The sequence below is a fragment of the Amblyomma mixtum genome, chromosome 2 (assembly GCF_055824585.1).
Source record: "Amblyomma mixtum isolate Tamu chromosome 2, ASM5582458v1, whole genome shotgun sequence".
Lineage (NCBI taxonomy): Eukaryota > Metazoa > Arthropoda > Arachnida > Ixodida > Ixodidae > Amblyomma > Amblyomma mixtum.
Window position 1 is genome coordinate 50,652,250 of NC_143013.1, and position 72,089 is coordinate 50,724,338.

Sequence of the window (72,089 nt, forward strand, 5' to 3'; positions counted from 1 at the left end):
AATTTATTTTTCTTTCTTTAAACTTTTTCTTCAATAAACAGCGTTTCCGAACATGTTGGCTTAAAATCACGTGCACTTTGTTGCAGCAACACCTAAAAAAATGAACATATCTTCAAGTGCTTTCACAATTATTAAATGATTCTGTGAGCATGACATTCAACCAAGAAACATCCAAGCGTTGTGAAATTTGAAAAAAAAAATATTTAAATATTCACTTAAGCAAGTAATAGCAATGGAGGACAGATCATATACAAACAAAAACGAGAAACTGAAGAACAGGATAACACAAGTTAGTTTATTATTGACGACTACTGCAACGTACAAGTCTTAAAGGACTGTTCAGTTCACGAGCACGCACAGCTAAATTCACAGGAATGAAGACTAGAGCGGCCCCTCTGAACACGCAGCGTAAGCCGCCACGCTTGCTTCTGGTGGGCACCTTGCTTTCTGCACGAGCATTCTTTGGGAGAATGTATTCAGAACCAGGGATCAAATATCCAAGTTTAAAGTTGTTACCGAGGGCACCGGAGAGCAAAAACTTTTTCCAGCCACACGAAAAGAATTTTCAGTCTATCCAAAAGAAATTACTTCGCATAAATGTGTATTCGATGAGTCTACGTATACAACGTAGTGCCAACGCCTTGTGCAGTCTTATGCGGTGCTACCAAACATGTTCATGGTAAGTAACATGTACAGCAGATACCATCTATACATACCTGTGGCTGGTTGCAAAGCTATCATGCAACAATGGGGACCATAAAGTTCAACGTGCATTAAGTGAACTGCTGCTTTCTGAATCAAGGCCACTTCTTTCTGATGACATAAGTATGACAGCTGCCATCACGCCGATTTTCAACACATCAAATGGATTTCATCGCAGAACTAAACAAAACGGACATCATTCAAGGGCATTTGTAGATAGATGGAATGGAAAGACAGACTGGCATGAAGAAACAACTGTAAACAGCAATATTGCGTTTCCAGAGCTTAGTGAACACAGAGTCACTACGAAGCAGATACTCAACCAAATGGGAAGAAAAAAAAACTAACAATGACAACGAAGTGGCAGAAGTACTGCATTTAGAGCAACATGCCGACACGAAAGAAGAGTACATAAAAAAAAGAACAATTGTGTTGAAGCAAGAACAGTTCAATTCAAGTAATAACAGCAACAAAAACTGCGGGCAAAAGGGCAACGCAAACATAAAAAAAATACAGCAATTATGACTAACGAAAAATGCGAGAGAAAGCAAAATGAATAAACTGACAAAAGGAGCTCCCAATAACATTGGCCATTAAAAATCACATCTTGATGATTCGAAATGGCTGGAAAAAAATGCCTCCAAACCAAAAGTAAATCCGGCGCATGTTAAAATCTGACTCGTATACCGCTTGGAAGAAGGGACGACATCATCTTCATTCCTCGACTTCATTAAATCAGCGAACCTTTTTCATTTATTTAAGCATGCTCATCATCCATCATTACATAAACTTTGATGGCCTGAGGCAACGAACATCGCTTCAAACAAACAAAAAAAAAAACCTTCCTTCTCCTAGGCAACTGTTGAAAAATCACTCGAAAGCATGCACACAGCTTTGTTTTCGAAGGGCAGAACTTTGACAAAAAGCTTAGTACCTCTAAACAGCAGTTTGAAAGAAGGTGGGAACCTTTCTTTAGAAGCCATTATATTCACAACAGGGAGGCAGTCTAGCTTCCATTTTATCATAACCTCAACAAAGATAGTCGTAAGGTTAAAATGCAAACAACTCACTGAAACTAAACTTGACACGTGGAACAGGTGCCTTAACCAAAGCCGCTAGTATTATACATACAACAGCAGCTAAAAAAGGTGCTCCCTCAAATCTCCTTCTTCTTGCTAATGGAAAACCATGTACGGCACATTTTAGTGGACGCTCGCATACTGACTCTGGTGACCTGCAAAACTATGCCCTGTCAGCTCTGCATTAATCTTCAGCTACTAGGACACGTGGTCAAGTTGCAACAAAAAAAGTGTCATACAAAGAGCTGACTCGACTACATGTAAATCTGACAGATCACAGTTGACATATCAGATGGGTCATACATAGCCACGCACCAATTCTTCCCATTTGCGCCACAGAAGATGGGCTATGAGCACCGAAAAGCTTGTTGTCCTGTACGCGTTGACATGCAAATTTAGCTAATGCGAGGTTACAAACAAGAGTAGCTGTACACTACCATGAACCGCTTTCCTTGAAAAAACAGCTAGCACACAGTACACAGTAGATTTGCGAAGTAGGAAAAAATGTCCCCAAACAGCGGAGCAAAATCTACCCTCCGAATCCTAGCAGCCTCAGGGGCCTTTGTTCAGCCACCGTCGACTATGACTTCTGGTACAAGCCAGAACCCTTCCTATGCTACGATAATGGTACAGATTGTGAAAACCGACTACTTGCCAGTACAACTTGCTTGAAGTTGCTAGCCGAGAGCAGCACATGGTTCATGCATGGGAACTTCGATCTCGCATGCAAGGGATTCCTGCAGCTATTTTTTATTCTTGTACCACACAGCGAGGGCGTTGCATCAGTTGCTTACGCCTTCATGACAGGGAAAAATCAGGAAGCCTACGAAGAGCTGTGCAGGTTCCGTCGTGACCGTTGCGAACTCCTTGGATTGGTTCTGTACCCGGAACTTGTTATGTGCGACTTTGAAAGGGCGACCATGAATGCTGTCAAGGCAGTGTTTTGAGAAGGCGTTACCATAAAGGCGTGCTTTTTCCACTTGTGCCAAAGCACCTGGCGAAAAATTCAAGAGCTCTGTTTGGCGAACCTTTCTAGGCAAGACAAAGAATTCCGTGCATTCATGGGAACGCTGGACGTTCTTGCTTTCTTGCTGCTTAACGACATAGAAGACGGAATGCCAGTACTAAAAGGCTAAATTCCAGAATCTGCCCAAGAAATAGTAGACTACTCTGATACCACATATGTTCCCGGTTACAAGATGATAAATTGAGCTACCAACATCGTAACCTTGCGGCGAACATCTCCCACCTATCCCCCTTCAATGTGGAGTGCCCACGCAGCAACTCTTGATGGAGGACACAGAACGAACAACCATGCAGAAGCTCAAAATAGAAGGCTGGAAAGCATGCTGGGCCACAGCCACCCAACCGCGTGGAAAAAGGTTGACGCCTTGCGTTCACAAGAAGCCACCGTGGCCATGAAGATAGAGCAGTGCCAAGTCGTCTTTGTCTTTGGTGTATTTCTTTGCTTCCAGCTGCATTTCTTCACCGTGATAACAAGGCTTCGACTGCGTTTCTTCTTAGCAAGCTGTAACAATGCAAGCTATATATACAACGATTACCGAAGTCGGCACGAAAGCGACTAAACAACGGACAGATACGGGGCGTCCATGAAGAACAATGATGGTGGTGAAAGGGAGGTGGTCCAGAGCAAGTGCGTCTCTGGATCGTTCGGCGCTTCTGCGAATTCACCTTTAGAAGTGTTTTCCTTTGCATGAACTGTACTGCTTGCCAACGCGGTCCGGTATTACATCATACTTCACGCCTTCGTCTGTTCTCAAATCCGAAGAAGAGTCTAATAAAGAGGGCGATTTTCTGTCAAGTGGGTTCCCGGAAAAAATTCTTTTCTTCACTTGGGGACATTTTTTCCTAGACGGTGCTTCCTCGGGTACCTTTTTTCGGGGACGTTTCTTTCTAGGAGGCGACCATATTTGCTTTTATGGATGCCCCCTTGAGTCACTTGATTCGTAAACACAGCACGTGAGAAGCGTGCTGCCGGCTTTACTCAAAGCGGATTTGCAACGCCTGAGCACGTGCACAAGTCCACGGAAAGCGAGCAGTCTGACAGCGCCGAGGTTGTGTTCTGCAGTGAAGTGACAATACAGGACAACACTGTCCGGCGCTGCGGAGCTCAACCTCAAATTCTTTTCCTAAACTAAAACAAAAAAAAAATACCTCGATAAAAAGTGCTGAAAAAATAACAACAAAACGAGCTATTAGAGGAATAGTATTTTGCATTTTTGCAGTGAGCACGTCAGTAAATTTTCATCCGAATATGCAGCACACTACACTTTATTGCAACTTTGGTATTGTTTTTTTTCTGGACATTATGCTGATTAATTTTAGTCTAAAGATTTGCGCCATGTAGTATATGTTATATCCAGCCTCTTAAGTTTTATATTACTACCGATTGTTGCGTGGACTTCTTTAAAACATTTCCAAAATGCAGCGGTTTGGGCTAGAAAAATGAAACACAAAAACATTACCTTGCGCAGGCAACGTCTTGACACATGATTCAAAAATGCTACTCATATACGTCATCCACGAAAAATCTGGACAGCAAAAGGGAAATAAAAATTTGATGTTGAATTTTTTACGAAGACGTATAGTTTTGCACAAGTTTGTAAAATTTGAAGGGGTGTCACATGACAGGAAATTTTTTCCCGCTAGATATCAGGGAAAATTGAACCACAAATTTCTTGAACTGTTGAATCTGAATTTTTTTTATGAATATCTGAGAGGATCGAGCGCAAACATTGGTGCGTTTGACATGGAATGACCCTTCAAAGATGTTTTAAGTAAAACTCTTGTTTGGGCGAGTTGGTTCATCTTTGAACGGCGCGAAGAAGACGGCACAGAACAAAGGAACACTCTGCGCTCTGCATTTGTCGTGTGTGCTCCTTTGTTCTGTCCCGTCTTCTTCGCGCAAGTACTTACCCGTTCAAAGATGTTTTGCCACCCAAAGCTCTCGCACACAGCCTGAGACAGCGTTCTCGCATTCTTCGAAAAGGAATAGGGGAGGAAAGTTTTCCAAAGGATTTCCAGTGAATCCGAAATTTCCGCTGGCACTAGGGCAGAATGGTACCGTCTTCTCACCAGCACTCTAGCTTATCCACAATGAAGAAGAGAGTGAACGTTCATTCTTCGCTTCCGCCTCACGCTCTCCCCTTTTGTGCGCAGAGCAGGGGTGCGAACGCGAGGAGCAAGTCAAGCAAGGTGCTGCTGGGCAGAAGACACCATTGTTCGCTTTCCTGGAAAACTAGTGCTTACGGCCCCGGTTCAGGTTTAGCAAAATTAAGGGCGCCTTCTCCTTCCCCTCTGCTTCCTGGAAAAGGGTACAGTGGTAAGGGTCTGACCAATACCTTTTGTGGGCAGAGCAGGAAGTGAAAACGTATTCTGGGAATGAAGATTTTTGGTTCCGAACTCAAATATTCATGTGCTGTGTGGAAACAAGTAAAGCAAGGAAAAGAGAAAAGCTGCATCAGCAGTCAACCGCACAATGCCGCAATTCTTGAAACATGTTTTTTTTTTTTTCATACAGATGTTCAGTGAGCCTGTAGGTACCTCGCCGCTCCAGAAAAATAAAAAAGCACCACAACGGCATGCCGCCTAAAATGCAGCCAGGAAAAATTTCAAGCAGCCCAACTTAACTACATATAACCCATTAGGACAATACTAGGTGGAAGCAAGAGACCCGCTGGCTTCTTCTAGCCACTGCCCCCGAGGTAAAGTGACCTGCCTGGGTTCCCCGCTGTGTGGTTAACAATAGGTATCAGTGAGATCGCGGGAACCCACTGAACGAGTCACCGGAAGTTGGGGGTGACAATGGGTCGTCGTCGCTCAAGGGCGGGAGGAAGCAGGGCATAGGCGAAGAGAGCCATGACAACTAGTCGAAAGGGAAAGGGCAGCAGCCTTAGCCAATGGGGTGCGTCATTGCGTTGCGGCCCTCATGGCAGAAGGTATATAAAGCGTGCGTACGGGTCGCACCGTCGCAGGTTTTGCGTGTTCGTGCCATTTCGTGCAGCAGTCGTGGAGATTGTGCGACAGTGTTCCGAGCCCGTTAACCCCGATAATCGAAGATTACGCTGTATCCGAGGACGACTGCAAGGAACGCACAAGCCATGAGTACGCTCGAGCATCCGCGACCTCTGCGTGCAAGCTGCAGTTCAGACTACCTGCCGTCACCTGTTGCGATTCTAGCTGACGCAGGCGTGCTGTCGGACAGGCCTCCAAATGTACCTGAGGAGTCCAGCTGCTCTGTCAATGAACGTGGTGCCTGCATTCCGGCCGAGATCGACGACATCTGTGACCTGTTGAAGGAAAAGGTAGCCAGCATAGAAAAGAACTTCAAAGAACAGGTGCACTTGCTCATCGGAATCCTGCGCGACGCATGCCGCGACGATGGGCTTAGCAGCGTCACGCGAATGAAGATTCTCGAGGTGATCGAACTGCGGGCTATGGGGTGGAAGCTTGACGAAGACGCCACAGAAGACTTCGGCCAGAAGTTTGGAGGCCCGGAGAGCAACGAGTCAAGGAACGTAGCTGCCCTCCTGATGTCCAGACCTCGACAGCGGAGAGCCATCGCGCCGGCAGTTCCACCACCGCATGCGCCGCCGCAGCCTCGAGAGCCATCGAGAACCGAGTCCGTTAATGACGTGAGTTGCAGAATTCCTAAGGACGAAATGGCTATCTGCGACCTCGGTGGAGGAGTCCCAAGTTTCCAGACCTGCCGTCGGGATGATTCTCACATTTCAGAATATGTCAGTCAAGTTACTGTTGGCGGAGATGCTATCCGCATTGCCGCACCAAGTGCTGCTCTTGCTGAGAGTGCAGCTCAAGCAGTAGTGGAGTTGTTTTCCAAGCTCTTCTGAAATTCTGACGGCGAAGTGGCATCGACCGCCCCATGCCTTTGGAAACAACGCTGCCCTGCAGGACCCGCGCTTCTAGGCCCGACACCACGAAGAGCTTGTCGGTGCAACATGTGTGACATCAAGGCTAAGAACTGGCTCTCAAGCTGAAGCATCAAAGTACTGTACATTCTTGTACTAATAAATGTTTCGCTGTGTGAATACGAGGCTTTGTTGTTTTTCTGCTATTAGTGCAAACCTCTCATCTTTTGCTTTCCAGTGAGTCTGTGCGGGCTAAATAGATTAGTGGGCAACGCTACATTTGGGGCTTTGAGGAGAACCGCAGTGAAGGGCTTTATAATTTTTTTCATGAGTTCGGAGATCATAGTACTGCGAATATTTTTGTATTTTGCCTTCACAGTACGGCTAAAAACTGGTTAGAAAGTGGTTGCAGTGTCTGACATTATTGAACCTGTAAACTCGTTCTCAGCAGCCAAACGCTGCAGACACATAGCCATCATGGCAGGTGAATAAGAGAAGGTTTACTAATCCTGTATTGCTAGCTGGAGCACAGAATGGACAATTACGAAGGCAATCCAACTCATTAGCTAGCATTTGAACCCTGGCCAGCAAAGCTTACGGCTATGGCTATCGGGTGGTACGCAACTGCACTAATCAGCCAGTCGTGGTGGCTGCGCTTCGATGGAAGCGAAATGCAAAAACGCCCATGTGCTCGTACAAAGGCTGAAATTCTAGCAGACGTGCGCTGGTATGGTGGAGCCAGCAGCGACCGCATCGCCAGCGCCCCCGCACGGCACAACCCGCGTTAACTGGAAGGCCAGTGCGTTTCCGTCAACCGGTCCGCAAAGCAGACGCGCAGTGAGATCGTTGCGAGAATGGCACCTTGGCGGGAGACCTGCTTTTAAGCGGATGTGTGCAATGTTCGAAATTACAGACCTTTCCCCGCTGAAAACGTGAAGGCGGGAAATGGAGCACACATTCGACACCAGAGAGATGTTCTTGTACAAAAAGATCTTGATGAGATAATCGAAATTGCCCTCACTACAAAAAGACTGGCAGCAGTTCGACGGTTTGTTTTCGTTTGGATTGCTTTTATTTATGTTCCTGAGCAGAAGTTATGAATCGTTCATGAAGGTGGTTCATGAGCAGTTGGACAGCACACCACATAAAAACAAGAACTGTCAACTTCCAGTATATAGCCATGTCCTTCGTCACCAAGGATGTTCTGTAGTGCTGCAACTTTTTACGGTAAGCTTCGTCCCTGCTTAATGTATTTGGCGACTGAAAATGTGCTGTACAGCGGTTTAAACTGACCACTTGTTGCAATTCCTGTCAGCTTCTTTACAAGTCTTCTTTCCCAACCGAAATGTCTCGTTCCCCGAAAACATTCTCGTATTATTCGAGGAAACGAAAAAAGGCAAGTTACTCCTATGTTAACTCAGGAATGCTTCCAGTAGACTGCAAGATGACTCAGGGAGTGTTGTCCAAAGGGTACATGGGTTGACCACCACCCATTTATCAGCAAAATAGAGGGTGAAGGGTATATTCCAGCGCCTCATGACTGGTTTTGGGCTATTCTTCAGGCTTCAGTTTTGAAGAGCGACTCGCAAATGTGATTGCGCCGTAAAAAGACGCCTGGCCGGCGCTTTTCGTTTCCGCCAAGACTGCGAGAGTGTCATCCGGGAAAGAGAGCTTTCACGGAAAAACAAACCTTGCAGAGAAGCTTGGCTTACAAATTTCCCCAAGTGGTTCATAACATTTGCAGTAATAGTGTCTTTGCAAGATGCGATGCAGTTCTGTTCAAACTTCCACATGACGATGCAGGAAAGAAGATGGAAAAAATGGCTACACAGGAGTTGGAGCTGGCACATGGGACAACAATTCACGAAGCAATTTCAGTACAAACCTAATGATGGCATGCTACATCTAGTTTCTATTGCTTTCAGGTTGGGCTGATCATCGATTCTGAGCAACCATAGCTGAGTTGCGCAGTCCCGACGGCAGTGTGACAATGGGCGGCACATTTACAACTTATTGAAAATAAGTGTCCCTACAGTCTAAGGAACAAGTGTCTGATTGACCCAGACAAAGAAATTAGCTATGTGTCATCCATTATGTGAACGAACACTTACAGTTGCGTAAAACCCATTCATGCTACACGCAGGTAATGATAATGCTGTATGTCCTGAGTATCGACACTGCTTTATCTCCTCAGAGAAGCCTAGCTCTAACAATCAAACAGGACGACGCATTTCATGCCGCGTATATGCCAAAGTTAGAGGACTCTTATTTCAGCTATTTAGTGAGAGCACTGATTAAATGAATGCCCAACGGCATTTTGGTAAATAATGTACAAAGCTCCGCCTGTCCTTTCATGCTATCGCTACCGCTGACTATCGTTGTCTGCAAACTGAACGATAGTTGCATCACGGCCGCCTCGATCACGCGCGTGGCGTCCGCGCTCGATTCAGGTGGCCGTGGTTGCATCCACCTTTCGCCCCCTCTGTTAACCAGATGGCGCCACGCGCTCTCCCCAAACTGGAGCTTATGTGCAGATTAATACATATCGCCCTTCGTTTTCGGCTTTTACTCTTTTTGTAACTGGAGAGGGGGACCATTGGGAGATATTATGAGTTTAGTTCGGGTAAAAATGGCAATATTCAGCAAAAAGTTCCATACTTTGGGTTTTTAAAGTGACCCTGAAATGATTTCGATGGGCGTATTCTAGTGCAACAGATCTGTCCTTTGCAGGTATTGAAGCCAAGTCTGAAAGCTGTGCGGGGACCCTACAATTTTTTAAAAATCTCTGCTCGCAATAGCTCACAACCGATTAGGGCGACACCTCACCAAGCCGAAAACCCGATGACGTCAGTGGTCATCCGGCCAGTTTGAAGGCTCGCCCCATGGAGGAAGGAAAGAACTAAGGGGAGGCCAACGTTGGGGAGGCCCTGACATCACTTTTTGTGAAGCCGCCCCGCAACCGGAAGTTGGCTCGGCTCTCCTCACTATCTTCCTTCTCCACTGAGCTACGGGGCGGGCTTGCGCGAGGCTCGCAAGAGCTTCGTAAAAGAAAGGCATAAAAAAAAAACCGCGCCGCTCGCCGCTACACTCCTACACCCCCTTCCCGTAAACACGCACCTAGACACAGACCGGCGCACAGGTGCGGTGAACCTTTTCCGACGCCAGGCGAAGAAAGACGACATTGCCGGCCGCTTATATAGCTCAGCTCACCATCCTCCTCGGGCTACCGTACACCCGCCGTGTGGCCTTCGAAACGCAGCTCAGCATCGCCGAGAGCGGCTTCATGTCTCTGTGCTGTCTGGTGAGGTGCGAAAGTTCACTGATCAAAACAATCAACGCTTATTCGCTTGTCGAAGCGCGGTTCCGGAGTGCCACCTTTTCGCGAGATTCATTTCAATGCATCGATCGCTCCGCGTAACGACACCAAGTCTGACGAACAAAATATTAAATGAGCGGTTATTTGCTGCATTTAAAAGCAATCTTAGATGCGTGCGTAACGTCGCGACGCCAGGCATGTAGACTTTAACACGCAAGTCCGAACACACCGTGCCGAAAGCCCGTCCACCGCCACCGAGACACACTCGGGCCCCTAGCAACAACGACGCTAACGACGCCGTACGCCGTTGCTAGTGGCCCGACTTTTTAAGCCTAAATTTTGACGTCACTTCCGCCACATTCTCGGCAACGCATTGGGAATACGAAGGGCCTCTCCTTAGTTTTCCTTCCTCCATGGCGTTCTCAACATGGCGGCTCGCCCAGCCTGCCCACTGACGTCATCGGGGTGAGGGACACCCACGGAGGAAAAAAAACACAAGAGACATCGCCCGGCGATAGCCTTGAAGCCTATTCATAAAAAGTAAAAAGGAGAGAGTGTCCATCCGTATCACGAAACCCCACCTAGAGGAAAGTCTATGTGGCCTTGGATCACGCCACGTGGTAGCGTACGGTAATATGTATGCCCGCTGCGCGGAGCAGCGCGGCAAATAAAATATCAACCTCCTTGCTGTAGACGTCCGCACCATGGGCTGCGCAGACGCTCACACTAAAACATACCAACCCCGAAAAATTAGGGTAGAGTGCCTAATTAGGGAGGGAGCGGCTTCACGTACACTTGGCGAGCGAAGGCTGGCCGCTTGGCGTCGCGCTCTCTCCTTAGTTTTTTTTTTCATGGAGGAAGGAAAACTTCTTTCCTTCCTCCATGGTTTTTTTTTTCCTCCATAGAAACGCGGCGCGGCGATTTGTCGCCCTAATCGGTTGCGAGCTAGTGCGAGCAGCAATTTTTTAAAATTATTTCTAAATTATAGGGTCCACGCAGACCTTCCAAACTTCACTCGAATACCCGCAAAGGCCACCTCTACAGATATGTTGCACTAGAATATGCCCATCGAAATTATTTCAGGGTTCTTTTAACGGGAACAGAATATTTGTGCACCGAATTTGTGTGTGAATAAGTTTGCGGGGATAGGGTAGCCTCGTCTGGCACATGACAGGGTTAACTGGAGAGATACATAGTTGAGGCCTTTGTCCTGCAGTGGGTGTAGTCAGGCTGATGATGAGGATGTGTTCTATGTCGGTCATCAAAAATGTGCTATGTCAAGCCCATGGTGGGCTTTCGCAGGATCGAGGCGCTGTTAAACACTCCCCATCTGGGTGAGTTCAAGCTTCGAAATGGCTTTTGTGAAGCGTACGAAATGTCATGCACGTTGTTGGAGGAATGTGCCTGCCACCTTAAAATGAATGCAGCGCATTAACTACTCAGTAACTGGTACGATCTATTGGGGCACTGTTGACAAGCGCATGCAAGCCCTCAAATGGTGTGTTGTGTTGTGCTAGGTTCAGTGCCGCACAAGTTTAAGACTATCATGCGACAAGCTCAAGGTAATAGAATGTTTTTTTCTCGGAAATTTTGTAAAAAAGAGTGTAGCTCAACGATGGTATAAAGGGCTTAAAGAGGCTCTAATAAAGTTTCAGTATGTTAAAGAACGTCGCTTCACGAATATTGTCCCGCAAGATTTTTGTAATGCCCTTTGTAGAGGCTGAGTTATCTGCAGTCAAACTGAATTTCAGCATCTTCGCGCCTTTCCCTCTTCTCTCGTCACTTTTCGCACGCTGGAAGGTCGGCGCTCCTCAGCCGGCCCCACCTCCGGGGGCGGAGCTTACCGACTCCGCCGGGGCTACGCGGTGTATTGGCTGTGGCCGTGGTAGCTGCCTGACGTCTGAAAGAATCTAACCAATACTGATCTCTCAACTTGTATACGCAGGTGCGAGCTACGGTGGAGGGAGCGAGCATTTAAAAAGTCACCGGTAAGGGCTCGCCAACTTTCTTGCGTGATTGTGGATTCTCTGCTACGTGTAGAAAGGTAGTATTTGAATCAGGTGCTCAGGACCACAAAATGTAGTGATTGAGAGTTGATGTGCTCTCCTCGGAAGGTGTTTCGGAGCCTCTTTAATTAAAAGTTATTTCGTACTACCTAGTGATCACAAAGGACAAACATTTTATAAATGGCACAAGCTTAAAGGACGTTGGGTAACCTCAGCGGCCATCCTTGGCTGGCCAAGGATCTTAGGCAATCAACCTTCTTCCCAGGAAGGAGAAAGTCGCTGAGGTTCTGTTTGTTTAATAAATTGACTGGACATGGTGCTTCGCGTCATCTGCCACTTCGCTTCGACGCGCAGCCGTTTCGGACGTAGTGACCCTCCAAAGAGGGCGACCATGCGCTAGCGCATTCTAACTAAGAGTGGACGACCCTGTACATGGTTATGAAGCATTGTTTAGTGAATGGGCGAAAAGCTTTTGTACTAAAGTTAGCTTATTATGCCACGACCACTGTGTTTGCCAAGCTCAAAAGAATATGGGTAGATCGCTCTAACAAACTCTCTATGCGAATGCAGTTCACCTGTGAACGAATCATCCCGCCATCCAATCCACCAAGAAAGATCGATGAATGGTAAGAGTCACGTTTCAGGGCGGAGGGGGAGGGGGGGCGCTACAAGGCCCAGAAATTTATTTTTCTTTCTTTAAACTTTTTCTTCAATAAACAGCGTTTCCGAACATGTTGGCTTAAAATCACGTGCACTTTGTTGCAGCAACACCTAAAAAAATGAACATATCTTCAAGTGCTTTCACAATTATTAAATGATTCTGTGAGCATGACATTCAACCAAGAAACATACAAGCGTTGTGAAATTTGAAAAAAAAAAATATTTAAATATTCACTTAAGCAAGTAATAGCAATGGAGGACAGATCATATACAAACAAAAACGAGAAACTGAAGAACAGGATAACACAAGTTAGTTTATTATTGACGACTACTGCAACGTACAAGTCTTAAAGGACTGTTCAGTTCACGAGCACGCACAGCTAAATTCACAGGAATGAAGACTAGAGCGGCCCCTCTGAACACGCAGCGTAAGCCGCCACGCTTGCTTCTGGTGGGCACCTTGCTTTCTGCACGAGCATTCTTTGGGAGAATGTATTCAGAACCAGGGATCAAATATCCAAGTTTAAAGTTGTTACCGAGGGCACCGGAGAGCAAAAACTTTTTCCAGCCACACGAAAAGAATTTTCAGTCTATCCAAAAGAAATTACTTCGCATAAATGTGTATTCGATGAGTCTACGTATACAACGTAGTGCCAACGCCTTGTGCAGTCTTATGCGGTGCTACCAAACATGTTCATGGTAAGTAACATGTACAGCAGATACCATCTATACATACCTGTGGCTGGTTGCAAAGCTATCATGCAACAATGGGGACCATAAAGTTCAACGTGCATTAAGTGAACTGCTGCTTTCTGAATCAAGGCCACTTCTTTCTGATGACATAAGTATGACAGCTGCCATCAAGCCGATTTTCAACACATCAAATGGATTTCATCGCAGAACTAAACAAAACGGACATCATTCAAGGGCATTTGTAGATAGATGGAATGGAAAGACAGACTGGCATGAAGAAACAACTGTAAACAGCAATATTGCGTTTCCAGAGCTTAGTGACAACAGAGTCACTACGAAGCAGATACTCAACCAAATGGGAAGAAAAAAAAACTAACAATGACAACGAAGTGGCAGAAGTACTGCATTTAGAGCAACATGCCGACACGAAAGAAGAGTACATAAAAAAAGAACAATTGTGTTGAAGCAAGAACAGTTCAATTCAAGTAATAACAGCAACAAAAACTGCGGGCAAAAGGGCAACGCAAACATAAAAAAAAATACAGCAATTATGACTAACGAAAAATGCGAGAGAAAGCAAAATGAATAAACTGACAAAAGGAGCTCCCAATAACATTGGCCATTAAAAATCACATCTTGATGATTCGAAATGGCTGGAAAAAAATGCCTCCAAACCAAAAGTAAATCCGGCGCATGTTAAAATCTGACTCGTATACCGCTTGGAAGAAGGGACGACATCATCTTCACTCCTCGACTTCATTAAATCAGCGAACCTTTTTCATTTATTTAAGCATGCTCATCATCCATCATTACATAAACTTTGATGGCCTGAGGCAACGAACATCGCTTCAAACAAACAAAAAAAAAACCTTCCTTCTCCTAGGCAACTGTTGAAAAATCACTCGAAAGCATGCACACAGCTTTGTTTTCGAAGGGCAGAACTTTGACAAAAAGCTTAGTACCTCTAAACAGCAGTTTGAAAGAAGGTGGGAACCTTTCTTTAGAAGCCATTATATTCACAACAGGGAGGCAGTCTAGCTTCAATTTTATCATAACCTCAACAAAGATAGTCGTAAGGTTAAAATGCAAACAACTCACTGAAACTAAACTTGACACGTGCAACAGGTGCCTTAACCAAAGCAGCTAGTATTATACATACAACAGCAGCTAAAAAAGGTGCTCCCTCTAATCTCCTTCTTCTTGCTAATGGAAAACCATGTACGGCACATTTTAGTGGACGCTCGCATACTGACTCTGGTGACCTGCAAAACTATGCCCTGTCAGCTCTGCATTAATCTTCAGCTACTAGGACACGTGGTCAAGTTGCAACAAAAAAAAGTGTCATACAAAGAGCTGACTCGACTACATGTAAATCTGACAGATCACAGTTGACATATCAGATGGGTCATACAAAGCCACGCACCAATTCTTCCCATTTGCGCCACAGAAGATGGGCTATGAGCACCGAAAAGCTTGTTGTCCTGTACGCGTTGACATGCAAATTTAGCTAATGAGAGGTTACAAACAAGAGTAGCTGCACACTACCATGAACCGCTTTCCTTGAAAAAACAGCTAGCACACAGTACACAGTAGATTTGCGAAGTAGGAAAAAATGTCCCCAAACAGCGGAGCAAAATCTACCCTCCGAATCCTAGCAGCCTCAGGGGCCTTTGTTCAGCCACCGTCGACTATGACTTCTGGTACAAGCCAGAACCCTTCCTATGCTACGATAATGGTACAGATTGTGAAAACCGACTACTTGTATTTGCCAGTACAACTTGCTTGAAGTTGCTAGCCGAGAGCAGCACATGGTTCATGCATGGGAACTTCGATCTCGCATGCAAGGGATTCCTGCAGCTATTTTTTATTCTTGTACCACACAGCGAGGGCGTTGCATCAGTTGCTTACGCCTTCATGACAGGGAAAAATCAGGAAGCCTACGAAGAGCTGTGCAGGTTCCGTCGTGACCGGTGCGAACTCCTTGGATTGGTTCTGTACCCGGAACTTGTTATGTGCGACTTTGAAAGGGCGACCATGAATGTTGTCAAGGCAGTGTTTTGAGAAAGCGTTACCATAAAGGCGTGCTTTTTCCACTTGTGCCAAAGCACCTGGCGAAAAATTCAAGAGCTCTGTTTGGCGAACCTTTCTAGGCAAGACAAAGAATTCCGTGCATTCATGGGAACGCTGGACGTTCTTGCTTTCTTGCTGCTTAACGACATAGAAGACGGAATGCCAGTACTAAAAGGCTAAATTCCAGAATCTGCCCAAGAAATAGTAGACTACTCTGATACCACATATGTTCCCGGTTACAAGAGGATAAATTGAGCTACCAACATCGTAACCTTGCGGCGAACATCTCCCACCTATCCCCCTTCAATGTGGAGTGCCCACGCAGCAACTCTTGATGGAGGACACAGAACGAACAACCATGCAGAAGCTCAAAATAGAAGGCTGGAAAGCATGCTGGGCCACAGCCACCCAACCGCGTGGAAAAAGGTTGACGCCTTGCGTTCACAAGAAGCCACCGTGGCCATGAAGATAGAGCAGTGCCAAGTCGTCTTTGTCTTTGGTGTATTTCTTTGCTTCCAGCTGCATTTCTTCACCGTGATAACAAGGCTTCGACTGCGTTTCTTCTTAGCAAGCTGTAACAATGCAAGCTATATATACAACGATTACCGAAGTCGGCACGGAAGCGACTAAACAACGGACAGATACGGGGCGTCCATGAAGAACAATGATGGTGGTGAAAGGGAGGTGGTCCAGAGCAAGTGCGTCTCTGGATCGTTCGGCGCTTCTGCGAATTCACCTTTAGAAGTGTTTTCCTTTGCATGAACTGTACTGCTTGCCAACGCGGTCCGGTATTACATCATACTTCACGCCTTCGTCTGTTCTCAAATCCGAAGAAGAGTCTAATAAAGAGGGCGATTTTCTGTCAAGTGGGTTCCCGGAAAAAACTCTTTTCTTCACTTGGGGACATTTTTTCCTAGACGGTGCTTCCTCGGGTACCTTTTTTCGGGGACGTTTCTTTCTAGGAGGCGACCATATTTGCTTTTATGAATGCCCCCTTGAGTCACTTGATTCGTAAACACAGCACGTGAGAAGCGTGCTGCCGGCTTTACTCAAAGCGGATTTGCAACGCCTGAGCACGTGCACAAGTCCACGGAAAGCGAGCAGTCTGACAGCGCCGAGGTTGTGTTCTGCAGTGAAGTGACAATACAGGACAACACTGGCCGGCGCTGCGGAGCTCAACCTCAAATTCTTTTCCTAAACTAAAACAAAAAAAAAATACCTCGATAAAAAGTGCTGAAAAAATAACAACAAAACGAGCTATTAGAGGAATAGTATTTTGCATTTTTGCAGTGAGCACGTCAGTAAATTTTCATCCGAATATGCAGCACACTACACTTTATTGCAACTTTGGTATTGTTTTTTTTTCTGGACATTATGCTGATTAATTTTAGTCTAAAGATTTGCGCCATGTAGTATATGTTATATCCAGCCTCTTAAGTTTTATATTACTACCGATTGTTGCGTGGACTTCTTTAAAACATTTCCAAAATGCAGCGGTTTGGGCTAGAAAAATGAACCACAAAAACATTACCTTGCGCAGGCAACGTCTTGACACATGATTCAAAAATGCTACTCATATACGTCATCCACGAAAAATCAGGACAGCAAAAGGGAAATAAAAATTTGATGTTGAATTTTTTACGAAGACGTATAGTTTTGCACAAGTTTGTAAAATTTGAAGGGGTGTCACATGACAGGAAATTTTTTCCCGCTAGATATCAGGGAAAATTGAACCACAAATTTCTTGAACTGTTGAATCTGAATTTTTTTTATGAATGTCTGAGACGATCGAGCGCAAACATTGGTGCGTTTGACATGGAATGACCCTTCAAAGATGTTTTAAGTAAAACTCTTGTTTGGGCGAGTTGGTTCATCTTTGAACGGCGCGAAGAAGACGGCACAGAACAAAGGAACACTCTGCGCTCTGCATTTGTCGTGTGTGTTCCTTTGTTCTGTCCCGTCTTCTTCGCGCAAGTACTTACCCGTTCAAAGATGTTTTGCCAACCAAAGCTCTCGCACACAGCCTGAGACAGCGTTCTCGCATTCTTCGAAAAGGAATAGGGGAGGAAAGTTTTCGAAAGGATTTCCAGTGAATCCGAAATTTCCGCTGGCACTAGGGCAGAATGGTACCGTCTTCTCACCAGCACTCTAGCTTATCCACAATGAAGAAGAGAGTGAACGTTCATTCTTCGCTTCCGCCTCACGCTCTCCCCTTTTGTGCGCAGAGCAGGGGTGCGAACGCGAGGAGCAAGTCAAGCAAGGTGCTGCTGGGAAGACACCATTGTTCGCTTTCCTGGAAAACTAGTGCTTACGGCCCCGGTTCAGGTTTAGCAAAATTAAGGGCGCCTTCTCCTTCCCCTCTGCTTCCTGGAAAAGGGTACAGTGGTAAGGGTCTGACCAATACCTTTTGTGGGCAGAGCAGGAAGTGAAAACGTATTCTGGGAATGAAGATTTTTGGTTCGGAACTCAAATATTCATGTGCTGTGTGGAAACAAGTAAAGCAAGGAAAAGAAAAAAGCTGCATCAGCAGTCAACCGCACAATGCCGCAATTCTTGAAACATGTTTTTTTTTTCATTCTTGAAACATGTTTTTTTTTTTTCATACAGATGTTCAGTGAGCCTGTAGGTACCTCGCCGCTCCAGAAAAATAAAAAAGCACCACAACGGCATGCCGCCTAAAATGCAGCCAGGAAAAATTTCAAGCAGCCCAACTTAACTACATATAACCCATTAGGACAATACTAGGTGGAAGCAAGAGACCCGCTGGCTTTTTCTAGCCACTGCCCCCGAGGTAAAGTGACCTGCCTGGGTTCCCCGCTGTGTGGTTAACAATAGGTCACAGTGAGATCGCGGGAATCCCACTGAACGAGTCACCGGAAGTTGGGGGTGACAATGGGTCGTCGTTGCTCAAGGGCGGGAGGAAGCAGGGCATAGGCGAAGAGAGCCATGACAACTAGTCGAAAGGGAAAGGGCAGCAGCCTTAGCCAATGGGGTGCGTCATTGCGTTGCGGCCCTCATGGCAGAAGGTATATAAAGCGTGCGTACGGGTCGCACCGTCGCAGGTTTTGCGTGTTCGTGCCATTTCGTGCAGCAGTCGTGGAGATTGTGCGACAGTGTTCCGAGCCCGTTAACCCCGATAATCGAAGATTACGCTGTATCCGAGGACGACTGCAAGGAACGCACAAGCCATGAGTACGCTCGAGCATCCGCGACCTCTGCGTGCAAGCTGCAGTTCAGACTACCTGCCGTCACCTGTTGCGATTCTAGCTGACGCAGGCGTGCTGTCGGACAGGCCTCCAAATGTACCTGAGGAGTCCAGCTGCTCTGTCAATGAACGTGGTGCCTGCATTCCGGCCGAGATCGACGACATCTGTGACCTGTTGAAGGAAAAGGTAGCCAGCATAGAAAAGAACTTCAAAGAACAGGTGCACTTGCTCATCGGAATCCTGCGCGACGCATGCCGCGACGATGGGCTTAGCAGCGTCACGCGAATGAAGATCCTCGAGGTGATCGAACTGCGGGCTATGGGGTGGAAGCTTGACGAAGACGCCACAGAAGACTTCGGCCAGAAGTTTGGAGGCCCGGAGAGCAACGAGTCAAGGAACGTAGCTGCCCTCCTGATGTCCAGACCTCGACAGCGGAGAGCCATCGCGCCGGCAGTTCCACCACCGCATGCGCCGCCGCAGCCTCGAGAGCCATCGAGAACCGAGTCCGTTAATGACTTGAGCTGCAGAATTCCTAAGGACGAAATGGCTATCTGCGACCTCGGTGGAGGAGTCCCAAGTTTCCAGACCTGCCGTCGGGATGATTCTCACATTTCAGAATATGTCAGCCAAGTTACTGTTGGCGGAGATGCTATCCGCATTGCCGCACCAACTGCTGCTCTTGCTGAGAGTGCAGCTCAAGCAGTAGTGGAGTTGTTTTCCAAGCTCTTCTGAAATTCTGACGGCGAAGTGGCATCGACCGCCCCATGCTTTTGGAAACAACGCTGCCCTGTAAGCAGGACCCGTGCTTCAATGCCCGACACCACGAAGAGCTTCTCGGTGAAGCATGTGTGACATCAAGGCTAAGAACTGCCTCTCAGGCTGAAGCATCAAAATTTTGTACATTCTCATACTAATAAATGTTTCGCTGTGTGAATACGAGGCTTTGTTGTTTTTCTGCTATTAGTGCAAACCTCTCATCTTTTGCTTTCCAGTGAGTCTGTGCGGGCTAAATAGATTAGTGGGCAACGCTACATTTGGGGCTTTGAGGAGAACCGCAGTGAAGGGCTTTATAATTTTTTTCATGAGTTCGGAGATCATAGTACTGCAAATATTTTTGTATTTTGCCTTCACAGTACGGCTAAAAACTGGTTAGAAAGTGGTTGCTGTGTCTGGCATTATTGAACCTGTAAACTCGTTCTCAGCAGCCAAACGCTGCAGACACATAGCCATCATGGCAGGTGAATAAGAAAAGGTTTACTAATCCTGTATTGCTAGCTGGAGCACAGAATGGACAATTGCGAAGGCAATCCAACTCATTAGCTAGCATTTGAAGTCTGGCTAGCAAAGCTTACGGCTATGGCTATCGGGTGGTACGCAACTGCACTAATCAGCCAGTCGTGGTGGCTGCGCTTCGATGAAAGCGAGATGCAAAAATGCCCATGTGCTCGTAAAAAAGGTGAAATTCTAGCACACGTGCGCTGGTATGGTGGAGCCAGCAGGATGGATGGATGGATAGGAGCGCCCCCTTTGGAACGGGGTGGTGGCAATTGCCACCATGCTCAGCTTTTCTTTATTTATTATGTTTTTGTTTACTGTGTTGGCAATTCTGCGGCAGCAGCGACCGCATCGCCAGCGCCCCCGCACGGCATTCCCCGCGTTAACTGGATGGCCAGTGCGTTCCGTCAACCCGTGCGCATAGCAGACGCGCAGTGAGATCGTTGCGAGAATGGCACCTCGCCGGGAGACCTGATTTTATGCGGATTTGTACAATGTTCGAAATTACGGACCTTTCACCGCTGAAAACGTGAAGGCGGGAAATGGAGCATACATTGCATAAAGATGTTCTTCTACAAAAAGGTCGTCAAAAGAGATCTTGATGAGATAATCGATATTGCCCTCGTTACAAAAGGCCTGACAGCAGTTCAATGGTTTGCTTTTGTTTGGATTGCTTTTATTTATGTTCCTGAGCAGAAGTTATGACTCGTTCATGAAGGTGGCACCAAGGACGAAAAGTGCGCGTGTGCAGTTCGACAGCACACCGCATAAAAACAAGAACTGCCGACTTCCAGTATTTAGCCATGTCCTTCGTCACCAAGGATGTTCTGTAGTGCCGCAACTTTTTACGGTAAGCTTCGTGGCCTGCTTAATGTATTTGGCCACTGCAAATGTGCTGTACAGCGGTTTAAACTGATCACTAAACCCTGTCAGCTTCTTTACAAGTCTTTTTTCCCAACCAAAAGGTCTCGTTCCCCGAAAGCACTCGTATTATTCGAAGAACCGAAAAAAGGCAAGTTCCTCCTTCTATGTTAACTCAGCTTGTTTAGAGTAGACTGCAAGATGACTCAGGGAGTGGTGTCCAAAGGGTATTCTTCGAAAAGGATGCGGGATATACAGATATCCCTCGCCGCCCCGCGCCGAGTCACGCGACGAAGCGCCCGCCGCCGGGCGTGGGGAGAGGGGGGGCACGCGGCCACTCTCCTCACCCCAGCTCGGACGTGACATCACGCCTACGCCCTGGCGCCGCTGGCGCCTTAGGGACGGGGTGAACGACCCTTGATTGCAACCGGTTGCTCAAGGGGGGGGGGCAATGTTGTAGGGGTTTAAGGAGAGCTCGCGCGGGAACAAAGGCTCTGGAAGTCTCTCTCTCGCCGCGGCGTGACTGCCCCGCCGACCCCGTCTCCTGCCCGCGCCTCTCCGTACTATCCATCGCCGGTCGACGACGACTTGGTAAGCTGCTGAACCATCTATTATCGGATAGAACATTCTTCCGCAGTGTGCTTTGCCTTGCGCTAGGTAAATAAACGGTTTCCTAGCGTACTCTGTGCGTTGCCTACTTCGTCCGAACCCGCCGTGGTTGTGACATTGCGCCACGGGTTGGGGACACGAGAACGCCCGCGCATAGCTGGCACGGAAGCGCGCCTTCCCGGCCGGCTGCACGCGAGTGACCCCATAAGGAATAGGGGAGGAAAGTTGCCCAAAGGATTTCCAGTGAATCCAAAATTTCCGCTGACACTAGGGCACACTGGTGCCGTCTCCTCACCAGCACTCTAGCTTATCCACAATGAACATGAGAGTGAGAGTGAACGTTTATTCTTGGCTTCCGCCTCACGCTCTCCCCTTTTGTGCGCAGAGCAGGGGTGCGAATGCGAGGAGCAAGTCAAGCAAGGTGCTGCTGGGCAGAAGACACCATTTTTCGCTTTCCTGGAAAACTAGTGCTTAAGGCCCCGGTTCAGGTAAATTAAGAACCCCCTCCTTCCCGTCTCTGCTTCCTGGAAAAGGAGTACAATGGTGAGCCAGTGACCTATCTCCCTCCCCACCCTTTCTTGGGCAGAGCAGGAAGTGAAAACGCACTCTCGGAGTGAAGGTTTTTGGTTCGGAAATCAAATTTTCATGTCATGTGCTGTGTGGAAACGAGTAAAGCAAGCAAAATAAAAAAAGTTGCACCAGCAGTTAACCACACAATACCACCAGGAGTTGGGGCTGATAATGGGTCGTCCTTGAGGGGGGAAGGAGGGAGGGCATGGGCGAAGAGAGCCATGACAACTAGTCGAAAGAGAAAGGGCAGCAGCCTTAGCCAATGGGGTGCGTCATTGCGTTGCGGCCCTCATGGCGGAAAGTATATAAAGCGTGCGTCTGGGTGCCACCGTCGCAGGTTTTGCGTGTTCGCGCCATTTCGTGCAGCAGTCGTGGAGATTGGGCGACAGTGTTCCGAGCCCGTTAAGCCCGATATTCGAAGATTACGCTGTTTCTGAGGACGACTGCAAGAAACGCGCAAGACATGCATAGGGTCAAGCATCCGCGATATCTGCGTGCAAGCTGCATTTCAGACTCTCGGCCGTCACGTGTTGCGATTCTAGCTAACGCAGGCGTGCTGTCGGACAGGCCTCCAACTGTACCTGAGGAGTCCAGCTGCTCTGTCAATGAACGTGGTGCCTGCATTCCGGCCGAGATCGACGACATCTGTGACCTGTTGAAGGAAAAGGTAGCCAGCATAGAAAAGAACTTCAAAGAACAGGTGGACTTGCTCATCGGAATCCTGCACGCCGCGAAGATAGGCTTAGCAACGCCACGCGAATGAAGATCCACGAGGTGATTCAACTGCGGTCTATGGGATGGAAGCTCGACGACGTCGGCCAGAAGTTTGGAGGCCCGGAGAGCAACGAGTCAAGGAACGTAGCTGCCCTCCTGATGTCCAGACCTCGACAGCGGAGAGCCATCGCGCCGGCAGTTCCACCACCGCATGCGCCGCCGCAGCCTCGAGAGCCATCGAGAACCGAGTCCGTTAATGACTTGAGCTGCAGAATTCCTAAGGACGAAATGGCTATCTGCGACATCGGTGGAGGAGTACCAAGTTTCCAGACCTGCCGTCGGGATGATTCTCACATTTCAGAATATGTCAGCACTGTTACTGTTGGCGGAGATGCTATCCACATTGCCGCACCAATTGCTGCTCTTGCTGAGAGTGCAGCTCATGCAGTAGTGGAGTTGTTTTCCAAGCTCTTCTGAAATTCTGACGGCGAAGTGGCATCGACCGCCCCATGCCTTTGGAAACAACGCTGCCCTGCAGGACCCGCGCTTCAAGGCCCGACACCACGCAGAGCTTGTCGGTGAAGCATGTGTGACATCAAGGCTAAGAACTGCCTCTCAGGCTGAAGCATCAAAATTCTGTACATTCTCATACTAATAAATGCTTCGCTGTGTGAATACGACGCTTTGTTGTTTTTCTGCTATTAGTGCAAACCTCACATCTTTTGCTTTCCAGTGAGTCTGTGCGGGCTAAATAGATTAGTGGGCATCGCTACATTTGGGGCTTTGAGGAGAACCGCAGTGGAGGGCTTTATAATTTCTTTAATATGTTCTGAAATCAGAGTACAGCGAATATTTTAGCATTTCCCCGCGGCATTCCCTGCGTTAACTGGATGCCCAGTGCGTTTCCGTCAACCCGTCCGCATAGCAGACGCGCAGTGAGATCGTTGCGAGAATGGCACCTCGGCGGGAGACCTGCTTTTAAGCGGATTTGTGCAATGTTCGAAATTACAGACCTTTCCCCGTTGAAGACGTGAGGGCGGGAAATGGAGCATATATTGGACACAAGAGAGATGTTCTTGTACAAAAAAATCTTGATGAGATAATCGAAATTGCCCTCACTACAAAAAGACTGGCAGCAGTTCAACGGTTTGTTTTCGTTTGGATCGCTTTTATTTATGCTCCTGAGCAGAAGTTATGAATCGTTCATGAAGGTGGTTCATGAGCAGTTGGACAGCACACCACATAAAAACAAGAACTGCCGACTTCCAGTATATAGCCATGTCCTTCGTCACCAAGGATGTTCTGTAGTGCTGCAACTTTTTACGGTAAGCTTCGTCGCCTGCTTAATGTATTTGGCCACTGAAAATGTGCTGTACAGAGGTTTAAACTGACCGCTTGTTGCAATTCCTGTCAGCTTCTTTATAAGTCTTCTTTCCCAACCGAAATGTCTCGTTCCCCGAAAACACTCTCGTATTATTCGAGGAAACGAAAAAAGGCAAGTTACTCCTATGTTAACTCAGGAATGCTTCCAGTAGACTGCAAGATGACTCAGGGAGTGGTGTCCAAAGGGTACATGGGTTGACCACCACCCATTTATCAGCAAAATAGAGGGTGAAGGGTATATTCCAGCGCCTCATGACTGGTTTTGAGCCATTCTTCAGGCTTCAGCCTTGAAGAGCGACTCGCAAATGTGAATGCGCCGTAAAAAGACGCCTGGCCGGCGCTTTTCGTTTCCGCCAAGACTGCTAGAGTGCCATCCGGGAAAGAGAGCTTTCACGGAATAACAAACCTTGCAGAGAAGCTTGGCTTACAAATTTCCCCAAGTGGTTCATAACATTTGCAGTAGTAGTGTCTTTGCAAGATGCGATGCAGTTCTGTTCAAACTTCCACATGATGATGCAGGAACGAAGATGGACAAAATAACTGGACAGGAGTTGGAGCTGGCACATGGGACAACAATTCACGAAGCAATTTCAGTACAAACCTAATGATGGCATGCTACATCTAGTTTCTATTGCTTTCAGGTTGGGCTGATCATCGATTCTGAGCAACCATGGCTGAGTTGCGCAGTCCCGACGGCAGTGTGACAATGGGCGGCACATTTACAACTTATTGAAAATAAGTGTCCCTACAGTCTAAGGAACAAGTGTCTGATTGACCCAGACAAAGAAATCAGCTATGTGTCATCCATTATGTGAACGAACACTTACAGTTGCGTAAAACCCATTCATGCTACACGCAGGTAATGATAATGCTGTATGTCCTGAGTATCGACATTGCTTTACCTCCTCAGAGAAGCATAGCTCTAACAATCAAACAGGACGACGCATTTCTTGCCGAGTATATGCCAAAGTTAGAGGACTCTTATTTCAGCTATTTAGTGAGAGCACTGATTAAATGAATGCCCAACGGCATTTTGGTAAATAATGTACAAAGCTCCCCCTGTCCTTTCATGCTATCGATACCGCTGACTATCGCTGTCTGCAAACTGAACGATAGTTGCATCACGGCCGCCTCGATCACGCGCGCGGCGTCCGCGCTCGATTCAGGTGGCCGTGGTTGCATCCACCTTTCGCCCCCTCTGTTAACCAGATGGCGCCACGCGCTCTCCCCAAACTGGAGCTTATGTGCAGATTAATACCTATCGCCCTTCGTTTTCGGGTTTTACTCTTTTTGTAACTGGAGAGGGGGACAATTGGGAGATATTTTGAGTTTAGTTCGGGTAAAAATGGCAATATTAAGCAAAAAGTTCCATACTTTGGGTTTTTAAAGTGACCCTGAAATGATTTCGATGGGCGTATTCTAGTGCAACAGATCTGTCCTTTGCAGGTTTTGAAGCCAAGTCTGAAAGCGCTGCGTGGACCCTATAATTTTTTTTAAATCTCTGCTCGCAATAGCTCACAACCGATTAGGGCGACACCTCGCCAAGCCGAAAACCCGATGACGTCAGTGGTCATCCGGCCAGTTTGAAGGCTCGCCCCATGGAGGAAGGAAAGAACGAAGGGGAGGCCAACGTTGGGGAGGCCCTGACATCACTTTTTGTGAGGCCGCCCCGCAACCGGAAGTTGGCTCGGCTTTCCTCACTATCTTCCTTCTCCATTGAGCTAAGGGGCGGCGCTCGCGCGCGGCTCGCAAGCGCTTCGTAAAAGAAAGGTATAAAAAAAAAAACGCGCCGCTCGCCGCTACACTCCTACACCTTCTTCCCGTAAACACGCACCTAGACACAGACCGGCGCACAGGTGCGGTGAACTTTTTCCGACGCAGGCGAAGAAAGACGACATTGTGCTCCGCTTATATAGCTCAGCTCACCATCCTCCTCGGGCTACCGTACACCCGCCGTGTGGCCTTCGAAACGCAGCACAGCATCGCCGAGAGCGGCTTCATGTCTCTGTGCTGTTTGGTGAGGTGCGAAAGTTCACTGATCAAAACAATCAACGCTTTTTCGCTTGTCGAAGCGCGGTTCCTGAGTGCCACCTTTTCGCGAGATTCATTTCAATGCATCGATCGCTCCGCGTAACGACACCAAGTCTGACGAACAAAATATTAAATGAGCGGTTATTTGCTGCATTTAAAAGCAATCTTAGATGCGTGCGTAACGTTGCGACGCCAGGCATGTAGACTATAACACGCAAGGCCGAACACACCGTGCCGAAAGCCCGCCCACCGCCACCGAGACACACTCGGGCCCCTAGCAACAACGACGCTAACGACGCCGTACGCCGTTGCTAGTGGCCCGACTTTTTAAGCCTAAATTTTGACGTCACTTCCGCCACATTCTCGGCAACGCATTGGGAATACGAAGGGCCTCTCCTTAGTTTTCCTTCCTCCATGGCGTGCGTGCTCTTGCGTACGCCAGGAAAAATAGCGTTCTCAACATGGCGGCTTGCCCAGCCTGCCCACTGACGTCATCGGGGTGAGGGGCACCCACGGAGGAAAAAAAAACACAAGAGACATCGACCGGCGATAGCCTTGAAGCCTATTCATAAAAAGTAAAAAGGAGAGAGTGTCCATCCGTATCACGAAACCCCTCCCAGAGGAAAGTCTATGTGGCCTTGGATCACGCCACGTGGTAGCGTACGGTAATATGTATGCCCGCTGCGCGGAGCAGCGCGGCAAATAAACTATCAACCTCCTTGCTGTAGACGTCCGCACCATGGGCTGCGCAGACGCTCACACTAAAACATACCAACCCCGAAAATTAGGGTAGAGTGCCTAATTAGGGAGGGAGCGGCTTCACGTGCACTTGGCGAGCGAAGGCTGGCCGCTTGGCGTCGCGCTCTCCCCTTAGTTTTTTTTTCATGGAGGAAGGAAAACTTCTTTCCTTCCTCCATGGTTTTTTTTTCCTCCATAGAAACGCGGCGCGGCGATTTGTCGCCCTAATCGGTTGCGAGCTAGTGCGAGCAGCAATTTTTTAAAATTATTTCTAAATTATAGGGTCCACGCAGACCTTCCAAACTTCACTCGAATACCCGCAAAGGCCACCTCTACAGATATGTTGCACTAGAATATGCCCATCGAAATTATTTCAGGGTTCTTTTAACGGGAACAGAATATTTGTGCACCGAACTTGTGTGTGAATAAGTTTGCGGGGATAGGGTAGCCTCATCTGGCACATGACAGGGTTAACTGGAGAGATATAGGAGAGGCCTTTGTCCTGCAGTGGGTGTAGTCAGGCTGATGATGAGGATGTGTTCTATGTCGGTCATCAAAAATGTGCTATGTCAAGCCCATGGTGGACTTCCGCAGGAACGAGGCGCTGTCAAACACTTCCCATCTCGCTGAGTTCAAGCTTCGAAATGGTTTTTGTGAAGCGTACGAAATGTCATGCACGTTGTTGGAGGAATGTGCCTGCCACCTTAAAATGAATGCAGCGCATTAACTACTCAGTAACTGGTACGATCTATTGGGGCACTGTTGAGAAGCGCATGCAAGCCCTCAAATGGTGTGTTGTGTTGTGCTAGGTTCAGTGCCGCACAAGTTTAAGACTATCATGCGACAAGCTCAAGGTAATAGAATGTTTTTTTCTCGGAAATTTTGTAAAAAAGAGTGTAGCTCAACGATGGTATAAAGGGCTTAAAGAGGTTCTAATAAAGTTTCAGTATGTTAAAGAACGTTGCTTCACGAATATTGTCCCGCAAGATTTTTTTGTAATGCCCTTTGTAGAGGCTGAGTTATCTGCAGTCAAACTGAATTTCAGCATCTTCGCGCCTATCCCTCTTCTCTCGTCACTTTTCGCACGCTGGAAGGTCGGCGCTCCTCAGCCGGCCCCACCTCCGGGGGCGGAGCTTACCGACTCCGCCGGGGCTACGCGGTGTATTGGCCGTGGCCGTGGTAGCTGAATGACGTCTGAAAGAATCTAACCAATACTCATCTCTCAACTTGTATACGCAGGTGCGAGCTACGATGGAGGGAGCGAGCATTTAAAAAGTCACCGGTAAGGGCTCGCCAACTTTCTTGTGTGACTGTGGATTCTCTGCAACGTGTAGAAAGGTAGTATTTGAATCAGGTGCTCAGGACAACAAAATGTAGTGATTGAGAGTTGATGTGCTCTCCTCGGAAGGTGTTTCGGAGCCTCTTTAATTAAAAGTTATTTCGTACTACCTGGTGATCACAAAGGACAAACATTTTATAAATGGCACAAGCTTAAAGGACGTTGGGTATCCTCAGCGGCCATCCTTGGCTGGCCAAGGATCTTAGGCAATCAACCTTCTTCCCAGGAAGGAGAAAGTCGCTGAGGTTCTGTTTGTTTAATAAATTGACTACATTTTATCTCATATACAAAAATCCTGAGATCCTTGGCCGGCCAAGAATCTTAGGCAATCAACCTTCTTTTCAGGAAGGAGAAAGTCGCTGAGGTTCTGTTTGTTTAATAAATTGACTACATTTTATCTCATATAAAAAGATCCTGAGATCCTTGGCCGGCCAAGAATCTTAGGCAATCAACCTTCTTCCCAGGAAGGAGAACGTCGCTGAGGTTCTGCTTGTTCAATAAATTGACTTCATTTCATCTCATATACAAAACTCTTGAGATCCTTGGCTGGGCAAGGATCTTATGCCATCATCAGCCTTCATTCACACTTTCCTTTTCCTCCTCCTCTTCCCTTTGCCCTGTGTGGAGTAGCAGGCTAGGGCCATGTTACCACCGGCCGACCTCTCCACCTTTCCCTCATTAAAAAAAAATTCCTTTTTTAGGCAATCAACCTTCTTCCCAGGAAGGAGAAAGTCGCTGAGGTTCTGTTCGTTTTAATAAATTGACTACATTTTATCTATGCACAGTTTGTTTAAAACTTCTGTTCCGTTTAAAAATTTAAAAACACGTGACGTCAAGAAGAGCATCTTCACCTAAGAGCAGTGTTGAATGGAATGGCTCGAGTTCATTGTAAAACACAGCAAAATATTTTTAGAGCGGAAGTTCTACCACAAGGTCATGTCGCTCCGAAGAATGGCCTTCAAGCGGCGGAGCGGGGGTGTGGCGAAGCACATCCCTTCAGCATTATAATTTCCATAATAAGTGCAGTCAGACAGGTTGGGAGGAAGAGGGTAGAGGCGACTGACTAGCTGCCGCACGCCAATGGCGGTAGCGCATTAATCAAGCCTTCGACGCGAGAGCGAAGTTCCTGGCAGTGGGTGGCGGCGCCGAGAAAGGGTGTAGGCGGTGGTGGTGGTGGTGAAAACATTTATTAATCATAGAGAGAGGTGTTGGGGGTCGTGACCTGAAGGGTCACGCCCTTACAACCACTAGGTGGGATGCCTAGTCAGGCACACCATTGGCGTTTGCCGCAGCCCGGGCGCGCTGCGTTAAGGCCCTTTGGGCCTGGAGGGTGCAGCAACCGGACAGGGTCGCCTCCCAGTCCTCTCGGGTGGGGTTCGGGATAGGGGGTAGGGATGGGTTCTGCTGGCAGGCCCACACCATGTGGTAGGTGTCAGACACCTCCCCACAGTGTTAGCACCGCCCGTCGAATTTAGGATCGAAATGCTTTAGAATTGCCGGGCACAACATCGTGTTGGTGAGCAGGCGCAGGAGTACCCGCTCGTTGACCTTCCCCAGCCCTTTGCATGGGGTGGGAAGAGTTTGGTGCGTGGATTTGTAATAATCGCATATTTCCTTAAAAGTGTAAATCGGATTGAAATGGAGGTCCTGGTCGGCGTCGGGTCCCGTGGGAAATGCCCGGAGAGAGAGCGCGCGGGCGGCGGCGTCGGCTCCCTCATTTCCGTGGACGTCTTGGTGACCTGGAGCCCAAACGATAGATCGGTGCGCGGGATTCGAGTCTCGGCTACAATTTTGGTAAATACGATAAGCTAGGGGAGTAACCCACCCTTGCGTGACATTTCGACAAGCCCCTCGTGAGTCGGTGATTATGTATTTGGAGGAGGTGTCAGAGGCTGCCAAAGCGATGGCAACCTCTTCTGCGTGAATTGCTGACTGGGCCTTGAAAGTAAGGGCGTCTACTGTTTTACCCTCGTGGACGACCGCGGCCGTGTACCATCCCCTGGAGTCTGGGCCGGACGCGTCCACGTAGAAGACTCCTGGTTTGCTCCGAAAATGGCGGTCTAAGGCTTCCGCCCGCGCCAGGAGCCTGCCATTATGATCCTCTTTGGACATATTGGTGGGGAGAGGCCGCACGTGGAGGGCGCGTCTCCAGTGTACGGGAAGGCGGCATCTCTCCTCTGTGAATTGAGTGTGCTGGATGTGTAGTCGGGCTAAAAGGCGGCGACCCGACCCTGTCTTTGTGAGACGAGTGTATTGGTTGTTGAGGTGGGCCTCCCGAAGCTCCCTAAAAGTGTTCACCATCCCCAGTGCCATAAGGCGGCTGGTAGAGGTAGAAACTGGGAGGTCCAGCGCTCGTTTCATGATTTTGCGGAGGATGACCTCGAGGGAATCCTCCTCCTGTTTCCGCAGGTGGAGGTACGGAGTCGAATGCAAGATTCGACTGGTCACGAATGCGTTCGCCAGCCGCAAGGCGTCTTTGCATCGTAACCCACCGCGCTTGTTGGAAACCCGGCGGACCATGCGGCCCACCTGGTCCCCCACCTGCCAGAGCTCGGCGAGTGTTGTGTCGCAGCGTCGCTGGTTGTGTATGAAGAGTCCAAGGACTCTGATTTCCTTGGATTCGCGAATGGGACCGCTTTGCAACGAGAGATTGATTTGGGTCGAGCATGTGCGCGAGGGACGTAAATGCACGAATTCCGATTTCTGCGGGGAGCATTGCAGACCACAGTCTCGAGCATAGCGGTCCACTATGCTGGCGGCCGATTGCAGGCTGGTCTCCATATCCCCCAGGCGTCCTTGCGTAGCCCAGATGATGATGTTGTCGGCGTATAGCGCGTGCTGGACCCGTTCGACCGCACCAAGCAGGGCGGGTAGGCGCATCATGGCAATGTTGAATAGCAGAGGGGACAGCACCGCGCCTTGTGAAGTCCCCCTCGTGCCGAGCAGGAAAGGTCCGTGCTCTTCGTCCTGTATTCGTATGTAGGACAGTCTGTCCGTGAGAAATTGTTTAACGTATTTGAAGGTATTGGTGCCGCAGTGAGTTTGACTCAAATGTGTGAGTATGACCTCGTGAGTTACGTTATCGAATGCTCCTTTCAGGTCGAGCGCAAGGACAATTTTATCGTTTTGGGGGTGTGTAATGGGGTTCAAGATTTCGCGGTCGAGTTGGAGCAGGACATCCTGTGCGGATCTATGTGGGCGAAATCCGAACATGGTGTCCGCGAAGGTGTTGTGTTGTTCGAGGTACTCGGACAGCCGATCCCGCACCATCGCCTCCATCAATTTTCCCACACACGAGGTGAGAGAGATGGGGCGGAGGTTGTCCGTGTCGATCGGTTTGCCGGCCTTCGGGATGAAGGTGACAAGAGCCGTCTTCCAGTCACTTGGGAGCGGGGTTTCTCCCGTCCAGATCGCATTGATGTATTCTAGAAGGGACTGGTACGCTGAATCAGGAAGGTTCGCCAAAAGTTTGACGGTGACCTTGTCCCGGCCCGGCGTGGTGCCCCTCTTCATTTTGGCCAGACCCGCCCGCAGATCGTGAAGCTGGAAAGGCTTGTCCAACTCCGAGATTTTCCTGCCGGCGTAGGAGTAGGCCGATCTGCGGGCGTCCTGCGTTGTGCACAGGTAGCGATCCCGGAGCGCCTGTGCCAACTGCGTTGTATTTCCTTGGAATGCGTGCATGGCTTTGTGTAGTTGCTTCTGCGTTTCTGTGCGGGTATGTGTTGGGTTGATGAGGGCTCGGAAGAGCCGCCACGTGTTGCGGCTCGACATCTGCCTCGCCGCGGTGTTGCAGCGATCTACCCAGTTGGAGTCAGCGAGTTGGGCCGCGTACTCTGCTGCCTGCCGGGTGAGGTCCGCAATGCGCGCTTTGAGCTTCTTGTTGTGTTTCTGGCGCTTCCAGCGGCGCGTGAGGCCGCGGCGCGCGTCCCAGAGGTGGAGGAGGTGGTTGTCCGCGTCCGTGACCACCTCTGTAAGCTGTATCTGCTTCTCGTGGGAGCGAAGGTGCGATATGACTGACCTGGACCAGTTTGCGTATCCTTGCTCTGTGATATTCGTGTTGGTGTGGGAGGGGAAATTTTTGCGAAAGGTGGTCCAATTGGGGATGCGTGCTAGTGTGGTAGGGCGCTTTAGGGGGCGTGTATAAACAGTGGTGTTGATGATGGAGTGGTCGCTGCCGAGGGTATCCTCGGTGTTGATCCAGTCTGCGTGTCTTATGTTACGAGTGAAGGTGAGGTCCGGGCATGTGTCTCGGGTCACCGAGTTGCTTACGCGGGTAGGAAATGCCGGGTCGGTGTGCAGGGTGAGTCCCAGTGTGGACGCCAGCTCCGCCAGCATGCGTCCGCGCACTTCCTCCTTACGATAGCCCCATAGCTGACTAGGGGCGTTGAAGTCGCCCACAATCAGTAGGGGGTCGCGACCCGCCTCTTTAAGTTCACGGCTAAAGAGGTCCGCGAAGGTCACTCGCTTCACTTTCGGGGAGCAGTATACATTAAGTACGTGCAGGGGAGGATCCGATCGACGAAGGGGAAGGATCCTTACCATAGCGTACAAGTACGGTATGTTGAGATCGAGGTCGATTTCGGTGGCTGTGTACGACTTGTCTACGAGGAGACACGACGAGGGGTCTCGCTGGAACGTCACGTAGTTAGTCAATTTTGCCGCCGCTCCTGGCTCCTGGAGGGCGACCACGGCGGGTAAAGCCTCGAAAGTTTCTAGGTAGAGGCGCAGGTTCGCGCGTTTCTGCCGAGACTTGAAGCCTCTACAATTCCACTGCGTTACGGTTACCAATGTGTGTGTTTTCGGAGGAGGGGAACGCTTGTTAGGCCGTGCCGCCATCATTAGGATTAGAGGTGAGAGACAGGGGCAGATTGGACTCTGGCCTAGAGCCAGCACTGGGTGGGGGTGTGGCGTTGGAGTCCTGCGAGACCGCGTCTCTGGGATTGCAGATAATTTTCTTGTGCGTATTGAAGGCTCGGATCCCCTCGAACCGCCGACTGGTCCGGGTGGTTTTTTATTTCATGCAGCGGCTTATGGCTGCAGGGACCGATGCCGAGCATTTGGACTCCATGCAGTTCATAGCCGTTTCCACCATTTTCTCAAGCTGGGAAGTGAGACGCGCCTCCATCGCGGCCATTGCCGACGCGAACGCGGGCGGCAGTTCGGGCTCACTCTCCATGGCGTCGGAACTCGGGATACCCGTCGCGGCAGCTAACTTTTCTTCTAAATTTTCAATTTTGGCGAGCAGTTGCCCGATCTGTGCTCTAAGCTGCTCATTTTGCCGGCGGCTTTCGACATCTACGCCGTAAGCCGAGGAGGGGGAAGTGGACGAGGGGGAGGCGCCGCAGTTCCGCCGCAGTGGCTCACGCTCGTCCACTCATCCGGAGTACCCTGGTTTGAATCCGATCGCGGCGGCCGCGTTTCGATGGAGGCGAAACGCAAAAGGCGCCCGTGTGCTGTGCGATGTCAGCGCATGTTAAAGATCCTCAGGTGGTCGAAATTATTCTGGAGACTCCACTACGGCACCTCTTTCTCTCTTTCAATACCACCTTCTTCCCGCTAGCGCAAGGCTTCCAGCGTTCTCTAGAACAATATTTTCATAAGCTTCTTTTATTGCGAAAGCAATACTACGCCAGGTCTAACCGCTCGTCCCGTGGTCCGTGGACCCCCTGCTCCTCGAGAAGCCGCCGCCGCGCCTATCAGATGGTGTGACGTCAGCCTCTCCGTTGCTATGGCGACGCGTGATGTCAGCTTGCTTTCTCCACCACAGCCTGGAGAAGCTGCTCGTGCCGCGCTCCTCGAGGAGATTCGCCATGGAAGTCACCGACGAAGAGTCTATATCTGAATCTAGTTGCTCTACTGCTTCTATTCCTTTCGCAACCAACCAGGTTTAACCAGAGCTAAGCCACACCAATGTTTTGCCGTGGGTCGCCACCGCATGACCAACTGTCTTCACGCTAGCGCTGTCGTCCTCGCGCTCTTTTCGCTATCGCCTTCGATCCTGCTCTGCGTTCCCTCTTTTATCCTCCGATGCGCTCAATCGCTCGGTTACGCCGAGGCACGTCGCTCAACGCAGTAACGGCCGCCTCAGACATGCGCTGTAAAAAAAAAAAAACAAGTCCTAAGTGTTCCTTTAACTTGTGCACTTCCGCTTCTGCGCTGCTGATTATTCGATACAAACGCACAGGAGGCACGTAAACGACAGACACAAAGCCGTTAAGCCATTGGAGGGGAAATTAAAGCTGCTCGCCTAGATGGCACGCATATTTAACAGCGTCATTTTAAACATGAAACAAGCTTGCAAAGACAATATCGTAAGAATTTGTCTGCCAAAGCTGTGACAGAAACAGTTGCCTGCGTACAGGGTCGTCCACTCTTAGTTAGTACGCGTTAGCGCGTGGCCGCACTCTTCAGAGGGCCACCGCGTGCGACACAGTCGCTCACCGCAGCAAAGTGGCGCAGGAGAAGGTTTACCTGGACATGGTGCTTCGCGTCATCTGCCACTTCGCTTCGACGCGCAGCCGTTTCGACGCAGTGACCCTCCAAAGAGGGCGGCCATGCGCTAGCGCATTCTGGGCCTACAAGGCCCAGAAATGTATTTTTCTTTTTTAAAATTTTTCTTCAATAAACACCGTTTCCGAACATGTTGGCTTAAAATCACGTGCACTTTGTTGCAGCAACACCTAAAAAAATGAACATATCTTCAAGTGCTTTCACAATTATTTAATGATTCTGTGAGCATGACATTCAACCAAGAAACATCCAAGCGTTGTGAAATTTGAAAAAAAAAATATTTAAATATTCACTTAAGCAAGTAATAGCACTGGAGGACAGATCTTATACAAACAAAAACGAGAAACTGAAGAACAGGATAACACAAGTTAGTTTATTATTGACGACTACTGCAACGTACAAGACTTAAAGGACTGTTCAGTTCACGAGCACGCACAGCTAAATTCACAGGAATGAAGACTAGAGCGGCCCCTCTGAACACGCAGCGTAAGCCGCCACGCTTGCTTCTGGTGGGCACCTTGCTTTCTGCACGAGCATTCTTTTGCGAGAATGTATTCAGAACCAGGGATCAAATATTCAAGTTTAAAGTTGTTACCGAGGGCACCGGAGAGCAAAAAACCTTTTCCAGCCACACGAAAAGAATTTTCAGTGTATCCAAAAGAAATTACTTCGCATAAATGTGTATTCGATGAGTCTACGTATACAACGTAGTGCCAACGCCTTGTGCAGTCTTATGCGGTGCTACCAAACATGTTCATGGTAAGTAACATGTACAGCAGATACCATCTATACATACCTGTGGCTGGTTGCAAAGCTATCATGCAACAATGGGGACCATAAAGTTCAACGTGCATTAAGTGAACTGCTGCTTTCTGAATCAAGGCCACTTTTTTCTGATGACATACCTATGATAGCTGCAATCAAGCCGATTTTCAACACATCAAATGGATTTCATCGCAGAACTAAACAAAACGGACATCATTCAAGGGCATTTGTAGATAGATGGAACGGAAAGACAGACTGGCATGAAGAAACAACAGTAAACAGCAATATTGCGTTTCCAGAGCTTAATGACAACAGAGTCACTACGAAGCATATACTCAACCAAATGGGAAGAAAAAAAAACTAACAATGACAACGAAGTGGCTGAAGTACTGCATTTAGAGCAACATGCCGACACGAAAGAAAAGTACATAAAAAAAAGAACAATTGTGTTGAAGCAAGAACAGTTCAATTCAAGTAATAACAGCAACAAAAACTGCGGGCAAAAGGGCAACGCAAACATAAACAAAAAAAACAGCAATTATGACTAACGAAAAATGCGAGAGAAAGCAATATGAATAAACTGACAAAAGGAGCTCCCAATAACTTTGGCCATTAAAAATCACATCTTGATGATTCGAAATGGCTGGAAAAAAATGCCTCAAAACCAAAAGTAAATCCGGCGCATGTTAAAACCTGATTCGTATACCGCTTGGAAGAAGGGACGACATCATCTTCACTCCGCGACTTCATTAAATCAGCGAACTTTTTCCATTTATTTAAGCATGCTCGTCATCCATCATTACATAAACTTTGATGGCCTGAGGCAACGAACATCGCTTCAAACAAACAAACAAAAAACCTTCCTTCTAGGCAACTGTTGAAAAATCACTCGAAAGCATGCACACAGCTTTGTTTTCAAAGGGCAGAACTTTGACAAAAAAGCTTAGTACCTCTAAACAGCAGTTTGAAAGAAGGTGGGAACCTTTCTTTAGAAGCCATTATATTCACAACAGGGAGGCAGTCTAGCTTCCATTTTATCATAACCTCAACAAAGATAGTCGTAAGGTTAAAATGCAAACAACTCACTGAAACTAAACTTGACACGTGGAACAGGTGCCTTAACCAAAGCAGCTAGTATTATACATACAACAGCAGCTAAAAAAGGTGCTACCTCTAATCTCCTTCTGGCTAATGGAAAACCATGTACGGCACATTTTAGTGGACGCTCGCATACTGACTCTGGTGACCTGCAAAACTATGCCCTGTCAGCTCTGCATTAATCTTCAGCTACTAGGACACGTGGTCAAGTTGCAACAAAAGATCGACGTGGCAAAAAAAAAAGTGTCATACAAAGAGCTGACTCGACTACATGTAAATCTGACAGATCACAGTTGACATATCAGATGGATCACACATAGCCACACACCAATTCTTCCCAGTTTGTGCCACAGAAGATGGGCTATGAGCACCGAAAAGCTTGTTGTCCTGTACGCGTTGACATGCAAATTTAGCCAATGCGAGGTTACAAACAAGAGTAGCTGTACACTACCATGAACAGCTTTCCTTGAAAAAACAGCTCGCACACAGTACACAGTAGATTTGCGAAGTAGGAAAAAATGTCCCCAAACAGCGGAGCAAAATCTACCCTCCGAATCCTAGCAGCCTCAGGGGCCTTTGTTCAGCCACCGTCGACTATGACTTCCGGTACAAGCCAGAACCCTTCCTATGCTACGATAATGGTACAGATTGTGAAAACCGACTAATTGTATTTGCCAGTACAACTTGCTTGAAGTTGCTAGCCGAGAGCAGCACATGGTTCATGCATGGGAACTTCGATCTCGCATGCAAGGGATTCCTGCAGCTATTTTTTATTCTTGTACCACACAGCGAGGGCGTTGCATCAGTTGCTTACGCCTTCATGACCAGGAAAAATCTGGAAGCCTACGAAGAGCTGTGCAGGTTCCGTCGTGACCGGTGCGAACTCCTTGGATTGGTTCTGTACCCGGAACTTGTTATGGGCGACTTTGAAAGGGCGACCATGAATGCTGTCAAGGCAGTGTTTTGAGGAGGCGTTACCATAAAGGCGTGCTTTTTCCACTTGTGCCAAAGCACCTGGCGAAAAATTCAAGAGCTCTGTTTGGCGAACCTTTCTAGGCAAGACAAAGAATTCCGTGCATTCATGGGAACGCTGGACGTTCTTGCTTCCTTGCTGCTTAACGACATAGAAGACGGAATGCCAGTACTAAAAGGCTAAATGCCAGAATCTGCCCAAGAAATTGTAGACTACTCTGATACCACATATGTTCCCGGTTACAAGAGGATAAATTGAGCTACCAACATCGTAACCTTGCGGGGAACATCTCCCACCTATCCCCCTTCAATGTGGAGTGCCCACGCAGCAACTCTTGATGGAGGACACAGAACGAACAACCATGCAGAAGCTCAAAATAGAAGGCTGGAAAGCATGCTGGGCCACAGCCACCCAACCGCGTGGAAAACGGTTGACGCCTTGCGTTCACAAGAAGCCACCGTGGCCATGAAGATAGAGCAGTGCCAAGTCGTCTTTGGTGTATTTCTTTGCTTCCAGCTGCATTTCTTCACCGTGATAACAAGGCTTGGACTGCGTTTCTTCTTAGCAAGCTGTAACAATGCAAGCTATATATACAACGATTACCGAAGTCGGCACGGAAGCGACTAAACAACGGATAGATACGGGGCGTCCATGAAGAACAATGATGGTGGTGAAAGGGAGGTGGTCCAGAGCAAGTGCGTCTCGCGATCGTCCGGCGCTTCTGCGAATTCGCCTTTAGAAGTGTTTTCCTTTGCATGAACTGTACTGCTTGCCAACGCGGTCCGGTATTACATCATACTTCACGCCTTCGTCTGTTCTCAAATCCGAAGAAGAGTCTAATAAAGAGGGCGATTTTCTGTCAAGTGGGTTCCCGGAAAAAATTATTTTCTTCACTTGGGGACATTTTTTCCTAGACGGTGCTTCCTCGGGGACCTTTTTTCGGGGACGTTTCTTTCTAGGAGGCGACCATATTTGCTTTTATGGATGCCCCCTTGAGTCACTTGATTCGTAAACACAGCACGTGAGAAGCGTGCTGCCGGCTTTACTCAAAGCGGATTTGCAACGCCTGAGCACGTGCACAAGTGCACGGAAAGAGAGCAGACTGACAGCGCCGAGGTTGTGTTCTGCAGTGAAGTGACAATACAGGACAACACTGGCCGGCGCTGCGGAGCTCAACCTCAAATTCTTTTCCTAAACTAAAACAAAAAAAAATACCTCGATAAAAAGTGCTGAAAAAAATAACAACAAAGCGAGCTATTAGAGGAATAGTATTTTGCATTCTTGCAGTGAGCACGTCAGTAAATTTTCATCCGAATATGCAGCACACTACACTTTATTACAACTTTGGTATTGTTTTTTTTCTGGACATTATGCTGATTAATTTTAGTCTAAAGATTTGCGCGCCAAGTAGTATATGTTATATCCAGCCTCTTAAGTTTTATATTACTACCGATTGTTGCGTGGACTTCTTTAAAACATTTCCAAAATGCAGCGGTTTGGGCTAGAAAAATGAACCACAAAAACATTACCTTGCCCAGGCAACGTCTTGACACATGATTCAAAAATGCTACTCATATACGTTATCCACGAAAAATCTGGACAGCAAAAGGGAAATAAAAATTTGATATTGAATTTTTTTACGAAGACGTATAGTTTTGCACAAGTCTGTAAAATTTGAAGGGGTGTCACATGACAGGAAATTTTTTCCCGCTAGATATCAGGGAAAATTGAACCACAAATTTCTTGAACTGTTGAATCTGAATTTTTTTTATGAATATCTGAGAGGATCGAGCGCAAACATTGGTACGTTTGACATGGAATGACCCTTCAAAGATGTTTTAAGTAAAACTCTTGTTTGGGCGAGTTGGTTCATCTTTCAACGGCGCGAAGAAGACGGGACAGAACAAAGGAACACTCTGCGCTCTGCATTTGTGTGTGTTCCTTTGTTCTGTCCCGTCTTCTTCGCGCAAGCACTTACCCGTTCAAAGATGTTTTGCAACCCAAATCTCTCGCACACAGCCTGAGACAGCGTTCTCGGATTCTTCGAAAAGGAATAGGGGAGGAAAGTTTTCCAAAGGATTTCCAGTGAATCCGAAATTTCCGCTGACACTAGGGCAGAATGGTACCGTCTTCTCACCAGCACTCTAGCTTATCCACAATGAAGAAGAGAGTGAACGTTCATTCTTCGCTTCCGCCTCGCGCTCTCCCCTTTTGTGCGCAGAGCAGGGGTACGAAGGCGAGGATAAGTCAAGCAAGGTACTGCTGGGGGGAAGACACCATTGACCCCTTCCTGGAAAACTTGTGCTAACTGCCGGGTTCAGCAGGTTCAGGAAAATTAAGGGCGCCTTCTCCTTCCCCTCTGCTTCCAGGAAAAGGGTACAATGGTAAGGGTCTGACCAATACCTTTTGTGGGCAGAGCAGGAAGTGAAAACGCATTCTGGGAATGAAGGTTTTTGGTTCGGAAATCAAATATTCATGTCATGTGCTGTGTGGAAACAAGTAAAGCAAGGAAAAGAAAAAAGCTGCATCAGCAGTCAACCGCACAATGCCCCAATTCTTGAAACATGTTTTTTTTTTTTTTCATTCTTGAAACATGTTTTTTTTTTTCCATACAGATGTTCAGTGAGCCTGTAGGTACCTCGCCGCTCCAGAAAAATAAAAAAGCACCCCAACGGCATGCCGCCTAAAATGCAGCCAGGAAAAATTTCAAGCAGCCCAACTTAACTACATATAACCCATTAGGACAATACTAGGTGGAAGCAAGAGACCCGCTTGCTTCTTCTAGCCACTGCCCCCGAGGTAAAGTGACCTGCCTGGGTTCCCCGCTGTGTGGTTAACAATAGGTATCAGTGAGATCGCGGGAACCCACTGAACGAGTCACCGGAAGTTGGGGGTGACAATGGGTCGTCGTCGCTCAAGGGCGGGAGGAAGCAGGGCATAGGCGAAGAGAGCCATGACAACTAGTCGAAAGGGAAAGGGCAGCAGCCTTAGCCAATGGGGTGCGTCATTGCGTTGCGGCCCTCATGGCAGAAGGTATATAAAGCGTGCGTACGGGTCGCACCGTCGCAGGTTTTGCGTGTTCGTGCCATTTCGTGCAGCAGTCATGGAGATTGTGCGACAGTGTTCCGAGCCCGTTAACCCCGATAATCGAAGATTACGCTGTATCCGAGGACGACTGCAAGGAACGCACAAGCCATGAGTACGCTCGAGCATCCGCGACCTCTGCGTGCAAGCTGCAGTTCAGACTACCTGCCGTCACCTGTTGCGATTCTAGCTGACGCAGGCGTGCTGTCGGACAGGCCTCCAAATGTACCTGAGGAGTCCAGCTGCTCTGTCAATGAACGTGGTGCCTGCATTCCGGCCGAGATCGACGACATCTGTGACCTGTTGAAGGAAAAGGTAGCCAGCATAGAAAAGAACTTCAAAGAACAGGTGCACTTGCTCATCGGAATCCTGCGCGACGCATGCCGCGACGATGGGCATAGCAGCGTCACGCGAATGAAGATTCTCGAGGTGATCGAACTGCGGGCTATGGGGTGGAAGCTTGACGAAGACGCCACAGAAGACTTCGGCCAGAAGTTTGGAGGCCCGGAGAGCAACGAGTCAAGGAACGTAGCTGCCCTCCTGATGTCCAGACCTCGACAGCGGAGAGCCATCGCGCCGGCAGTTCCACCACCGCATGCGCCGCCGCAGCCTCGAGAGCCATCGAGAACCGAGTCCGTTAATGACGTGAGTTGCAGAATTCCTAAGGACGAAATGGCTATCTGCGACCTCGGTGGAGGAGTCCCAAGTTTCCAGACCTGCCGTCGGGATGATTCTCACATTTCAGAATATGTCAGTCAAGTTACTGTTGGCGGAGATGCTATCCGCATTGCCGCACCAACTGCTGCTCTTGCTGAGAGTGCAGCTCAAGCAGTAGTGGAGTTGTTTTCCAAGCTCTTCTGAAATTCTGACGGCGAAGTGGCATCGACCGCCCCATACCTTTGGAAACAACGCTGCCCTGCAGGACCCGCGCTTCAAGGCCCGACACCACGAAGAGCTTGTCGGTGCAACATGTGTGACATCAAGGCTAAGAACTGGCTCTCAAGCTGAAGCATCAAAGTACTGTACATTCTTATACTAATAAATGTTTCGCTGTGTGAATACGAGGCTTTGTTGTTTTTCTGCTATTAGTGCAAACCTCTCATCTTTTGCTTTCCAGTGAGTCTGTGCGGGCTAAATAGATTAGTGGGCAACGCTACATTTGGGGCTTTGAGGAGAACCGCAGTGAAGGGCTTTATAATTTTTTTCATGAGTTCGGAGATCATAGTACTGCGAATATTTTTGTATTTTGCCTTCACAGTACGGCTAAAAACTGGTTAGAAAGTGGTTGCTGTGTCTGGCATTATTGAACCTGTAAACTCGTTCTCAGCAGCCAAACGCTGCAGACACATAGCCATCATGGCAGGTGAATAAGAAAAGGTTTACTAATCCTGTATTGCTAGCTGGAGCACAGAATGGACAATTGCGAAGGCAATCCAACTCATTAGCTAGCATTTGAAGTCTGGCTAGCAAAGCTTACGGCTATGGCTATCGGGTGGTACGCAACTGCACTAATCAGCCAGTCGTGGTGGCTGCGCTTCGATGGAAGCGAAATGCAAAAATGCCCATGTGCTCGTACAAAGGCTGAAATTCTAGCAGACGTGCGCTGGTATGGTGGAGCCAGCAGCGACCGCATCGCCAGCGCACCCGCACGGCACAACCCGCGTTAACTGGAAGGCCAGTGCGTTTCCGTCAACCGGTCCGCAAAGCAGACGCGCAGTGAGATCGTTGCGAGAATGGCACCTCGGCGGGAGACCTGCTTTTAAGCGGATGTGTGCAATGTTCGAAATTACAGACCTTTCCCCGCTGAAAACGTGAAGGCGGGAAATGGAGCATACATTGGACACAAGAGAGATGTTCTTGTACAAAAAGATCTTGATGAGATAATCGAAATTGCCCTCACTACAAAAAGACTGGCAGCAGTTCAACGGTTTGTTTTCGTTTGGATTGCTTTTATTTATGTTCCTGAGCAGAAGTTATGAATCGTTCATGAAGGTGGTTCATGAGCAGTTGGACAGCACACCACATAAAAACAAGAACTGCCGACTTCCAGTATATAGCCATGTCCTTCGTCACCAAGGATGTTCTGTAGTGCTGCAACTTTTTACGGTAAGCTTCGTGGCCTGCTTAATGTATTTGGCCACTGAAAATGTGCTGTACAGCGGTTTAAGCTCACCACTTGTTGTAATCCCTGTCAACTTCTCTACAAGTCTTCTTTCCCAACCGAAATGTCTCGTTCCCCGAAAACACTCGTATTATTCGAGGAAACGAAAAAAGGAAAGTTCCTCCTATGTTAACTCAGGAATGTTTCCAGTAGACTGCAAGATGACTCAGGGAGTGGTGTCCAAAGGGTACATGAGTTGACTCCACCCATTTATCAGCAAAATACAGGGTGAAGGGTATAGTCCAGCGCCTTGCTTTTCCAGAATGACTGGTTTTTGGGCCATTCTTCAGGCTTCAGCTTTGAAGAGCTACTCGCAAATGTGAATGCGCCGTAAAGAGACGCCTGGCGCTTTTCGTTTCTGCCAAGACTGCGAGAGTGTCATCCGGGAAGGAGATCTTTCACGGGAAAACAAACCTTGCAAAGAAAGTGGCTTACAAATTTCCCCAAGTGGTTCATAAAATTTGCAGTAGTAGTGTCTTTGCAAGATGCGATGCAGTTCTGTTCAAACTTCCACATGACGATGCAGGAAAGAAGATCGAAAAAATGGCTACACAGTAGTTGGAGCTGGCACGTGGGACAACAATTCACAAAGTAACTTCAGTACAAACCTAATGATGGCGTGCTACATCTAGTTTCTATTGGTTTCAGGTTGGGCTGATCACCGATTCTGAGCAACCATGGCTGTGTTGCAGTCCCGACGGCAGTGTGACATCGGGCGGCACATCTAAATTATTTAAACTAAGGGTCCTTACTGTCTAAGGAACAAGTGTCTGATTGACCCAGACAAAGAAATCAGCTATGTGCCATCCATTATGTGAATGCACACTTACAGTTGCGTAAAACCCATTTATACTACACGCAGTTAACATGATAATGCTGTATGCCCTGGGAATCGACACGGCTTTACTTTATGTTTATTGTCCTCAGAGATGCATAGCTCTAACAATCAAACAGGACGAAGCATTTCTTGCCGAGTGTATACAAAAGTTAGAGGACTCTTATTTCAGCTATTTCCTGAAAGCACTGATTAAATGAATGCCCAACGGCATTTTGTAAATAATGTACAAAGCTCCCCCTGTCCTTTCATGCTATCGCTATCGCTGTCTGCAAACTAAACGAGAGTTGCATCACGGCCGCGCTTGATCCAGGTGGCCGTGGTTGCATCCACCTTTCGCCCCTTCTGTTAACCAGATGGCGCCGCGCGCTCTCCCCAAACTGCAGCTTATGTGCAGATTCATACATATCGCCCTTTGTTTTCGGGTTTTACTCTTTTTGTAAGTGGAGAGGGGGACCATTGGGAGATATTTTGAGTTAAGTTTCGGGTAAAAATTGCAATATTCAGCAAAAAGTTCCATACTCTGGGTTTTTAAAGGGACCCCGAAATGATTTCGATGGGCGTATTCTAGTGCAACAGATCTGTAGAGGTGGCCTTTGCCAAGTTTGAAAGCTCTGCGTGGACCCTATATTTTTTTTTTAAATCTCTGCTCGCAATAGCTCACAACCGATTAGGGAGACACCTCAGAAAGCCGCGTCCCAAAACCCAATGACGTCAGTAGGCATCCGGCCAGTTTGAAGGCTCGCCCAGACTGCCCACTGACGTCATCGGAGTGGGGGACACGCACGGAGGAAAAAAAAACAAGAGACATCGTCCGGCGATAGCCTTGAAGCCTATTCATAAAAAGTAAAAAGTGGAGAGTGTCCATCCGGATCACGCAACCCCACCTAGTGGAAATTCTAGGTGGCGTTGGATCACGCCACGTGGTAGCGTAGGGTAATATGTATGCCCGCTGCGCAGAGCAGCGCGGCAAACAAACTATCAACCTCTTTGCGGTAGACGTCCGCACCACGGGCTGTGCAGACGCTCACACTAAAACATACCAACGCCGAAACATCAGGGTAGAGTGCCTAATTAGGGAGGGAGCGGCTTCACGTGCACTTGGCGAGCGAAGGCTGGCCGCTTGGCGTCGCGCTCTCTCCTTAGTATTCTTTTCCTCCACAGGGACGTGGCGCGGCGAGTTCTCGCCCTAATGGGGTGCGAGCTATTGCGGACAGCAATTTTTAAAAATTATTTCTAAATTATAGAGTCCACGCAGACCTTCCAAACTTCACTCGAATACCCGCAAAGGCCACCTCTACAGATATGTTGCACTAGAATATGCCCATCGAAATTATTTCAGGGTTCTTTTAACGGGAACAGAATATTTGTGCACCGAATTTGTGTGTGAATAAGTTTGCGGGGATAGGGTAGCCTCGTCTGGCACATGACAGGGTTAACTGGAGAGATACATAGTTGAGGCCTTTGTCCTGCAGTGGGTGTAGTCAGGCTGATGATGAGGATGTGTTCTATGTCGGTCATCAAAAATGTGCTATGTCAAGCCCATGGTGGGCTTTCGCAGGATCGAGGCGCTGTTAAACACTCCCCATCTGGGTGAGTTCAAGCTTCGAAATGGCTTTTGTGAAGCGTACGAAATGTCATGCACGTTGTTGGAGGAATGTGCCTGCCACCTTAAAATGAATGCAGCGCATTAACTACTCAGTAACTGGTACGATCTATTGGGGCACTGTTGACAAGCGCATGCAAGCCCTCAAATGGTGTGTTGTGTTGTTCTAGGTTCAGTGCCGCACAAGTTTAAGACTATCATGCGACAAGCTCAAGGTAATAGAATGTTTTTTTCTCGGAAATTTTGTAAAAAAGAGTGTAGCTCAACGATGGTATAAAGGGCTTAAAGAGGCTCTAATAAAGTTTCAGTATGTTAAAGAACGTCGCTTCACGAATATTGTCCCGCAAGATTTTTGTAATGCCCTTTGTAGAGGCTGAGTTATCTGCAGTCAAACTGAATTTCAGCATCTTCGCGCCTTTCCCTCTTCTCTCGTCACTTTTTGCACGCTGGAAGGTCGGCGCTCCTCAGCCGGCCCCACCTCCGGGGGCGGAGCTTACCGACTCCGCCGGGGCTACGCGGTGTATTGGCCGTGGCCGTGGTAGCTGCATGACGTCTGAAAGAATCTAACCAATACTGATCTCTCAACTTGTATACGCAGGTGCGAGCTACGGTGGAGGGAGCGAGCATTTAAAAAGTCACCGGTAAGGGCTCGCCAACTTTCTTGCGTGATTGTGGATTCTCTGCTACGTGTAGAAAGGTAGTATTTGAATCAGGTGCTCAGGACAACAAAATGTAGTGATTGAGAGTTGATGTGCTCTCCTCGGAAGGTGTTTCGGAGCCTCTTTAATTAAAAGTTATTTCGTACTACCTAGTGATCACAAAGGACAAACATTTTATAAATGGCACAAGCTTAAAGGACGTTGGGTAACCTCAGCGGCCATCCTTAGCTGGCCAAGGATCTTAGGCAATCAACCTTCTTCCCAGGAAGGAGAAAGTCGCTGAGGTTCTGTTTGTTTAATAAATTGACTGGACATGGTGCTTCGCGTCATCTGCCACTTCGCTTCGACGCGCAGCCGTTTCGGACGTAGTGACCCTCCAAAGAGGGCGACCATGCGCTAGCGCATTCTAACTAAGAGTGGACGACCCTGTACATGGTTATGAAGCATTGTTTAGTGAATGGGCGAAAAGCTTTTGTACTAAAGTTAGCTTATTATGCCACGACCACTGTGTTTGCCAAGCTCAAAAGAATATGGGTAGATCGCTCTAACAAACTCTCTATGCGAATGCAGTTCACCTGTGAACGAATCATCCCGCCATCCAATCCACCAAGAAAGATCGATGAATGGTAAGAGTCACGTTTGAGGGCGGAGGGGGAGGGGGGGGGGGCGCTACAAGGCCCAGAAATTTATTTTTCTTTCTTTAAACTTTTTCTTCAATAAACAGCGTTTCCGAACATGTTGGCTTAAAATCACGTGCACTTTGTTGCAGCAACACCTAAAAAAATGAACATATCTTCAAGTGCTTTCACAATTATTAAATGATTCTGTGAGCATGACATTCAACCAAGAAACATCCAAGCGTTGTGAAATTTGAAAAAAAAAATATTTAAATATTCACTTAAGCAAGTAATAGCAATGGAGGACAGATCATATACAAACAAAAACGAGAAACTGAAGAACAGGATAACACAAGTTAGTTTATTATTGACGACTACTGCAACGTACAAGTCTTAAAGGACTGTTCAGTTCACGAGCACGCACAGCTAAATTCACAGGAATGAAGACTAGAGCGGCCCCTCTGAACACGCAGCGTAAGCCGCCACGCTTGCTTCTGGTGGGCACCTTGCTTTCTGCACGAGCATTCTTTGGGAGAATGTATTGAGAACCAGGGATCAAATATCCAAGTTTAAAGTTGTTACCGAGGGCACCGGAGAGTAAAAACTTTTTCCAGCCACACGAAAAGAATTTTCAGTCCATCCAAAAGAAATTACTTCGCATAAATGTGTATCCGATGAGTCTACGTATACAACGTAGTGCCAACGCCTTGTGCAGTCTTATGCGGTGCTACCAAACATGTTCATGGTAAGTAACATGTACAGCAGATACCATCTATACATACCTGTGGCTGGTTGAAAAGCTATCATGCAACAATGGGGACCATAAAGTTCAACGTGCATTAAGTGAACTGCTGCTTTCTGAATCAAGGCCACCTCTTTCTGATGACATAAGTATGACAGCTGCAATCAAGCCGATTTTCAACACATCAAATGGATTTCATCGCAGAACTAAACAAAACGGACATCATTCAAGGGCATTTGTAGATAGATGGAATGGAAAGACAGACTGGCATGAAGAAACAACTGTAAACAGCAATATTGCGTTTCCAGAGCTTAGTGACAACAGAGTCACTACGAAGCAGATACTCAACCAAATGGGAAGAAAAAAAACTAACAATGACAACGAAGTGGCAGAAGTACTGCATTTAGAGCAACATGCCGACACGAAAGAAGAGTACATAAAAAAAAGAACAATTGTGTTGAAGCAAGAACAGTTCAATTCAAGTAATAACAGCAACAAAAACTGCGGGCAAAAGGGCAACGCAAACATAAAAAAAAATACAGCAATTATGACTAACGAAAAATGCGAGAGAAAGCAAAATGAATAAACTGACAAAAGGAGCTCCCAATAACATTGGCCATTAAAAATCACATCTTGATGATTCGAAATGGCTGGAAAAAAATGCCTCCAAACCAAAAGTAAATCCGGCGCATGTTAAAATCTGACTCGTATACCGCTTGGAAGAAGGGACGACATCATCTTCACTCCTCGACTTCATTAAATCAGCGAACCTTTTTCATTTATTTAAGCATGCTCATCATCCATCATTACATAAACTTTGATGGCCTGAGGCAACGAACATCGCTTCAAACAAACAAAAAAAAAACCTTCCTTGTCCTAGGCAACTGTTGAAAAATCACTCGAAAGCATGCACACAGCTTTGTTTTCGAAGGGCAGAACTTTGACAAAAAGCTTAGTACCTCTAAACAGCAGTTTGAAAGAAGGTGGGAACCTTTCTTTAGAAGCCATTATATTCACAACAGGGAGGCAGTCTAGCTTCCATTTTATCATAACCTCAACAAAGATAGTCGTAAGGTTAAAATGCAAACAACTCACTGAAACTAAACTTGACACGTGGAACAGGTGCCTTAACCAAAGCAGCTAGTATTATACATACAACAGCAGCTAAAAAAGGTGCTCCCTCTAATCTCCTTCTTCTTGCTAATGGAAAACCATGTACGGCACATTTTAGTGGACGCTCGCATACTGACTCTGGTGACCTGCAAAACTATGCCCTGTCAGCTCTGCATTAATCTTCAGCTACTAGGACACGTGGTCAAGTTGCAACAAAAAAAAGTGTCATACAAAGAGCTGACTCGACTACATGTAAATCTGACAGATCACAGTTGACATATCAGATGGGTCATACATAGCCACGCACCAATTCTTCCCATTTGCGCCACAGAAGATGGGCTATGAGCACCGAAAAGCTTGTTGTCCTGTACGCGTTGACATGCAAATTTAGCTAATGCGAGGTTACAAACAAGAGTAGCTGTACACTACCATGAACCGCTTTCCTTGAAAAAACAGCTAGCACACAGTACACAGTAGATTTGCGAAGTAGGAAAAAATGTCCCCAAACAGCGGAGCAAAATCTACCCTCCGAATCCTAGCAGCCTCAGGGGCCTTTGTTCAGCCACCGTCGACTATGACTTCTGGTACAAGCTAGAACCCTTCCTATGCTACGATAATGGTACAGATTGTGAAAACCGACTACTTGTATTTGCCAGTACAGCTTGCTTGAAGTTGCTAGCCGAGAGCAGCACATGGTTCATGCATGGGAACTTCGATCTCGCATGCAAGGGATTCCTGCAGCTATTTTTTATTCTTGTACCACACAGCGAGGGCGTTGCATCAGTTGCTTACGCCTTCATGACAGGGAAAAATCAGGAAGCCTACGAAGAGCTGTGCAGGTTCCGTCGTGACCGGTGCGAACTCCTTGGATTGGTTCTGTACCCGGAACTTGTTATGTGCGACTTTGAAAGGGCGACCATGAATGTTGTCAAGGCAGTGTTTTGAGAAGGCGTTACCATAAAGGCGTGCTTTTTCCACTTGTGCCAAAGCACCTGGCGAAAAATTCAAGAGCTCTGTTTGGCGAACCTTTCTAGGCAAGACAAAGAATTCCGTGCATTCATGGGAACGCTGGACGTTCTTGCTTTCTTGCTGCTTAACGACATAGAAGACGGAATGCCAGTACTAAAAGGCTAAATTCTAGAATCTGCCCAAGAAATAGTAGACTACTCTGATACCACATATGTTCCCGGTTACAAGAGGATAAATTGAGCTACCAACATCGTAACCTTGCGGCGAACATCTCCCACCTATCCCCCTTCAATGTGGAGTGCCCACGCAGCAACTCTTGATGGAGGACACAGAACGAACAACCATGCAGAAGCTCAAAATAGAAGGCTGGAAAGCATGCTGGGCCACAGCCACCCAACCGCGTGGAAAAAGGTTGACGCCTTGCGTTCACAAGAAGCCACCGTGGCCATGAAGATAGAGCAGTGCCAAGTCGTCTTTGTCTTTGGTGTATTTCTTTGCTTCCAGCTGCATTTCTTCACCGTGATAACAAGGCTTCGACTGCGTTTCTTTTTAGCAAGCTGTAACAATGCAAGCTATATATACAACGATTACCGAAGTCGGCACGGAAGCGACTAAAACGCGGACAGATACGGGGCGTCCATGAAGAACAATGATGGTGGTGAAAGGGAGGTGGTCCAGAGCAAGTGCGTCTCTGGATCGTTCGGCGCTTCTGCGAATTCACCTTTAGAAGTGTTTTCCTTTGCATGAACTGTACTGCTTGCCAACGCGGTCCGGTATTACATCATACTTCACGCCTTCGTCTGTTCTCAAATCCGAAGAAGAGTCTAATAAAGAGGGCGATTTTCTGTCAAGTGGGTTCCCGGAAAAATTTCTTTTCTTCACTTGGGGACATTTTTTCCTAGACGGTGCTTCCTCGGGTACCTTTTTTCGGGGACGTTTCTTTCTAGGAGGCGACCATATTTGCTTTTATGGATGCCCCCTTGAGTCACTTGATTCGTAAACACAGCACGTGAGAAGCGTGCTGCCGGCTTTACTCAAAGCGGATTTGCAACGCCTGAGCACGTGCACAAGTCCACGGAAAGCGAGCAGTCTGACAGCGCCGAGGTTGTGTTCTGCAGTGAAGTGACAATACAGGACAACACTGGCCGGCGCTGCGGAGCTCAACCTCAAATTCTTTTCCTAAACTAAAACAAAAAAAAATACCTCGATAAAAAGTGCTGACAAAATAACAACAAAACGAGCTATTAGAGGAATAGTATTTTGCATTTTTGCAGTGAACACGTCAGTAAATTTTCATCCGAATATGCAGCACACTACACTTTATTGCAACTTTGGTATTGTTTTTTTTCTGGACATTATGCTGATTAATTTTAGTCTAAAGATTTGCGCCATGTAGTATATGTTATATCCAGCCTCTTAAGTTTTATATTACTACCGATTGTTGCGTGGACTTCTTTAAAACATTTCCAAAATGCAGCGGTTTGGGCTAGAAAAATGAACCACAAAAACATTACCTTGCGCAGGCAACGTCTTGACACATGATTCAAAAATGCTACTCATATACGTCATCCACGAAATATCTGGACAGCAAAAGGGAAATAAAAATTTGATGTTGAATTTTTTACGAAGACGTATAGTTTTGCACAAGTTTGTAAAATTTGAAGGGGTGTCACATGACAGGAAATTTTTTCCCGCTAGATATCAGGGAAAATTGAACCACAAATTTCTTGAACTGTTGAATCTGAATTTTTTTTATGAATATCTGAGAGGATCGAGCGCAAACATTGGTGCGTTTGACATGGAATGACCCTTCAAAGATGTTTTAAGTAAAACTCTTGTTTGGGCGAGTTGGTTCATCTTTGAACGGCGCGAAGAAGACGGCACAGAACAAAGGAACACTCTGCGCTCTGCATTTGTCGTGTGTGTTCCTTTGTTCTGTCCCGTCTTCTTCGCGCAAGTACTTACCCGTTCAAAGATGTTTTGCCACCCAAAGCTCTCGCACACAGCCTGAGACAGCGTTCTCGCATTCTTCGAAAAGGAATAGGGGAGGAAAGTTTTCCAAGGGATTTCCAGTGAATCCGAAATTTCCCCTGGCACTAGGGCAGAATGGTACCGTCTTCTCACCAGCACTCTAGCTTATCCACAATGAAGAAGAGAGTGAACGTTCATTCTTCGCTTCCGCCTCACGCTCTCCCCTTTTGTGCGCAGAGCAGGGGTCGAACGCGAGGAGCAAGTCAAGCAAGGTGCTGCTGGGCAGAAGACACCATTGTTCGCTTTCCTGGAAAACTAGTGCTTACGGCCCCGGTTCAGGTTTAGCAAAATTAAGGGCGCCTTCTCCTTCCCCTCTGCTTCCTGGAAAAGGGTACAGTGGTAAGGGTCTGACCAATACCTTTTGTGGGCAGAGCAGGAAGTCAAAACGTATTCTGGGAATGAAGATTTTTGGTTCGGAACTCAAATATTCATGTGCTGTGTGGAAACAAGTAAAGCAAGGAAAAGAAAAAAGCTGCATCAGCAGTCAACCGCACAAAGCCGCAATTCTTGAAACATGTTTTTTTTTTTTCATTCTTGAAACATGTTTTTTTTTTCATTCTTGAAACATGTTTTTGTTTTCATACAGATGTTCAGTGAGCCTGTAGGTACCTCGCCGCTCCAGAAAAATAAAAAAGCACCACAACGGCATGCCGCCTAAAATGCAGCCAGGAAAAATTTCAAGCAGCCCAACTTAACTACATATAACCCATTAGGACAATACTAGGTGGAAGCAAGAGACCCGCTGGCTTCTTCTAGCCACTGCCCCCGAGGTAAAGTGACCTGCCTGGGTTCCCCGCTGTGTGGTTAACAATAGGTATCAGTGAGATCGCGGGAACCCACTGAACGAGTCACCTGAGGTTGGGGGTGACAATGGGTCGTCGTCGCTCAAGGGCGGGAGGAAGCAGGGCATAGGCGAAGAGAGCCATGACAACTAGTCGAAAGGGAAAGGGCAGCAGCCTTAGCCAATGGGGTGCGTCATTGCGTTGCGGCCCTCATGGCAGAAGGTATATAAAGCGTGCGTACGGGTCGCACCGTCGCAGGTTTTGCGTGTTCGTGCCATTTCGTGCAGCAGTCGTGGAGATTGTGCGACAGTGTTCCGAGCCCGTTAACCCCGATAATCGAAGATTACGCTGTATCCGAGGACGACTGCAAGGAACGCACAAGCCATGAGTACGCTCGAGCATCCGCGACCTCTGCGTGCAAGCTGCAGTTCAGACTACCTGCCGTCACCTGTTGCGATTCTAGCTGACGCAGGCGTGCTGTCGGACAGGCCTCCAAATGTACCTGAGGAGTCCAGCTGCTCTGTCAATGAACGTGGTGCCTGCATTCCGGCCGAGATCGACGACATCTGTGACCTGTTGAAGGAAAAGGTAGCCAGCATAGAAAAGAACTTCAAAGAACAGGTGCACTTGCTCATCGGAATCCTGCGCGACGCATGCCGCGACGATGGGCTTAGCAGCGTCACGCGAATGAAGATTCTCGAGGTGATCGAACTGCGGGCTATGGGGTGGAAGCTTGACGAAGACGCCACAGAAGACTTCGGCCAGAAGTTTGGAGGCCCGGAGAGCAACGAGTCAAGGAACGTAGCTGCCCTCCTGATGTCCAGACCTCGACAGCGGAGAGCCATCGCGCCGGCAGTTCCAACACCGCATGCGCCGCCGCAGCCTCGAGAGCCATCGAGAACCGAGTCCGTTAATGACGTGAGTTGCAGAATTCCTAAGGACGAAATGGCTATCTGCGACCTCGGTGGAGGAGTCCCAAGTTTCCAGACCTGCCGTCGGGATGATTCTCACATTTCAGAATATGTCAGTCAAGTTACTGTTGGCGGAGATGCTATCCGCATTGCCGCACCAACTGCTGCTCTTGCTGAGAGTGCAGCTCAAGCAGTAGTGGAGTTGTTTTCCAAGCTCTTCTGAAATTCTGACGGCGAAGTGGCATCGACCGCCCCATGCCTTTGGAAACAACGCTGCCCTGCAGGACCCGCGCTTCAAGGCCCGACACCACGAAGAGCTTGTCGGTGCAACATGTGTGACATCAAGGCTAAGAACTGGCTCTCAAGCTGAAGCATCAAAGTACTGTACATTCTTATACTAATAAATGTTTCGCTGTGTGAATACGAGGCTTTGTTGTTTTTCTGCTATTAGTGCAAACCTCTCATCTTTTGCTTTCCAGTGAGTCTGTGCGGGCTAAATAGATTAGTGGGCAACGCTACATTTGGGGCTTTGAGGAGAACCGCAGTGAAGGGCTTTATAATTTTTTTCATGAGTTCGGAGATCATAGTACTGCAAATATTTTTGTATTTTGCCTTCACAGTACGGCTAAAAACTGGTTAGAAAGTGGTTGCTGTGTCTGGCATTATTGAACCTGTAAACTCGTTCTCAGCAGCCAAACGCTGCAGACACATAGCCATCATGGCAGGTGAATAAGAAAAGGTTTACTAATCCTGTATTGCTAGCTGGAGCACAGAATGGACAATTGCGAAGGCAATCCAACTCATTAGCTAGCATTTGAAGTCTGGCTAGCAAAGCTTACGGCTATGGCTATCGGGTGGTACGCAACTGCACTAATCAGCCAGTCGTGGTGGCTGCGCTTCGATGGAAGCGAGATGCAAAAATGCCCATGTGCTCGTAAAAAAGGTGAAATTCTAGCACACGTGCGCTGGTATGGTGGAGCCAGCAGGATGGATGGATGGATAGGAGCGCCCCCTTTGGAACGGGGTGGTGGCAATTGCCACCATGCTCAGCTTTTCTTTATTTATTATGTTTTTGTTTACTGTGTTGGCAATTCTGCGGCAGCAGCGACCGCATCGCCAGCGCCCCCGCACGGCATTCCCCGCGTTAACTGGATGGCCAGTGCGTTCCGTCAACCCGTGCGCATAGCAGACGCGCAGTGAGATCGTTGCGAGAATGGCACCTCGCCGGGAGACCTGATTTTATGCGGATTTGTACAATGTTCGAAATTACGGACCTTTCACCGCTGAAAACGTGAAGGCGGGAAATGGAGCATACATTGCATAAAGATGTTCTTCTACAAAAAGGTCGTCAAAAGAGATCTTGATGAGATAATCGATATTGCCCTCGTTACAAAAGGCCTGACAGCAGTTCAATGGTTTGCTTTTGTTTGGATTGCTTTTATTTATGTTCCTGAGCAGAAGTTATGACTCGTTCATGAAGGTGGCACCAAGGACGAAAAGTGCGCGTGTGCAGTTCGACAGCACACCGCATAAAAACAAGAACTGCCGACTTCCAGTATTTAGCCATGTCCTTCGTCACCAAGGATGTTCTGTAGTGCCGCAACTTTTTACGGTAAGCTTCGTGGCCTGCTTAATGTATTTGGCCACTGCAAATGTGCTGTACAGCGGTTTAAACTGATCACTAAACCCTGTCAGCTTCTTTACAAGTCTTTTTTCCCAACCAAAAGGTCTCGTTCCCCGAAAGCACTCGTATTATTCGAAGAACCGAAAAAAGGCAAGTTCCTCCTTCTATGTTAACTCAGCTTGTTTAGAGTAGACTGCAAGATGACTCAGGGAGTGGTGTCCAAAGGGTATTCTTCGAAAAGGATGCGGGATATACAGATATCCCTCGCCGCCCCGCGCCGAGTCACGCGACGAAGCGCCCGCTGCCGGGCGTGGGGAGAGGGGGGGCACGCGGCCACTCTCCTCACCCCAGCTCGGACGTGACATCACGCCTACGCCCTGGCGCCGCTGGCGCCTTAGGGACGGGGTGAACGACCCTTGATTGCAACCGGTTGCTCAAGGGGGGGCAATGTTGTAGGGGTTTAAGGAGAGCTCGCGCGGGAACAAAGGCTCTGGAAGTCTCTCTCTCGCCGCGGCGTGACTGCCCCGCCGACCCCGTCTCCTGCCCGCGCCTCTCCGGACTATCCATCGCCGGTCGACGACGACTTGGTAAGCTGCTGAACCATCTATTATCGGATAGAACATTCTTCCGCAGTGTGCTTTGCCTTGCGCTAGGTAAATAAACGGTTTCCTAGCGTACTCTGTGCGTTGCCTACTTCGTCCGAACCCGCCGTGGCTGTGACATTGCGCCACGGGTTGGGGACACGAGAACGCCCGCGCATAGCTGGCACGGAAGCGCGCCTTCCCGGCCGGCTGCACGCGAGTGACCCCATAAGGAATAGGGGAGGAAAGTTGCCCAAAGGATTTCCAGTGAATCCAAAATTTCCGCTGACACTAGGGCACACTGGTGCCGTCTCCTCACCAGCACTCTAGCTTATCCACAATGAACATGAGAGTGAGAGTGAACGTTTATTCTTGGCTTCCGCCTCACGCTCTCCCCTTTTGTGCGCAGAGCAGGGGTGCGAATGCGAGGAGCAAGTCAAGCAAGGTGCTGCTGGGCAGAAGACACCATTTTTCGCTTTCCTGGAAAACTAGTGCTTAAGGCCCCGGTTCAGGTAAATTAAGAACCCCCTCCTTCCCGTCTCTGCTTCCTGGAAAAGGAGTACAATGGTGAGCCAGTGACCTATCTCCCTCCCCACCCTTTCTTGGGCAGAGCAGGAAGTGAAAACGCACTCTCGGAGTGAAGGTTTTTGGTTCGGAAATCAAATTTTCATGTCATGTGCTGTGTGGAAACGAGTAAAGCAAGCAAAATAAAAAAAGTTGCACCAGCAGTTAACCACACAATACCACCAGGAGTTGGGGCTGATAATGGGTCGTCCTTGAGGGGGGAAGGAGGGAGGGCATGGGCGAAGAGAGCCATGACAACTAGTCGAAAGAGAAAGGGCAGCAGCCTTAGCCAATGGGGTGCGTCATTGCGTTGCGGCCCTCATGGCGGAAAGTATATAAAGCGTGCGTCTGGGTGCCACCGTCGCAGGTTTTGCGTGTTCGCGCCATTTCGTGCAGCAGTCGTGGAGATTGGGCGACAGTGTTCCGAGCCCGTTAAGCCCGATATTCGAAGATTACGCTGTTTCTGAGGACGACTGCAAGAAACGCGCAAGACATGCATAGGGTCAAGCATCCGCGATATCTGCGTGCAAGCTGCATTTCAGACTCTCGGCCGTCACGTGTTGCGATTCTAGCTAACGCAGACGTGCTGTCGGACAGGCCTCCAACTGTACCTGAGGAGTCCAGCTGCTCTGTCAATGAACGTGGTGCCTGCATTCCGGCCGAGATCGACGACATCTGTGACCTGTTGAAGGAAAAGGTAGCCAGCATAGAAAAGAACTTCAAAGAACAGGTGGACTTGCTCATCGGAATCCTGCACGCCGCGAAGATAGGCTTAGCAACGCCACGCGAATGAAGATCCACGAGGTGATTCAACTGCGGTCTATGGGATGGAAGCTCGACGACGTCGGCCAGAAGTTTGGAGGCCCGGAGAGCAACGAGTCAAGGAACGTAGCTGCCCTCCTGATGTCCAGACCTCGACAGCGGAGAGCCATCGCGCCGGCAGTTCCACCACCGCATGCGCCGCCGCAGCCTCGAGAGCCATCGAGAACCGAGTCCGTTAATGACTTGAGCTGCAGAATTCCTAAGGACGAAATGGCTATCTGCGACATCGGTGGAGGAGTACCAAGTTTCCAGACCTGCCGTCGGGATGATTCTCACATTTCAGAATATGTCAGCACTGTTACTGTTGGCGGAGATGCTATCCACATTGCCGCACCAATTGCTGCTCTTGCTGAGAGTGCAGCTCATGCAGTAGTGGAGTTGTTTTCCAAGCTCTTCTGAAATTCTGACGGCGAAGTGGCATCGACCGCCCCATGCCTTTGGAAACAACGCTGCCCTGCAGGACCCGCGCTTCAAGGCCCGACACCACGAAGAGCTTGTCGGTGAAGCATGTGTGACATCAAGGCTAAGAACTGCCTCTCAGGCTGAAGCATCAAAATTCTGTACATTCTCATACTAATAAATGTTTCGCTGTGTGAATACGACGCTTTGTTGTTTTTCTGCTATTAGTGCAAACCTCACATCTTTTGCTTTCCAGTGAGTCTGTGCGGGCTAAATAGATTAGTGGGCATCGCTACATTTGGGGCTTTGAGGAGAACCGCAGTGGAGGGCTTTATAATTTCTTTAATATGTTCTGAAATCACAGTACAGCGAATATTTTAGAATTTCCCCGCGGCATTCCCTGCGTTAACTGGATGCCCAGTGCGTTTCCGTCAACCCGTCCGCATAGCAGACGCGCAGTGAGATCGTGGGCAACGCTACATTTGGGGCTTTGAGGAGAACCGCAGTGAAGGGCTTTATAATTTTTTTCATGAGTTCGGAGATCATAGTACTGCGAATATTTTTGTATTTTGCCTTCACAGTACGGCTAAAAACAGGTTAGAAAGTGGTTGCTGTGTCTGACATTATTGAACCTGTAAACTCGTTCTCAGCAGCCAAACGCTGCAGACACATAGCCATCATGGCAGGTGAATAAGAGAAGGTTTACTAATCCTGTATTGCTAGCTGGAGCACAGAATGGACAATTACGAAGGCAATCCAACTCATTAGCTAGCATTTGAACCCTGGCTAACAAAGCTTACGGCTATGGCTATCGGGTGGTACGCAACTGCACTAATCAGCCAGTCGTGGTGGCTGCGCTTCGATGGAAACGAAATGCAAAAATGCCCATGTGCTCGTACAAAGGCTGAAATTCTAGCAGACGTGCGCTGGTATGGTGGAGCCAGCAGCGACCGCATCGCCAGCGCACCCGCACGGCACAACCCGCGTTAACTGGAAGGCCAGTGCGTTTCCGTCAACCGGTCCGCAAAGCAGACGCGCAGTGAGATCGTTGCGAGAATGGCACCTCGGCGGGAGACCTGCTTTTAAGCGGATGTGTGCAATGTTCGAAATTACAGACCTTTCCCCGCTGAAAACGTGAAGGCGGGAAATGGAGCACACATTGGACACCAGAGAGATGTTCTTGTACAAAAAGATCTTGATGAGATAATCGAAATTGCCCTCACTACAAAAAGACTGGCAGCAGTTCGACGGTTTGTTTTCGTTTGGATTGCTTTTATTTATGTTCCTGAGCAGAAGTTATGAATCGTTCATGAAGGTGGTTCATGAGCAGTTGGACAGCACACCACATAAAAACAAGAACTGCCAACTTCCAGTATATAGCCATGTCCTTCGTCACCAAGGATGTTCTGTAGTGCTGCAACTTTTTACGGTAAGCTTCGTCCCTGCTTAATGTATTTGGCCACTGAAAATGTGCTGTACAGCGGTTTAAACTGACCACTTGTTGCAATTCCTGTCAGCTTCTTTACAAGTCTTCTTTCCCAACCGAAATGTCTCGTTCCCCGAAAACATTCTCGTATTATTCGAGGAAACGAAAAAAGGCAAGTTACTCCTATGTTAACTCAGGAATGCTTCCAGTAGACTGCAAGATGACTCAGGGAGTGTTGTCCAAAGGGTACATGGGTTGACCACCACCCATTTATCAGGAAAATAGAGGGTGAAGGGTATATTCCAGCGCCTCATGACTGGTTTTGGGCTATTCTTCAGGCTTCAGCCTTGAAGAGCGACTCGCAAATGTGATTGCGCCGTAAAAAGACGCCTGGCCGGCACTTTTCGTTTCCGCCAAGACTGCGAGAGTGTCATCCGGGAAAGAGAGCTTTCACGGAAAAACAAACCTTGCAGAGAAGCTTGGCTTACAAATTTCCCCAAGTGGTTCATAACATTTGCAGTAGTAGTGTCTTTGCAAGATGCGATGCAGTTCTGTTCAAACTTCCACATGACGATGCAGGAAAGAAGATGGAAAAAATAACTGGACAGGAGTTGGATCTGGCACATGGGACAACAATTCACGAAGCAATTTCAGTACAAACCTAATGATGGCATGCTACATCTAGTTTCTATTGCTTTCAGGTTGGGCTGATCATCGATTCTGAGCAACCATAGCTGAGTTGCGCAGTCCCGACGGCAGTGTGACAATGGGCGGCACATTTACAACTTATTGAAAATAAGTGTCCCTACAGTCTAAGGAACAAGTGTCTGATTGACCCAGACAAAGAAATTAGCTATGTGTCATCCATTATGTGAACGAACACTTACAGTTGCGTAAAACCCATTCATGCTACACGCAGGTAATGATAATGCTGTATGTCCTGAGTATCGACACTGCTTTATCTCCTCAGAGAAGCATAGCTCTAACAATCAAACAGGACGACGCATTTCATGCCGCGTATATGCCAAAGTTAGAGGACTCTTATTTCAGCTATTTAGTGAGAGCACTGATTAAATGAATGCCCAACATCATTTTGGTAAATAATGTACAAAGCTCCCCCTGTCCTTTCATGCTATCGCTACCGCTGACTATCGCTGTCTGCAAACTGAACGATAGTTGCATCACGGCCGCCTCGATCACGCGCGTGGCGTCCGCGCTCGATTCAGGTGGCCGTGGTTGCATCCACCTTTCGCCCCCTCTGTTAACCAGATGGCGCCACGCGCTCTCCCCAAACTGGAGCTTATGTGCAGATTAATACATATCGCCCTTCGTTTTCGGCTTTTACTCTTTTTGTAACTGGAGAGGGGGACCATTGGGAGATATTTTGAGTTTAGTTCGGGTAAAAATGGCAATATTCAGCAAAAAGTTCCATACTTTGGGTTTTTAAAGTGACCCTGAAATGATTTCGATGGGCGTATTCTAGTGCAACAGATCTGTCCTTTGCAGGTATTGAAGCCAAGTCTGAAAGCTGTGCGGGGACCCTACAATTTTTTAAAAATCTCTGCTCGCAATAGCTCACAACCGATTAGGGCGACACCTCACCAAGCCGAAAACCCGATGACGTCAGTGGTCATCCGGCCAGTTTGAAGGCTCGCCCCATGGAGGAAGGAAAGAACTAAGGGGAGGCCAACGTTGGGGAGGCCCTGACATCACTTTTTGTGAAGCCGCCCCGCAACCGGAAGTTGGCTCGGCTCTCCTCACTATCTTCCTTCTCCACTGAGCTACGGGGCGGGCTTGCGCGAGGCTCGCAAGAGCTTCGTAAAAGAAAGGTATAAAAAAAAAACCGCGCCGCTCGCCGCTACACTCCTACACCCCCTTCCCGTAAACACGCACCTAGACACAGACCGGCGCACAGGTGCGGTGAACCTTTTCCGACGCCAGGCGAAGAAAGACGACATTGCCGGCCGCTTATATAGCTCAGCTCACCATCCTCCTCGGGCTACCGTACACCCGCCGTGTGGCCTTCGAAACGCAGCTCAGCATCGCCGAGAGCGGCTTCATGTCTCTGTGCTGTCTGGTGAGGTGCGAAAGTTCACTGATCAAAACAATCAACGCTTATTCGCTTGTCGAAGCGCGGTTCCGGAGTGCCACCTTTTCGCGAGATTCATTTCAATGCATCGATCGCTCCGCGTAACGACACCAAGTCTGACGAACAAAATATTAAATGAGCGGTTATTTGCTGCATTTAAAAGCAATCTTAGATGCGTGCGTAACGTCGCGACGCCAGGCATGTAGACTTTAACACGCAAGTCCGAACACACCGTGCCGAAAGCCCGTCCACCGCCACCGAGACACACTCGGGCCCCTAGCAACAACGACGCTAACGACGCCGTACGCCGTTGCTAGTGGCCCGACTTTTTAAGCCTAAATTTTGACGTCACTTCCGCCACATTCTCGGCAACGCATTGGGAATACGAAGGGCCTCTCCTTAGTTTTCCTTCCTCCATGGCGTTCTCAACATGGCGGCTCGCCCAGCCTGCCCACTGACGTCATCGGGGTGAGGGACGCCCACGTAGGAAAAAAAAACACAAGAGACATCGCCCGGCGATAGCCTTGAAGCCTATTCATAAAAAGTAAAAAGGAGAGAGTGTCCATCCGTATCACGAAACCCCACCTAGAGGAAAGTCTATGTGGCCTTGGATCACGCCACGTGGTAGCGTACGGTAATATGTATGCCCGCTGCGCGGAGCAGCGCAGCAAATAAAATATCAACCTCCTTGCTGTAGACGTCCGCACCATGGGCTGCGCAGACGCTCACACTAAAACATACCAACCCCGAAAAATTAGGGTAGAGTGCCTAATTAGGGAGGGAGCGGCTTCACGTACACTTGGCGAGCGAAGGCTGGCCGCTTGGCGTCGCGCTCTCTCCTTAGTTTTTTTTTTCATGGAGGAAGGAAAACTTCTTTCCTTCCTCCATGGTTTTTTTTCCTCCATAGAAACGCGGCGCGGCGATTTGTCGCCCTAATCGGTTGCGAGCTAGTGCGAGCAGCAATTTTTTAAAATTATTTCTAAATTATAGGGTCCACGCAGACCTTCCAAACTTCACTCGAATACCCGCAAAGGCCACCTCTACAGATATGTTGCACTAGAATATGCCCATCGAAATTATTTCAGGGTTCTTTTAACGGGAACAGAATATTTGTGCACCGAATTTGTGTGTGAATAAGTTTGCGGGGATAGGGTAGCCTCGTCTGGCACATGACAGGGTTAACTGGAGAGATACATAGTTGAGGCCTTTGTCCTGCAGTGGGTGTAGTCAGGCTGATGATGAGGATGTGTTCTATGTCGGTCATCAAAAATGTGCTATGTCAAGCCCATGGTGGGCTTTCGCAGGATCGAGGCGCTGTTAAACACTCCCCATCTGGGTGAGTTCAAGCTTCGAAATGGCTTTTGTGAAGCGTACGAAATGTCATGCACGTTGTTGGAGGAATGTGCCTGCCACCTTGAAATGAATGCAGCGCATTAACTACTCAGTAACTGGTACGATCTATTGGGGCACTGTTGACAAGCGCATGCAAGCCCTCAAATGGTGTGTTGTGTTGTGCTAGGTTCAGTGCCGCACAAGTTTAAGACTATCATGCGACAAGCTCAAGGTAATAGAATGTTTTTTTCTCGGAAATTTTGTAAAAAAGAGTGTAGCTCAACGATGGTATAAAGGGCTTAAAGAGGCTCTAATAAAGTTTCAGTATGTTAAAGAACGTCGCTTCACGAATATTGTCCCGCAAGATTTTTGTAATGCCCTTTGTAGAGGCTGAGTTATCTGCAGTCAAACTGAATTTCAGCATCTTCGCGCCTTTCCCTCTTCTCTCGTCACTTTTCGCACGCTGGAAGGTCGGCGCTCCTCAGCCGGCCCCACCTCCGGGGGCGGAGCTTACCGACTCCGCCGGGGCTACGCGGTGTATTGGCCGTGGCCGTGGTAGCTGCCTGACGTCTGAAAGAATCTAACCAATACTGATCTCACAACTTGTATACGCAGGTGCGAGCTACGGTGGAGGGAGCGAGCATTTAAAAAGTCACCGGTAAGGGCTCGCCAACTTTCTTGCGTGATTGTGGATTCTCTGCTACGTGTAGAAAGGTAGTATTTGAATCAGGTGCTCAGGACAACAAAATGTAGTGATTGAGAGTTGATGTGCTCTCCTCGGAAGGTGTTTCGGAGCCTCTTTAATTAAAAGTTATTTCGTACTACCTAGTGATCACAAAGGACAAACATTTTATAAATGGCACAAGCTTAAAGGACGTTGGGTAACCTCAGCGGCCATCCTTGGCTGGCCAAGGATCTTAGGCAATCAACCTTCTTCCCAGGAAGGAGAAAGTCGCTGAGGTTCTGTTTGTTTAATAAATTGACTGGACATGGTGCTTCGCGTCATCTGCCACTTCGCTTCAACGCGCAGCCGTTTCGGACGTAGTGACCCTCCAAAGAGGGCGACCATGCGCTAGCGCATTCTAACTAAGAGTGGACGACCCTGTACATGGTTATGAAGCATTGTTTAGTGAATGGGCGAAAAGCTTTTGTACTAAAGTTAGCTTATTATGCCACGACCACTGTGTTTGCCAAGCTCAAAAGAATATGGGTAGATCGCTCTAACAAACTCTCTATGCGAATGCAGTTCACCTGTGAACGAATCATCCCGCCATCCAATCCACCAAGAAAGATCGATGAATGGTAAGAGTCACGTTTGAGGGCGGAGGGGGAGGGGGGGCGCTACAAGGCCCAGAAATTTATTTTTCTTTCTTTAAACTTTTTCTTCAATAAACAGCGTTTCCGAACATGTTGGCTTAAAATCACGTGCACTTTGTTGCAGCAACACCTAAAAAAATGAACATATCTTCAAGTGCTTTCACAAATATTAAATGATTCTGTGAGCATGACATTCAACCAAGAAACATCCAAGCGTTGTGAAATTTGAAAAAAAAATATTTAAATATTCACTTAAGCAAGTAATAGCAATGGAGGACAGATCATATACAAACAAAAACGAGAAATTGAAGAACAGGATAACACAAGTTAGTTTATTATTGACGACTACTGCAACGTACAAGTCTTAAAGGACTGTTCAGTTCACGAGCACGCACAGCTAAATTCACAGGAATGAAGACTAGAGCGGCCCCTCTGAACACGCAGGGTAAGCCGCCACGCTTGCTTCTGGTGGGCACCTTGCTTTCTGCACGAGCATTCTTTGGGAGAATGTATTCAGAACCAGGGATCAAATATCCAAGTTTAAAGTTGTTACCGAGGGCACCGGAGAGCAAAAACTTTTTCCAGCCACACGAAAAGAATTTTCAGTCTATCCAAAAGAAATTACTTCGCATAAATGTGTATTCGATGAGTCTACGTATACAACGTAGTGCCAACGCCTTGTGCAGTCTTATGCGGTGCTACCAAACATGTTCATGGTAAGTAACATGTACAGCAGATACCATCTATACATACCTGTGGCTGGTTGCAAAGCTATCATGCAACAATGGGGACCATAAAGTTCAACGTGCATTAAGTGAACTGCTGCTTTCTGAATCAAGGCCACTTCTTTCTGATGACATAAGTATGACAGCTGCCATCAAGCCGATTTTCAACACATCAAATGGATTTCATCGCAGAACTAAACAAAACGGACATCATTCAAGGGCATTTGTAGATAGATGGAATGGAAAGACAGACTGGCATGAAGAAACAACTGTAAACAGCAATATTGCGTTTCCAGAGCTTAATGACAACAGAGTCACTACGAAGCAGATACTCAACCAAATGGGAAGAAAAAGAACTAACAATGACAACGAAGTGGCAGAAGTACTGCATTTAGAGCAACATGCCGACACGAAAGAAGAGTACATAAAAAAAAGAACAATTGTGTTGAAGCAAGAACAGTTCAATTCAAGTAATAACAGCAACAAAAACTGCGGGCAAAAGGGCAACGCAAACATAAAAAAAAATACAGCAATTATGACTAACGAAAAATGCGAGAGAAAGCAAAATGAATAAACTGACAAAAGGAGCTCCCAATAACATTGGCCATTAAAAATCACATCTTGATGATTCGAAATGGCTGGAAAAAAATGCCTCCAAACCAAAAGTAAATCCGGCGCATGTTAAAATCTGACTCGTATACCGCTTGGAAGAAGGGACGACATCATCTTCACTCCTCGACTTCATTAAATCAGTGAACCTTTTTCATTTATTTAAGCATGCTCATCATCCATCATTACATAAACTTTGATGGCCTGAGGCAACGAAGATCGCTTCAAACAAACAAAAAAAAACCTTCCTTCTCCTAGGCAACTGTTGAAAAATCACTCGAAAGCATGCACACAGCTTTGTTTTCGAAGGGCAGAACTTTGACAAAAAGCTTAGTACCTCTAAACAGCAGTTTGAAAGAAGGTGGGAACCTTTCTTTAGAAGCCATTATATTCACAACAGGGAGGCAGTCTAGCTTCCATTTTATCATAACCTCAACAAAGATAGTCGTAAGGTTAAAATGCAAACAACTCACTGAAACTAAACTTGACACGTGGAACAGGTGCCTTAACCAAAGCAGCTAGTATTATACATACAACAGCAGCTAAAAAAGGTGCTCCCTCTAATCTCCTTCTTCTTGCTAATGGAAAACCATGTACGGCACATTTTAGTGGACGCTCGCATACTGACTCTGGTGACCTGCAAAACGATGCCCTGTCAGCTCTGCATTAATCTTCAGCTACTAGGACACGTGGTCAAGTTGCAACAAAAAAAAGTGTCATACAAAGAGCTGACTCGACTACATGTAAATCTGACAGATCACAGTTGACATATCAGATGGGTCATACATAGCCACGCACCAATTCTTCCCATTTGCGCCACAGAAGATGGGCTATGAGCACCGAAAAGCTTGTTGTCCTGTACGCGTTGACATGCAAATTTAGCTAATGCGAGGTTACAAACAAGAGTAGCTGTACACTACCATGAACCGCTTTCCTTGAAAAAACAGCTAGCACACAGTACACAGTAGATTTGCGAAGTAGGAAAAAATGTCCCCAAACAGCGGAGCAAAATCTACCCTCCGAATCCTAGCAGCCTCAGGGGCCTTTGTTCAGCCACCGTCGACTATGACTTCTGGTACAAGCCAGAACCCTTCCTATGCTACGATAATGGTACAGATTGTGAAAACCGACTACTTGTATTTGCCAGTACAACTTGCTTGAAGTTGCTAGCCGAGAGCAGCACATGGTTCATGCATGGGAACTTCGATCTCGCATGCAAGGGATTCCTGCAGCTATTTTTTATTCTTGTACCACACAGCGAGGGCGTTGCATCAGTTGCTTACGCCTTCATGACAGGGAAAAATCAGGAAGCCTACGAAGAGCTGTGCAGGTTCCGTCGTGACCGGTGCGAACTCCTTGGATTGGTTCTGTACCCGGAACTTGTTATGTGCGACTTTGAAAGGGCGACCATGAATGCTGTCAAGGCAGTGTTTTGAGAAGGCGTTACCATAAAGGCGTGCTTTTTCCACTTGTGCCAAAGCACCTGGCGAAAAATTCAAGAGCTCTGTTTGGCGAACCTTTCTAGGCAAGACAAAGAATTCCGTGCATTCATGGGAACGCTGGACGTTCTTGCTTTCTTGCTGCTTAACGACATAGAAGACGGAATGCCAGTACTAAAAGGCTAAATTCCAGAATCTGCCCAAGAAATAGTAGACTACTCTGATACCACATATGTTCCCGGTTACAAGAGGATAAATTGAGCTACCAACATCGTAACCTTGCGGCGAACATCTCCCACCTATCCCCCTTCAATGTGGAGTGCCCACGCAGCAACTCTTGATGGAGGACACAGAACGAACAACCATGCAGAAGCTCAAAATAGAAGGCTGGAAAGCATGCTGGGCCACAGCCACCCAACCGCGTGGAAAAAGGTTGACGCCTTGCGTTCACAAGAAGCCACCGTGGCCATGAAGATAGAGCAGTGCCAAGTCGTCTTTGTCTTTGGTGTATTTCTTTGCTTCCAGCTGCATTTCTTCACCGTGATAACAAGGCTTCGACTGCGTTTCTTCTTAGCAAGCTGTAACAATGCAAGCTATATATACAACGATTACCGAAGTCGGCACGGAAGCGACTAAACAACGGACAGATACGGGGCGTCCATGAAGAACAATGATGGTGGTGAAAGGGAGGTGGTCCAGAGCAAGTGCGTCTCTGGATCGTTCGGCGCTTCTGCGAATTCACCTTTAGAAGTGTTTTCCTTTGCATGAACTGCACTGCTTGCCAACGCGGTCCGGTATTACATCATACTTCACGCCTTCGTCTGTTCTCAAATCCGAAGAAGAGTCTAATAAAGAGGGCGATTTTCTGTCAAGTGGGTTCCCGGAAAAAATTCTTTTCTTCACTTGGGGACATTTTTTCCTAGACGGTGCTTCCTCGGGTACCTTTTTTCGGGGGCGTTTCTTTCTAGGAGGCGACCATATTTGCTTTTATGGATGCCCCCTTGAGTCACTTGATTCGTAAACACAGCACGTGAGAAGCGTGCTGCCGGCTTTACTCAAAGCGGATTTGCAACGCCTGAGCATTACTTCTTGTGAAAGTGATTGTGCGCAGTGGCCGCTCGCGCGCACTTATTTTTGGACAATGCTTGGACATTAGCGCGCGAGCGGCGCGAACTCGATTACTTTTGTATTTTGTAAATAGTGTACAAAGCTCTCCCCTGTCCTTTCTTGCTGTCGCTCCCCTCTATACTTCTCCTCACTATCCTCTCCCTTTCCCTTTCATTTCCGCCGGCTGCAGCTCGGGTGCTTAAGATACTAGATAGCAATTGCCGCGGCCGGCAACACTCTTTTGCTTCACTTTTTTTATTTACTTTTTTTTTTTTAAAATAAACCACTAACACCACCAACGCCTGAGCACGTGCACAAGTCCACGGAAAGCGAGCAGTCTGACAGCGCCGAGGTTGTGTTCTGCAGTGAAGTGACAATACAGGACAACACTGGCCGGCGCTGCGGAGCTCAACCTCAAATTCTTTTCCTAAACTAAAACAAAAAAAAATACCTCGATAAAAAGTGCTGAAAAAATAACAACAAAACGAGCTATTAGAGGAATAGTATTTTGCATTTTTGCAGTGAGCACGTCAGTAAATTTTCATCCGAATATGCAGGTTTGTTTGTTGCGTAGTTTTATTGTAGGGCACATTGTTCTTTTGTGGCGTAGTTAAGTTGATGAATGAAGTCCGTGTATTCCATTACAATATTCACTTGCATTTTAACTATTGTACTCAGTAAGTAGGACAATGTATGTATTCTGTTGCACATTTCATTTGTATTTGAATTATTGAAGTGTATATGAAGTCGCTGCTGTCAAAATGGTTCCCTCACCTAGTCAAGCTGTCCTCACAGCTTTTTGTCACGGAAGCCATCAACATTGTATCAATGTTGAAAATAAATTTTTGATTTGATTTGATTTGACTACACTTTATTGCAACTTTGGTATTGTTTTTTTTCTGGACATTATGCTGATTAATTTTAGTCTAAAGATTTGCGCCATGTAGTATATGTTATATCCAGCCTCTTAAGTTTTATATTACTACCGATTGTTGCGTGGACTTCTTTAAAACATTTCCAAAATGCAGCGGTTTGGGCTAGAAAAATGAACCACAAAAACATTACCTTGCGCAGGCAACGTCTTGACACATGATTCAAAAATGCTACTCATATACGTCATCCACGAAAAATCTGGACAGCAAAAGGGAAATAAAAATTTGATGTTGAATTTTTTACGAAGACGTATAGTTTTGCACAAGTTTGTAAAATTTGAAGGGGTGTCACATGACAGGAAATTTTTTCCCGCTAGATATCAGGGAAAATTGAACCACAAATTTCTTGAACTGTTGAATCTGAATTTTTTTTATGAATATCTGAGAGGATCGAGCGCTAACATTGGTGCGTTTGACATGGAATGACCCTTCAAAGATGTTTTAAGTAAAACTCTTGTTTGGGCGAGTTGGTTCATCTTTGAACGGCGCGAAGAAGACGGCACAGAACAAAGGAACACTCTGCGCTCTGCATTTGTCGTGTGTGTTCCTTTGTTCTGTCCCGTCTTCTTCGCGCAAGTACTTACCCGTTCAAAGATGTTTTGCCACCCAAAGCTCTCGCACACAGCCTGAGACAGCGTTCTCGCATTCTTCGAAAAGGAATAGGGGAGGAAAGTTTTCCAAAGGATTTCCAGTGAATCCGAAATTTCCCCTGGCACTAGGGCAGAATGGTACCGTCTTCTCACCAGCACTCTAGCTTATCCACAATGAAGAAGAGAGTGAACGTTCATTCTTCGCTTCCGCCTCACGCTCTCCCCTTTTGTGCGCAGAGCAGGGGTGCGAACGCGAGGAGCAAGTCAAGCAAGGTGCTGCTGGGCGGAAGACACCATTGTTCGCTTTCCTGGAAAACTAGTGCTTACGGCCCCGGTTCAGGTTTAGCAAAATTAAGGGCGCCTTCTCCTTCCCCTCTGCTTCCTGGAAAAGGGTACAGTGGTAAGGGTCTGACCAATACCTTTTGTGGGCAGAGCAGGAAGTGAAAACGTATTCTGGGAATGAAGATTTTTGGTTCGGAACTCAAATATTCATGTGCTGTGTGGAAACAAGTAAAACAAGGAAAAGAAAAAAGCTGCATCAGCTGTCAACCGCACAATGCCGCAATTCTTGAAACATGTTTTTTTTTTTCGTTCTTGAAACATGTTTTTTTTTTCATACAGATGTTCAGTGAGCCTGTAGGTACCTCGCCGCTCCAGAAAAATAAAAAAGCACCACAACGGCATGCCGCCTAAAATGCAGCCAGGAAAAATTTCAAGCAGCCCAACTTAACTACATATAACCCATTAGGACAATACTAGGTGGAAGCAAGAGACCCGCTGGCTTTTTCTAGCCACTGCCCCCGAGGTAAAGTGACCTGCCTGGGTTCCCCGCTGTGTGGTTAACAATAGGTCACAGTGAGATCGCGGGAACCCACTGAACGAGTCACCGGAAGTTGGGGGTGACAATGGGTCGTCGTCGCTCAAGGGCGGGAGGAAGCAGGGCATAGGCGAAGAGAGCCATGACAACTAGTCGAAAGGGAAAGGGCAGCAGCCTTAGCCAATGGGGTGCGTCATTGCGTTGCGGCCCTCATGGCAGAAGGTATATAAAGCGTGCGTACGGGTCGCACCGTCGCAGGTTTTGCGTGTTCGTGCCATTTCGTGCAGCAGTCGTGGAGATTGTGCGACAGTGTTCCGAGCCCGTTAACCCCGATAATCGAAGATTACGCTGTATCCGAGGACGACTGCAAGGAACGCACAAGCGATGAGTACGCTCGAGCATCCGCGACCTCTGCGTGCAAGCTGCAGTTCAGACTACCTGCCGTCACCTGTTGCGATTCTAGCTGACGCAGGCGTGCTGTCGGACAGGCCTCCAAATGTACCTGAGGAGTCCAGCTGCTCTGTCAATGAACGTGGTGCCTGCATTCCGGCCGAGATCGACGACATCTGTGACCTGTTGAAGGAAAAGGTAGCCAGCATAGAAAAGAACTTCAAAGAACAGGTGCACTTGCTCATCGGAATCCTGCGCGACGCATGCCGCGACGATGGGCTTAGCAGCGTCACGCGAATGAAGATTCTCGAGGTGATCGAACTGCGGGCTATGGGGTGGAAGCTTGACGAAGACGCCACAGAAGACTTCGGCCAGAAGTTTGGAGGCCCGGAGAGCAACGAGTCAAGGAACGTAGCTGCCCTCCTGATGTCCAGACCTCGACAGCGGAGAGCCATCGCGCCGGCAGTTCCACCACCGCATGCGCCGCCGCAGCCTCGAGAGCCATCGAGAACCGAGTCCGTTAATGACGTGAGTTGCAGAATTCCTAAGGACGAAATGGCTATCTGCGACCTCGGTGGAGGAGTCCCAAGTTTCCAGACCTGCCGTCGGGATGATTCTCACATTTCAGAATATGTCAGTCAAGTTACTGTTGGCGGAGATGCTATCCGCATTGCCGCACCAACTGCTGCTCTTGCTGAGAGTGCAGCTCAAGCAGTAGTGGAGTTGTTTTCCAAGCTCTTCTGAAATTCTGACGGCGAAGTGGCATCGACCGCCCCATGCCTTTGGAAACAACGCTGCCCTGCAGGACCCGCGCTTCAAGGCCCGACACCACGAAGAGCTTGTCGGTGCAACATGTGTGACATCAAGGCTAAGAACTGGCTCTCAAGCTGAAGCATCAAAGTACTGTACATTCTTATACTAATAAATGTTTCGCTGTGTGAATACGAGGCTTTGTTGTTTTTCTGCTATTAGTGCAAACCTCTCATCTTTTGCTTTCCAGTGAGTCTGTGCGGGCTAAATAGATTAGTGGGCAACGCTACATTTGGGGCTTTGAGGAGAACCGCAGTGAAGGGCTTTATAATTTTTTTCATGAGTTCGGAGATCATAGTACTGCGAATATTTTTGTATTTTGCCTTCACAGTACGGCTAAAAACTGGTTAGAAAGTGGTTGCTGAGTCTGACATTATTGAACCTGTAAACTCGTTCTCAGCAGCCAAACGCTGCAGACACATAGCCATCATGGCAGGTGAATAAGAGAAGGTTTACTAATCCTGTATTGCTAGCTGGAGCACAGAATGGACAATTACGAAGGCAATCCAACTCATTAGCTAGCATTTGAACCCTGGCTAGCAAAGCTTACGGCTATGGCTATCGGGTGGTACGCAACTGCACTAATCAGCCAGTTGTGGTGGCTGCGCTTCGATGGAAGCGAAATGCAAAAATGCCCATGTGCTCGTACAAAGGCTGAAATTCTAGCAGACGTGCGCTGGTATGGTGGAGCCAGCAGCGACCGCATCGCCAGCGCACCCGCACGGCACAACCCGCGTTAACTGGAAGGCCAGTGCGTTTCCGTCAACCGGTCCGCAAAGCAGACGCGCAGTGAGATCGTTGCGAGAATGGCACCTCGGCGGGAGACCTGCTTTTAAGCGGATGTGTGCAATGTTCGAAATTACAGACCTTTCCCCGCTGAAAACGTGAAGGCGGGAAATGGAGCATACATTGGACACAAGAGAGATGTTCTTGTACAAAAAGATCTTGATGAGATAATCGAAATTGCCCTCACTACAAAAAGACTGGCAGCAGTTCAACGGTTTGTTTTCGTTTGGATTGCTTTTATTTATGTTCCTGAGCAGAAGTTATGAATCGTTCATGAAGGTGGTTCATGAGCAGTTGGACAGCACACCACATAAAAACAAGAACTGCCGACTTCCAGTATATAGCCATGTCCTTCGTCACCAAGGATGTTCTGTAGTGCTGCAACTTTTTACGGTAAGCTTCGTGGCCTGCTTAATGTATTTGGCCACTGAAAATGTGCTGTACAGCGGTTTAAGCTGACCACTTGTTGTAATCCCTGTCAACTTCTCTACAAGTCTTCTTTCCCAACCGAAATGTCTCGTTCCCCGAAAACACTCGTATTATTCGAGGAAACGAAAAAAGGAAAGTTCCTCCTATGTTAACTCAGGAATGTTTCCAGTAGACTGCAAGATGACTCAGGGAGTGGTGTCCAAAGGGTACATGAGTTGACTCCACCCATTTATCAGCAAAATACAGGGTGAAGGGTATAGTCCAGCGCCTTGCTTTTCCAGAATGACTGGTTTTTGGGTCATTC